At 35.1% G+C, this 72,089-nt stretch overlaps 2 protein-coding genes across 2 annotated transcripts; both read left to right on the forward strand.

Annotated features, from left to right (window-relative positions):
• Nucleotides 1-4,506: 4,506 nt before the first annotated feature.
• On the forward strand, nt 4,507-22,532 carry LOC149774727 (uncharacterized). Its single transcript, XM_089944793.1, has 2 exons — nt 4,507-4,804; nt 17,147-22,532. The coding sequence occupies exon 2, from the start codon at nt 17,335-17,337 to the stop codon at nt 19,693-19,695; it is 2,361 nt and encodes a 786-aa protein (XP_089800919.1). The 5' UTR covers nt 4,507-4,804; nt 17,147-17,334; the 3' UTR covers nt 19,696-22,532.
• Nucleotides 22,533-51,447: 28,915 nt separating this feature from the next.
• LOC149774728 (toll-like receptor 10) lies at nt 51,448-52,886 on the forward strand. The gene has a single exon (XM_089944991.1). The coding sequence runs from the start codon at nt 51,448-51,450 to the stop codon at nt 52,633-52,635; it is 1,188 nt and encodes a 395-aa protein (XP_089801117.1). The 3' UTR covers nt 52,636-52,886.
• The last annotated feature ends 19,203 nt before the right edge of the window (nt 52,887-72,089 follow it).

Consider the following 72,089-nt stretch of genomic DNA (forward strand, 5'->3'; position numbering starts at 1 on the left):
AAACGTTCTACTAGAATCAGAGCAAGAAAGAATTGTTTTTCTTTCGATTAGTTGACTTCAGGATGACTGATGATGCTGGGCATCTTTTTGTATCGACCTACAAATAGATGATTCGTACCACTGTGTCTCTTTTACGTACACGTGTTACCGTAAATTATCCCCTCCCCCCCCCCCGATATTTTTTGTTTAATAGTAATTTTATGCGAGTGAGTGACCAATTAGCAAACTGAAGGAAAAAAAATTGCATGTAAATGTGCTTGGTGTAAATAGATGATTCACGTGTTTGTCTTTTTCTAGTCTTCTTGACTGAGGACGCTTGATTGAAATCTTATAATGTGGCGGTATCCAGCAAGGTCTTTTTCCTTTCCATGCTTCGCAACTCCAGTTGGAGTTGTAAGAAACTGTAATTGGTGTTGCATCACTGAAGGCGTGACCTTGGGAAGAGAAGTTTTCTAACCGGGCGTCTGTCCAGCATTTTTATCATCCAATCAGATCTGTGAAGATCGATGCTTTTGGGCTGGTTCTCTGACATACTGAAGGTCACAGATGTTACATAGGATGATACTAATCACATTCTCTGTTTGGCACGTTCTGTTAGGTCCATGTATATAGATACAGCTACACAAAAGGATCAAGCTTCATAGATATGATTGGATGACAAAGAAGCTGTACAGAAGGCCAGTCGCAGAACACTTATCCTCCCCTGGCTAGACTTTCAGTGATATAACACTTATCGCAATTGCCCACAACCCCAACTGGAGTCCACAAACTAGGAAAGAAATTAAATATTACTGGATATACCACCTTAGTAAATTGAAACCAAGCAGTTTAAACCAAGCAGACTAGAAAAAACACAACGATGCCGAAAAAAATATTATCTGTTGCATTCGCCAGTTTCTTTTAAATAACTCTCCAAATTTACTTAATAGCCTATGACTACTATTGCAACGAAATATCCGGGATATAATCTGCGCTTACATACAGTTACATAAAAATAACATATATCGTTACTGCTCATCCATTTCTAGGTCAATATATATATATGCACTGTCAATATGTGTAAATACGTATCAGAATATCGACACAATAATGGTAGTTTTGTCATTTTTATCGTAAATTCTGCAAATATGAAAATGATAAATTGCTCTGTCGATTTTAGTAAGATAACTTACTTGAACATATGCAAATTTGACATAACGACTGAACTCTAAACAGTTGGGATACGAACAATAAGGATTCAAATGTATTAGTAAAATCCGACCTTCCCCATTCCTCCAAAATCTTTTCTAGTTTCACATTACCATAAGCGACTATTCACTTCCTGCTTGATTACAGAATGCATTTAACGGTAAACAATTATGTGCTCGGCTGTTCATCATTCAAGAGCGGTACGTGCATAAGTCTGATATTAATGTAGTTGCACAATTCCAGACAAATAGTGGTCAATTTCTTGAATGCCAGTCTTCTAATTCATCGCATTTTCTTTTACAGTCATTAAAATATTTGATCCGTTTTTATCCACATAACACGAAATTAGTTGTAAATATATTTCAAAATAATTTATGTAAATAATCATAACGCATATATTGTTATTTAAATCGGTAGTTTGTCCTTTATTTCCTTGGTAGAAGGTATAGTCCTTGCCTACCTGAGTTATGTCATTTTCTTTATAAAATATTTACTAAAATTTTAGTTCAAGACCTAACCTTGTCTATGAACTTAAAATGTTCCGGAAATATCTTTTTCAGTTTGATGGAATTTTTCAAAGGAAATCACTCACTTACAATGACTATCAGAAGAATCAATTGCGTTGTTGTTAAGTGGGTATTTTTACATATAGCTAAATTTATTCTTGTTTTATGATCATTCTGTGATAACTATGACAATTGTGTTCACATATAATTTGAGAGGAACTATTATCTAATTATTCTTTTTTTACTAAGTGCTCCTTTACTATTCGGACCAAAACACAACTTTGGGATTATTGAGAACTTATTGACATTATTGTTTGTACCATTATGGTCAATCAGGACCAGAAAGATTATTAGCAATCATTCGGAACATCCCACATTTTGGACTTGTGATATAACATTTACAATTATATGGGATCTAAGTCACAATACAGCAAGTGTCTTTTGAATTTTCGTTTTTCATGTGAAATAAATTGTTTGTTGGATTTTATGTAAATTGGTTTCAATTAAGACATCGATTAGTAGCAATATATCATGATCGATGATGTTTATTTAAATATAAAAATAGTGTACTTGATACCAGATAATATTAGTGTAAATGCTAATTTACAAAAGTCCCATTTATGTATTAGGATCAAATTATCCGAAAGTAACACAATAATCACCGCTCGCATCTTATGGAAGTAGTTATTTTTAAACGCGAATCTTTACGGCCTGTGCCTGTTGATTTTGATCAAGCAGTAGATCTCAGAATGGTTGCGTTAGCGCTAGGGTAGTATGAAATAACTCTTACCGCACTTTTATGTTATAATTGATAAAACAGTGTGAGGTCTATTACTTGTTTACATTGTATTAATCAAGTCTGACTGGGCTAGTCATTTTGATTTTTGAAATATTTTAGTCCGTCTGGTCCATTACTTCGTCAATCCGATTTTGATCGTATCATTTTCCACAGTGCGAGCTGAAAATTTAACACCGAAAGAAAAATGTCACTGCTGATACATCTCTGTATACATCAGTATTACTCATTTTGCATTGAGCTCACAACTATTTTTGAGGCTACCTCTCTTTTCGTCTTCATCATCGTTTTGATATATATATATACATATATATATATATATATATATATATATATATATATATATATATATATATATATATATATATATATATATATGCCATAATAAGTAGATGAAGAAAATGAATAAGGGAACAAAGTCAAAAACGTTTTCCAAACGTTATTGGCTAAATAAGTTCATCATCAGCGTAATGTGTGTGTGTCCGTGTGTGTGTGTGTTAGCACTTTAGCACTTGCACAATTTATTACTCACAAGTTTATGTCAAGCATAAATTCATTGAAAGTTGATACGCCCTCTTGATATTGCTACTCATGTTAGAGGGAACAATCCTGTCCGAGACCTGAATGCCATTATGCAATTGTTTTTTATAGTGACAGTTATCACTTAAGGACACTTTCTTTTAGCTGACATTCTATTTAACTGATGTATTTGGTTACACTTTTTTACTGACTGTTCTCTGTATTTAATTATTTCTTGCTGACAAATATGCCTGTCTTTAAGAATACACGTATTATAATATAAAAGTAGTGCACTGATGGTGATAGAGTCAAATTATTACTGTATTTGAAACTCAGATACATGGTGAGAATTTAACATTTTTAGCCCGATTTCCTCTGCTAAGCAAAACTAATTGCTACATTAACATTTCACATCAGTGATAGGTTTCTAAGGGTAACCCGGCAGAGTAAATATGCTGCAAGGAAAATGCTTATTTGATCGTGTAAAAATACTGACGCTGCTACTAGCGCCATAAGAGATGATTTGGCCCGCATGATACGTTGATAAATCAAAATTAGAATTCTCTTTATCAAACTGCATAGTCCATAATTCCGTATTAAAATATAAAATATAAGAGTATTGTTAAAGATATTCAAAAGTTTCGTATGTCCATGGATTTGAAGTCTGAGTCTTGGCAAATAAGAGTTTACGCCTTTTGTTTCACTCATTTAGACTGACTTTACTTCGTTGGCTGTACTTGTGAAAGCCTTTAAATCTTTAAATTTGCAAGCGACTTATATATGGGTTACGACGGCATATGGGTTAAGACCTACATATGGATTAAGACTTAATATGCGTTAAGACTGACATATTGGTTAAGATGGCATATGCCAAGAGTGAAAAATCAAGATTTGGTCGTTTTAATTACACTATTGACACATTATTGTCTGACATGGTTTTGTATCTCACCTGTAAACGCTACGTTGCAAGTTTCAAGTCATACCAACCGAGATAACTCCCAGCTGCATATGAAAAAGATTCATTTAATTGTGGGTATTTAAAAATAATAATTGATGATTCCAAATTTAAGTTTCTAACGGGTGTCCTATTTTAACTCCACCTTAAACGACTTCCAGCTATATGCAGGTCCCTTCATCGGGAAACAGCTTAGTTGTGTTAAGACTAAGTACTCGTAATTATCCTTATTTATGAGGACATGACCCAAAGGTGTTCCATGCACATGTTTTGGAAGAATCTGCACACGAGTATGCCAGTCGGATACAAATATATTATAACACACACTTGCAATAAACCCTGGTCTGATGGGATAATACCTCTTGCTAATATACACACTTCTTTCAAAATTACCCTTGTTACCTGTTTAAATATTTAAACTTCCTTATACAACACATATAACACTTCTGTTCATATTTTCTTGATTATGCATTTGCGCCCTCTGGAGGTTTGATATTTCAATTGGCAACCTATTCAGTGACTCGAGTTACATTGTTGATTATTTATATGACAATTGTGGTTGAGCGCCTGTAGAATATCGATGTGGTACATTATCGGGACTAGTAACCTATTTGTGTTTAAGTTCTATGTTTTTTTCTCTGCAGAAAATATAAACCTTCTTTCGTCATTATCTCAAGAATGGATTGTAGAAACTGATATATAATCTGTCCGGAAGAACAGCTTGGCGATTTTATTCCATGGACATTGTATTGCAGACTATTCTTCTTCTTGGTTTGGGTTAAGTTTGACAGCAGCTTAGATTGATCCGAGTTTCAATGAATTGCCAAGAATGTGAGGAAGGTAAGTAGGATTGCGAAGAATCGCAGTACACTACGCAACATTGTCTTATCTATATTAAATGTATACAGTAATTGTAGATCACATATAATAAGCGCATTCGTGTCATTGTGACAGTCTTCGACTCTTACTATTTAAAGATGGCGTTAGTTGTGGAATGCTGTTGTTAAAAGACCAGACATCCTAGCAATTCTAAGTGTTTTCAGAGACGATAATATTGAATGCGTGATGAAGGTACTGCTCTGACAGGGTGTTCATGATGATAATATTGAATGTGTGATAAAGCTACTACTCTGACAGGGTATTAATGACGATACTATTGAATGTGTGATGAAGCTGGTACTTTGACAGGGTGTTCATGATGATACTATTGAATGTGTGATGGAGCCACTTTAGTCCGATTTAGTCATTAACACGTATGTTTCCGTTTTTTATTCTTGTGTTATTGTTTTAAATAATCTTTAACAAATTGAGTCATATCAATATGATGTCCACAGTGTGGCATTTATAATAATGTTTGGAACTGGGGCATCATGCCGCAGACATTTGGCATCATGTCCGACCCAGTTGCAATGTCCTGACACCAGGCCGACCACACCTAGTAATGCTATGAGCCAAGCGAGGCAGCTGCTAGTACCATTTTTATAAATATTTCGTATGATTCGGCAGGGGTTTGAACCCACGACCTCCCTCATCCGATGCTGAATCTCTAACTACTTGGGACACCGGAGCGGCCATCCCAAAGTTGGGTGAAAGTAGGATAATATCATCCACGTCTATTACAACATATGAAGTGCTCAAAACAATTATTCAATTCATGATACTTAAGCAATAATATTGTTATAATCAATCGTCTCCTATAAGAATTTGAGATATATTTACCTTTATTTACCTAGTCCGATAAATCACCCTCCCCCAATCTATATTGATACTGATGGAAAATATGTTGGTCCGATATTACCTGTTTATTAAATGTGCCATTGTGCTGCATGCAAATCATTCTAAAAACACCTGCATACAGTTTAGATTATTACTGTGATTTAGCGCTAAACTCAAAATGGATAATTGTCAAATATGATGTTACTATATACATCTTGAAATGCCACGAATACATGCTTTTTTTCGGTAAGACCATGTTGACTACTAATTTGTACTAAAGGGTGATGTAATAGCACTTCCAGAGAGTGCAATTTTGGTACGTGCTAGAAACGACATCGTTAAAATGATTTATGATTGCATAAACGATAACAAACATAATTCTTCAGTCACTAAAGTGGTTAACATAGGCATCCACAATCTGCATATTTAGTCCCCAAGATAAGCTTGAAAATATCTACGCAAAACCCAAATATGAAACTGAGGGAAATTGCACTGGCAAATCGTAATGAGGCTTAAGACAGTTGTCCTTGATGTTGTGAGAATCCGTTATTGAAAGTGCCGGTAGGGTCAAGAACTACGGTTTGTGCATCTGCATTAGCATTTCCTCAGACGTTTGGAGGCCGCCTTACTGCATACGGTTAAGAGCCTAGATTATTAGATGTATCTTTGAAAAACATCATAAATGGTCCAGCTGATTTCGCGTAATCATAGCTGTATCTAGTAAGTTCAAAAGTAGTCACGACAAGATCTACGTTGTCAAGAACTGACACCGTTTCCCTTCCACTGATGGAATAACGTACACTGTTGGACCACGCCATGGAACCATTGATGACTCGTCCGTAGCAGACACAATAGCAGGTCAACCCACAAATGTGTCTACCACGTACGAGTGCATATATAACCGAGTTTGTATCATCATTTATTTGATTTGTAGTTAATCGTGATGGAATATAGTCTAGTGTGTGCATGCAAGGTGATAGGTACCGTTCATCCACGGACTTGGTTCAAATCTCCATATAATACAAATTAAAAATTCTCTAACTAAAGTTCAATGGCATTAGGAAGCCTTCAAGTCGTGAATAAGGTCTTTGGTATGCAAGGACCTATCGGTTACATGCAGCATTAACACACATTACTGGTAATTCATGATTCGGTTGACTATTTGAATTATTGTCATAGATCAAGCTTTGTACCAGACTGACAGTAATAGTATCCAGAGATGTGATTTTATCAGGATATTTACTTCAAAGTGTTCCTCGTTGCTCTGTTACCATCGTCCAATCTTTTCTTAAACAGAACTATTAGTTCCACCAATAAAGGTGAACGTCTGTGCGCCATATCGAACTCAAGTTCCGGTAATCGCTGCTCGTAGAGTTGGATGTTGTTTAAATGTTTTTGTGTGCGACATCGCACACAAAATGAAGACATTATTGTACACTAATCGTATTACTCAATGGCATGACGAAAAAGAAAAGTCATAGATATTACCGTATTAGCTTGTACTCGTAAGCAACACCTCAAAATCATCCAAGGGTGATGATATACTTCTCACTGGATTCGTGCATTGATTATTGATTTAGCTAGATCAGGAAAAATTCAACCGTTTTCTAAATATTATTTTATGATGGCTGCACTCGGATCTGTTGTATATTAATTGCACCGTCGGCTGATGCTAATCCCTGTTATAATGCTTTCAAAGATTCCTAAAAGTGATCATTGACAACGAATCGTCCACCAGAAGCGTCATCACGGTTGATTTCTTTCAACAGTCGATGAAGCATCTACTATTCACAATTAAAATAAATACAATAACAGTGCTGTAGTTTGCAAGTATGTGATACCTGAGCACTAAATCAATTCCACGCAGACATTTTCACGAGGTCGTCACAAAAACACTGATGTCATTTTTTGGGGTTCTATGATACGCACATATGACTTATGTAATCCGTGGCAACTGAAACAAGTTGATGATATTTCATGGCATCGATGTCCATAGCCTTGCAAACATCCATTTGACTTGTGCTACTTCCCAATCTTGGGGTGCATTTCGTGAAATATATCCGTGGATCACTAAGGATCCGTAAAGTTTTCTCAACATTTTTTTTTGAACAGAAGTTCCAACCGCAGAGGTTAATATCGTGCCAGTTTTAACGAAAGCGTCGATCACAACCGTGTTTCACATGTCAATTACTGCTATATAAAATGTCTGCCAGTGATATCATAGAAGTGTATGAAAAGCGACGCCGTACAGCCTTTATATAAAAGCAGGATTACTTCCTATTGTGATAAAACGTTGCAAAGTGTGCAGGATATGCTACAAGTGCGATAAAATGAGCGAAAAGACCTGACGTTCGGTAATTAACAAGTAATTGAATCACTGATCAAACCGGGAAAGAAAATTATGACATATGCTGAGGATATTAAAATCCATCAAGCGCAACTGTGACGTAACGGCAACAGAAGAGAAATATGGTGAAATCCGTAAGATACCACCAATGATATCAAGCGAAAGAGCAACTCCAGAGACTATTGGATACTTACCAACGGTGATAGCTCACGTCAGAGAAGATGTAGGCAAAATTGAAGATGCGATAAGTGCACTTGCAAAAGGCACACATGTAGTTTGATGAAGGCGTTAGAGATGTAGCTGCCAAAGTACCAGACGTGCCACCTGACTATAAATCAGCCCCACATCACCTCAATACATTAAGTAAATGCTCGCCAGCCGATCTGCACACTGATGAGGTACAATGAAGAAAGCCAGTATTCACCAGCAAAGACTCTAAAACTTATAAACATGAACAAGAGCCCACATTCAGCTCTATCATTACAATTGAATTGCTGAAATATTTTTTCACTTTGGAATGTCTTCCTTAAGAACAGACTTTCGTTGGCCATAACTTGAACAATGTTTAGGGCCTAAAATGACTAGATATCATATTGCGCCTGACATGGTCACAATGACCACAATGACGAAGATCAACACATCACATTCCGCCGTCAGTGGTAGTTATAAAAGCAAAACTGAAACAACGGAGATAGGCCATGGAAGTAGACCCTCCCAAAGTTATGTACAGTCTGGGTTTTCACAACGTGTTGAAGCATGTGATGTATTAACAAGCAGGTCTGCACCACCAGTATATATTTCATGTCATAATAATCCTTTGACACATATTCATTTTACTCTTTTGAATCAAGACTGGCATTTAATTTAATTTAGCAGCATTATTCAAAGTCTATCGATTGCCGTGTGGTATTAATCAAATTATATCGAGTCTCTTACAAACTAAAAAGGAAACTAAAGACATTTTTTGCAAACAAAAGTTTATTTGTTCGCGATTAGCAAGATAACTTCAATACATATGGTTTAAACAATCAGACAGAATGTCCCTAAAAAGAATTATGTATATCTAGACTTAAATATTTTATATTCGGGACACGTTTGCCATCAACTAATTTTCATATTGCAAGTTACTCCTAAACAATAAAAGAACTAACGGATCAGTTTGATATTTTCTGCAAAGAAGGCATTCCCATACTCGCCGGAGACTTCAGTGGTCAGTTAAGTTCACTGTTTAGTTCCAAAGCAAATTGTCTAATATCAAACGCTAGAGGCACTATTCTAGAAAAGTGTCTGAGCGATAGGCATTTAGTATCTGTTAATAGTCAATCCATTTGTGAAGGGACTGATTTTACTTTTTTCTTAACCGATGGCAAATAAAAATCTTTGATAGACTATATACTATTGCAAAAAAGTAAATTCGATCTAGTGGTTACGGCAGAAATAATAGATGATCATCCTTTGAACATTTCAGATCATCATCCTGTAAAAATCGAGTTGGTCACACCTTTTGTACATAATGCAACAATGGCTGACGAGCATATCATTCATTCCATAAATTGAAAGAAAGCCTGAGCTAAACAAATAAATAGATATAAGGAAGCAACACGCAATGAATTGTTAGCGCAGCTGCATCAGGCAGAACTAGCGACGAATGTCGATATTGAAATTATTATTCAAGACACGGTAAAGATTTTACATGAAGCAGCTTCTAGGTTTCTCCCCATAAAGAGGTTTTGCCCGTACGCTAACCTCTATTAAAAACTATTAAACGTAAAAAAGTTTCACACGGAAATGCGGCTGAAACACAGGATATGCATTTCTAATGGTAGGCCAAGAGGCTTTGAATATATGTCATACGCGAAGTATAAGAAAGCGAAGAAATTGTTTGCAAAAGAATTATTGACAGCTAAAGAAATGTACGATAGAGAACAATTCAGGGAGATTGAAAAGGCTGCAGAGCTCGATATTTCTACTCTGTATAAGTTTATACGGAATAAAAGAAATGAACTCGATTACATTCATGAAATCGAATCAAACGGAAAAATTGTACGCGACCACGACTCTATTAGAGAGTTATGGGCAAATCATTTTTCCAGTTTGTTACTACTTGACAATACTTATCTGTACGATAAGAATCATTACCAGATGGTCTTAGCAGAGGTTAGAAAACAGAGGAAAGAAACCTATTCACACTTTGATGAAGTTGTTGATTAAATTCCCACTAGAGATGAAATCAGTAGTGCAATTAGCTCTTATCAGTAACGATAAGGCATGTGGTCACAACGGTATTGTTGCTGAGCATTTACTGTTTGCGGACCCTCCAAGCAGTGTACAATTACTTGAAATTATATTCACAAAAGTGTACGAGGCCGAGAAGTACCCGAGCCATTTTAAACAAGGTTTGGTAATATCAATATTCAAAGGAGGAAGAAAGAACAAATTAGATATGAATAATTACCGAGATATAACTATAATTCCAGTGCTTCTGAAAATTCTACAACAAATTATATATAGTAGACTACTTATATTTTCTAAGCAGATTTCTTTTCCAAATCCATTGCAGCAGGGTTTTATAAATAATTACGGTAGTATCACTGCAGCGTTCTGTATTAAAGAATATATTTGCTACTATTTGGATAAAGATACTCCTTTCTATGCTACATTTCTTGATAATGCTAAAGCCTTCAACACAGTTTGGCACATTGGGTTATTCTACAAGTTGTACAGACTTGGCATAAAGGAAAGACCTGGCGCATCACGAAAGACTCGTTTAAGAGAGTAGCAAGCTCCGTTTTATTTGCGGGCAAGCTGTCCAAACGCTTCGCTATTAGGCAGGGTGTAGGACAGGGCTGTATGTTGTCTGTTTGGTTCTTTTTTGTAATGATAGATAATTTGATCACGGAATTAGATCACACTTTGCGAGGTATAAGACTTGTCGATCTCCACCTGCCTTGTGTCTCATTAGCAGATGACGCAACTGTAATGTCTAACCCGCATCATTCAATGCAACAGCTGCTTGACACAATTTTTAACTATGCGAAAAGGTGGTGATTACAATATAACGCAGATAAAAGTTGCACCATCTTGTTTACTAACAAAAGAACGACTGGTATACCTTTTTTTATGCTCGACAAATCTCCAATTCCGGATGTCAAAAGTAAGAAGTATGCCGGCATGCATCTAAAATGCAGCTTAAAACCAAACGACGCGATAAACGAAGCATGCGATAAAGGCAAACACTTGTTAAACTCTTTTTATTTTATTGGTATTAGAGATGTAGGAATGAACACTATAAGAAGTCTGAAGATTTGGAAAAGAATTATTCTACCCTAGGTCCTATATGGATGTGAACTATGGTCAGGTATCATAAACTCAAATATAGAAGAACTCGAGTTATGCCAGAGATATGCAGCGCGACGTATGCAAGCTTTCGATAAATATTCACCTACGGAGGCAACGAGTAGTACCTTAGGACTCTGGTCAATGGAAGCATACATAGATAAGATGAAATTGATCTTTTTGAACCGATTGTGTAAGGGCAATTAGACTTTTATCTGGAAAAAGTTTTTCATTATTCGCTTATGTCAGTATCTGAACAACCCGCTAAAACAGACGGGATTTATACCTGATATTGACATAATAACTAAGAAATATGGTATGAGAAGTATTCTTTTAGACTATGCAGCAAGAGTGCAAACAGAAGATATTATTCAAAACCATGAAGAAACTACCTGGAGAGCAAATATGGAACTGAGGTGTGATTTAATTCACTTCAGAAACATTCATTTGGACTTAAAACCAAGTAATATATGGTTTCTTGGGCGTAAATTTCTATCAATGTTATGGCCTCTCTCTGAAGTAATGAAACAATATATCATGCCTGTTGGTAAAGTTATGGTATGCAAACTCTGTGGAAAAGAGACTGACGACAGAGCGAAACATCCTATTTTAGGTTGCGAAATACTGCTTAAGATCAAAGCAATATAGGATAAGGAAAGAAAAGAAGCGGAGAACAAATAAAAAACAGAAAGACTTCGAAACAAATGATTAGCAAAAGCCTCATGGTCCAGGGTAAATTTCAGCGACGGGTCATCGTGCCTACGAAGCTGAAAAAGAAGAAAAGGAAATGGAGGTGAAGTTCACAAAGCCCACTGAATAGATGGTGTAAAATATGGAGGTCAAGCAGAAAGTGAAACAAAGCTCAATGGTCCCTTTCATAGTCAGTACATTTCCAGAATAAGTAATATTTCGCTCTTGCCAAAAACATTTCGTCCCTGTGCTTGAGTGCATCTGTTTTCTTTTTTTTTTGTTGTTGTCTTTTTCGTATGTCCCTATCAACTCTATAAACTCAACAATCCGGTCACAAATATCTTACAGTAAGTTTCGAATTTATGCATTCAGTAATCATCCTTTCGTAAGACAATCACTGCATCTGATATATTTACCAGTGAAATTTATTCACTTCAATGTTAAAATAGATCGTCAAACCTTACCAGTACCAACCTATGTGACATCACAAGCATTGCCTTTATAACTGATTTTGTTTGTAAAAATGTTCATTTTTTTCGGATGGACATTTACTTTTTGATTTAGAATTTCCTAACAAAAATATAATTTTTAATATTAGTAGTTATACGTTCTGAGTTCATTTTATGCTAAACAAATGAAAGGTCCATCATCTGAGTCAGAATGAACGAAATTCTGCCTTCTTCTTTTATTATAAACTATTTGCATTACAATACAATCATGTGACAAACATAATCTCAAATAGATAATAACTAAATATTACATTTATTAAATTCGTTGAATAAAATAACGCTTTTGCAAGCCTCGGCGAGAAAAAAGCTGGATATTAATCAATTCGTTCCGTAAATGAAACCTTGAATGATAAACCATTTGAAATCCTCCATATAACAATTTGTGCTGTAACTTAACTCATGCTGATTTGGTTGTAAACTAGTTTTGTCCCGAAAATACGTTGTTGCAACATATTTAAACCATATCTCACACCATATGAAGCTGTTAACATGTTTATACTTACAGATTGGCCATATATGATCATCTATTTGAATCCGCCGGGATACATGATTGCGCTGTAAAGGAAATTTTATATTCACGATTAAATTTAATTGACGACACACAACGGTGTTTCATGTTTACAGTGAGTACATTACAATGAAAGTGAACTATTCTTAATGCTTGATAAACCAGATGACATTTATTCTGCAAAGGTCCTATCAGGTGTCATTAGTCATACAACTTATAGTTGGTACCATACAGCTTTAACTAAACTTCTTGTAGTGAGTGTCATACAGTATTAATCTGATTGTTCTTAATGTCATACAGTATTAATCTGATTGTTCTTAATGTCATACAGTATTTATCTAGCTGTTTTAATGAGTGTCATGCAGTATTAATAGAGCTGTTTTTAGATAGAGTCATTCGGTAATAATCATAGAGAATGGCGTTCAAAATGAATCTAGCTGCTCGTAGCTTGTGTCATAAAGTATTGATAGCATTGCTAACCAAAAAGTACAAGGTGAAGTCCTTGATCTTTATGTCACTTTGAACAATGGATTCTGACAATATCAACGGCATTCTCGTGCAGGCACATTGCGATTTGTATCATGTGTATTTCACCTCAGTCATATCTGTGGGATTAGCAGAGAAGTTAGCAAGGTTATTATTGGGGTAAACATCCAGTCCCATTAACCATTAGAACCAACTCCAAAGATGAAATTCCTCGTGGTACAGACGCCATTAATGGCAAAGTTGAATTGTCAATTATCTCGGAAGGTACTTGTGCATTGAAACTGTTCCCGACTGCATAAACGAAATAAGCAAACTCCAATGAGTCTGTAATAAGTGAAGGTTATACTCTACTGAATATAGACTCAGCTGTGTTAACGACACTGGTTTGCAAATTTGCCAACACGAATATTGTTCACTGTACCCGCTTTATTAGTTCCCGTTAGAGTTGTTCAGGAACCTCGTTGTTGATATGAAGTTTCATACGCGGCAAGTGCAGCTGCGGCTGTTGGTTATGAATGTTATGTTGTGATATTTTATTTCACGACTGTTGGTAGATGGTGTTTGTGGTCGAATGAGGGTCCTTGATGGCCCTGTGAAACATTCGAAACTAAACTGTTTAACTTATTATGCCAGATCAAGAAGTAAAATTCGGCCTTAGTAAGCATCTTCTGGGGTACTTCAAAGGCATTAAAAGCATATGTAGGCTAACACCTAAAGTTAACTGGAAATGTGCCTTTGTGGTTGGCCCAATCAAAACACACAAAGTCTGCGATCAAACATAAAAACACATCAGTGGTGCTAAAGGTGTCGAAATAAAAGCTAATGCATTACAGAAGACTTGTGAAATATTTTAGTTCTGATCCTTTCGAAAATATCGGGTTGACTAATTTAACCGTCTGCGGTGTTGTTTTTAAGATTAGATTTATCATTATATGCATAATGGATTTTAACAGTGGTAATCAGGTAGTGGAATTCACAGACTAAGGGTTAGACCACTTGTCAGCAGATGCAAATTTTGATGATGATTTTGTTCCATTATTAGACGAATATCTGCGCTATATTGGTGTTAGCAGACCCTTGCATACAGTGAAGTATATTCTTCTTAAGCAACACCAAGAAAGTGTCCATTGGCGTCAAGCTGACATATAAATGACAATTTAAAGTCAGCTTGGAATTGCCGCAAATGCATATCCCCCAAAATTTGGTCTGATCCACCAGGTGTGAAATCACTCAGGGATCGCTTTTCACTGCTGTTACATACACCGATTAATATTTTACAGCAACATTGACTCAAGTGAGACAAAACTGTTCTCGATTGCTAGAAGGCAAGGATGCACGTATACGAATAACAGTTATTGAGCGACGAGTACGATCGTTGAATACACCAGGAACAGGTGTAACCAGTATATGTTTAATGCAAAGGGTGCTTTACCCCTAGGACGTTGAAATTTAGAACATTTAAATACTATTCAATCATTTTATGGTAATATTAACAGATGAACTATTGATTTACCATCAGTGTTACCGATGTGAATGAATAGCTTCAATATGAAATTGGCAAGAGAACGTCGATTTGGTTTCAGATGACATTTATAGTCTTGCCGCTGTGATAACTGCTGGTCTTAGTGTGACATTACTTACGGCAACAACAACCATCAAAGGTGCATCAATCCGAATTATTATTGTGGCTAAATAGGTATACAATGGTGTCTTTGGTTCTGCTAAAACTTAATTTCCATAGAACTATATTTACAAATAGGTACCTGGTCAGAACTACATGAAACGGTACAAAGTAGTCTTGATACCATGATTCAACTGCAATCAGAGGTTATGGAAGATAAAATAATTAAAGCGGCCAAAATATAGACAGTTAGTTTCAGCGGAAATAGAAAATCACCGACAACTCCGATCACAAGTAATAGAGGATTTACAGCAATAAAAGTCGAGTAGAAAAAACAATTTGTCATAAGTGATTTTAACTGTCACTCCACTGCATCACTGCATAACTCTAGCTGTTTGTTTGGGCAATCCACCTTTACATAACAATAATGCTAATAGTTAATGGCTTACACAACGTATGCGGTTTCCTTGACACAATTCATTAGGGATAGAGGTTGTAACGTACATAAATCAAGCAGAACGCAAAGCATACATAATGACGATACATAAAAGACAACTTTATCATTTGGGATTTCATTTGAATTGGTTATTATATATCGAGTTTTTTTGTAGGCAACCACTGTTCTTCCTCTATTCATGATCAGAAAAAGAACCCGATGCAGATAAATAATATGATCCAGGTAGGTTTGCAACTTTGCGTTTTGTTTAATTCAGCCACCTTCGGTTGATGTCAATTGATGGGAGATGAGTATTTGAATGTCGTGTCTAATATTATGTTTCGTTTTCGTGGTTTAAAGATTTTCGTTTTTCGAGCTGAATTCATAAGTCTCAATATTTAATCTAGCTTATTGTTTGCATATATATAAAGGTAAATTAATTGGATACCAATCTTCTAATGCATCCTACTGTTATTTAAAATCGTGCAATTGTGTCATTATTTTTTAATTGGATTATGTATTGGATTTCTGTCTCACTTGATTAAATTATCTTAACATCAAATAGATATATACAGCCGAACTAATTTACATAAATAATCATTATGCAGATATTATTATGCATATCTATTTTGTGTCCTTGATCGTTAATCCTGATTCAGGGTGGAGCGCTCCCATATCTTACTTATATCATAATTCTATGACAGTTACTAAACTTTCAGTTGACGGTTGAGCCTTGCATAAGAAATTATATAGGATAGGTCTTCCATACATGTTTACTATGTCAGACTTGGCGTAGCAGACAAGTAAAACAAAGCTTTCTGAATTGAATTTTTTGGTTGAGATTTGAGTCCTCCTTGCAGAAAGCAATCTTTCAAAATCAAATGTCCATGGTCATTCTTTGAATCAACATATGAAAGATAAAAAGCAAATATTGCTCTTGTCTGGATGTGTTGAATCAATATATATCTATAAATATATATATATATATATATATATATATATATATATATATATATATATATATATATATATATATATATATATATATATATGTACATATAGATTACACTGGTGCTAAGTTCATTATTGTATAAGGCTATCATTCATTATTGTATGTTTATTTGTATATCAAAATGTCGATGAAAAGCAGAGAAGCTGGAACTGATTCTAAAATCAATTAGAAATAATTAATGAGCAGAAGCTATATCGTTCCTTAGTAAATGTGTCTTCACTCTGATTTTAAATCTGATTCATGTTTAAAGCTATACTCTCTATACCAAATGAGGAATACACCGTCCAGAAAATATAGTATCAAACTGAGTTATTGATTATCCGTTTGGTGCCGTGCGAAAATACGCGTAGAAAGAACCAGAAACAGCCCCAAAAACCTAATTGACAAATTATTATATATTCTAAGACAATCGGGTTTTATCCTTCATGAATGCCATTGTTTTTAATCCATGAATTTGACAAATAGTACGCTCTTACAATGGTCTACTTTGTTTTCTATCTCTTTATGTTTATCTGTTTTAGGAAATGAAGACTCAACGACAATAAGCACTGATGAAATTACAAGAACGAAAATTGAACGTTGTCAATAAAGATATACTTGATAACCAAAACGTCTCAACGAAAAGTGAAATAATTGATTGAGCTGCACCGATCTATTCCATCATTTCATTGTATTACACCAATCGCCTCATATACTTTATAATCAGAACATGGCAAGAAGACGTATTCGATCAGTATTGTTGATAATATATGTCATTATAACAGCCATTGAAGCCAATGTTACTTGTACTGAGGACGATATCTCTTATCTCTGCAAAAATATAGCCAACACGAGCGATTTTCCACATTCCTTGCCTTCGAATATACGGACAGTAACGCTGATTGGAACAGATGAATTGAAGGAATGTTTCCCCATTGCACGTTTTAGCAATCAAACATGGGCAAATGTATCAGAGCTTTCTATTATTGAATTTCCAGCAGTTAGTTGTATTCCGGAAGGTTTTCTTGATGGATTAGAACATTTAGAGTTTCTGTCCATATCGTCATGTTACCACCTCAAATACCTGGATCCCGACATATTCCGTTATATGCCTGACCTTCATGCACTGCACTTGGACGAGAACCCTTATCTTAAAATATCTAATGTGGAAGAGGCTTTGACTGGCAAACTGAGCAAGCTCAAATATCTATCTTTAATTGCAATCCAAGCTAAAACGGAACCTGGTATGCTCGGAACTAACTTTTCTCAGGCTCTTCTAGGCAAACATCTTACATATTTAGATGTAAGTCGTGCCAATATACTCTCTATATCTCCTGATGTATTGTACACAATTCCGACCGTAAGATACCTAAATGTGTCTTATTCTTCGTTCGTTACTCAAGGGTTCAGATTGCGTGGATCTGTATCAAAGTATAATCTTGAACTTTTAGATATTAGTGGATGTCGTTCTGTGACAAAAGAGTCTATTAGTAAACGGGACTTTCCACGTATGTGTGATTTCCCTGAAAATATAACATATTTCCTCGCTAAGAATATAGTGGAAGTACGTACTGATATCAGGGCGAACTTTGCATTCAAAAAGTGTGAAACGAACAAATTACTATTGTTAGATTTAAGCAATAATAACTTAAGAAGTTTAAATATAACGGTTTCAGTGGCATCTAATTTCAATGCAGTCCAGATGTTGGACCTAAATAGTAACGATATGGAATACATATCGCCATCTCTTTTAAGCAACTTTCCGTCTTTAAAGATTCTTGACTTGTCCAAAAACCAGTTGTATAAGATGCAGAATATGGACGAGTTTATCAATATATTCTCTCGAAACAGGGAGCTTGAGATACTATTCTTACGTAGCAACTCCCTTAGTGTATTACCAGCAAACATATTTTCATCAAATATCAAGCTACGCGTCCTTGTTTTGAGTGACAATGAAATCACACATTTGAATGGCGAGTGGCACATCATGCAGGACTTAAGGATGATTGACTTAAGAAAGAACCGCTTCAAAAATTTACCTACATCCTTTGTAGAACAACTAGAGAACATTTTGCAGCATCAAGCCACGGCAAACAAACAGAATACCACCATGACGAACATGCTGCTCAGTCATTTTCTTGATAAGAACATTTTAGCTGATACGTACAGATATAGAAATGAAGACAAAAAGGAACAACTCACAGAAAAATCGTCAAATGTTCCAACATATTTGACCATCAAACTTTCTGATAACCCAGTCTTGTGTGATTGTGATGCACTTGATTTTACAGAATGGATTTTGACCACAAATGTCAGCATTGTTAACAGGACAACAATGTTATGCAATGATGGCAATCATGAAATTGTATTGAATTACGAAAGTTTTGAAAGTCTCAGACAAACATGCAGACTCCCAGTCATTATTGGTACTGCAGTTGCATCATCTGTGGTAATTATTTCAGGTTTATCTATAATTGCCATTATACGTCGTCATAGGCGAAACCTGGCACGCAGACACCAAGACATAGAAAATCTGAAAAGAGCAATACTGAGGAGTGACCAACATTTCAAATCTGTGGTATTTCTAGTATACTGTAGCAAAGACCACGATGACGTGGAGAAAAACATCCGGCCCTCATTAAGCAGATACCTCAAGCAAAAGCTTCACACGGACAAGGATCTTGTGTGCACTGGAACTGATTCCTTTGTTCCAGGCATGCTTATCATGGATGAGATACACCGATGCATTGATGAAAGTCTAGTTGTAGTCCCTGTAATCACACCAGCATTTATTCAGTCTCATTGGAGTCAGGCAGAATGTGCTGTTGCCATTGCCAAACACAAACAAATTGTACTTCTAATTGAGCAACACACAGATACATCTGTGGCAATTACGACCATCAAACATCTAATCGCACAATTCACCAGAGCAACCTGGTCGATTAATGAAGGCCAATTCGTTATTCATCCCTCTTGGAATACAATTTGTCAGGGAATAATTAACATCGCTGCTGCTACTATTCGTAATTATAGGAGACACGCTCTTCAAAAGTCTAATGCCTCACTGCCATTACTAGAAGAAGGTGTATAAGTAGACCATGGCGGCACCCTATTACTTTGTGCACGATTATATATATATATATATATATATATATATATATATATATATATATATATATATATATATATATATATATATATATATATATATATATATATATATATGTATATATATATATATATATATATATATATATATATATATATATATATATATATATGTGTGTGTGTGTGTGTGTGTGTGTGTGTGTGTGTGTAGTATCATTATCACATGGTGTACACAGTGATTTATATGTACCAAAATTTCGGAGAGATTAATTAAAGACATATTTTCTGTACGCAGATTTTTTTATGAACAGCATGGTGCAAAATAATCACTTAATGTTTCGGCTTTCATAAATGAATACCACCATAAATATTTCAGTTAGCATCCTTGGTTATAAGACTTCATAATACATGTTCGTTGTGGCTAGATGTACCTATGAAACAACATCATGTTTCCCTTGTTCAAGTTGTATGAGAATCATTATTATTTGGGGGTTTTGTAGGGCAGACGGAAACCTTTCGTATGAATGTGTTTAACTTCAAAACTAGCTGTTAGCTATTTATATTACAGTGGATACATGTAACGTAGTAGTAATAATTTGATTAGATACGTGCTAACAAAGGTGTGATAGCGATTTTATGGTAATTGCTATCGTAGTACATCTTTCAGACCTATTTAGCAATACTGTAATTAACTATAATTTCATCAAAAGCATGTTGATGTAATGTTGTAACATTGTTTTGTTACAGTTGTATTATATATGCATATATTTTGTTTTATAATGTTTTATGGAGTTATCTGACGCAAAGTAACATAATAAACACATATAACACAGTCGAACGTTTGGATGAATGACTGCAGACATAAGTTGAGATATTTTAGAATCTACACATTTCATCCGTTGTGTAAATCTGACAGTTTCGTTTCTTGACCTAGGTTGTCTTAACCTGAATACATTTACCAGCCTCATTCATTCGGCTACAGTGAGATATGCTCATTCATGTAATGTTGTTTATCCATACTGCATGTTCCTGTATGGATTTTTAAAACTGCGGGCTCCTCACTATCTCCGTCTCTGTTTCCGGGTTGGGTGTTTTGGTTTGTTGTAGTGTACTGAGGTATAAATAATCTAATCGTGAGATACACATATCCCAGTTGATATCTCTATTTTATTGTAGTAGTCGCGTTTGTTATTTTTATTTTATCCTGTCTTCTGTCTGTGTATTTGTGCTATAGGAAGAATGAAAATCGTTTTTGAGAATAAGAGGCTCTTTACACGACCTGCGACAAAAATGGTCGGTCTCAAAAATAACCGAAGCACGATTTTCTCGACCGTTTTTATTACAATCGATGATATTGTTCATTTATGTCAAAGAACTGTCGCATCTGTTCAGAGTTAAATGACACGACGTGATCTTTTGATCATTGGAAAAATTCGAATAGACGTTCAGCATCTCGTATGCCCATATACGATGCGACTACGATACGCTTCTATCTCTAGATATACAAGCGCTACGTTTATCTGTTATTACATTATCATATCGCTCCACTTTTTCCACTAGCATTACCCTTCATAACCAATGCTCTATTGAGTTCATCAATCAAGGTCTAGCTGAAGATCCAACATTAGCACCCGCATGTGTGCAATTAAAATTGTGAACGCAAGAAAACTAATTTTATATTAACGAGAGGAAACGAAAATGTGTGGTTTTTGTGTGGTTCTGCAGACAATGAAATCCTTCACATATACGTACGCCACATGAATATGGTCAGGTATGCAATGCTAAGTTATCATTCACTACTTCTTGGATGATATGTTTACGAAATACTTAACATCAATACATCATTGATGTATTATTTATCCTAATACTGCCAAGCTATAATTTTGTATTTATTTAGCACCTGTGATAACCACAGGGAGTTACAAACGACAACGTCAAAGGGTAGATTCAGCAAATCCTTCGAATGTATTTCAAAGTCGATTCAGATACATTATTACGTGATTTGCATAAAATCAAATAAGTAATAGTACTACAGGTAATATAACTTTCTATCCTTATTCAATGCCAACCACTTTGTATTCCAGTCCCAATGCCTATTATTTCATACAGCTTAATCGCTAATGTTTTGCGTTGTTCTCATAATGCTATTGATAGGGTATTGCATTGTTAGGAATGTGTGCTTAACTTTTGGTCACTGTTGTACAATTTACTTTATGGTACTGTTCATTTTTAAATAGCATGTTTACATAGTAAATTTTCGTCCAGAATTGCAAACTGTAAATAGGATGTTGATACAAATTTTTGTGCTCAGAATATTCTAGAAACAATTTGATGGAATTTTATTATTAGAAATGTCTTGCATCTATGTAATTCCACCTAAATTATGTGTAAATAGAGAGTTTCATAATAAGTGTCCATGAATGTTTCATTCCTGTTTTTTGATCAATCTCTGGATTTTTTGTCCTTGGGTACAGATATAAATCGAGAGGAATTAATTAAATCGGTCATTGGAATTACTAAAGAGCAATGAAAGGGATTATTCAAATAATGTATTGACCGTACTAGAGTGCTCATTGACGTTTAAACTATCACATTATTTTGGAAATGGTGTGATTTCATTCAATGACATCCTGAATAGCCCAATTAGTACGTCGTTGGTACATCAGGACATTCGTTAATAATGCAATTCATTCAGAACCTTCAATACTTGTTACTTGTGATGGAAGAATAATTATTATTATAATTTTTAGTTCACTAATTGTAAATGTTTTTCACATTTTCGGTTTGTAACTTAGAAAAAATAAATTGTCAAGCCCCTCATATCGTTTTCAATAGTTTTATAGACTCTAGATTACATCCTAAAATTTTAAGCCACTCACATCGTTTTGAATAATTCAATCAGATAAAGTATTTCGTCTTGGTACATTTAACAACCGTATATGTGGATCTACCTGGTTCTTCTACACAGTTTGAATATTTGCAGAACAACACCAAAGTGCAGCCAGAAGGACAAAGATGAATAACCAAAAAGACCAGCACGGGTAATCAGAAGGAAGAAGATGGGTAACCAAAACGACAAACACTGATACCCAAAGGAACTTAGCTAGTTATCCAGAAATACAAATACATATAACATAATGACAAGGTTCAATTTAAAGAAGGGAAAAAAGTAGAGTAATAATAATTCAAAGATGGATAACAAGAAGGACAACTCTATAATGAGACGACGTGCTTTTGATGAAACAAAAGCATTTACAATGACTGTGGACCCTTCTTAACGCGTGCTTTACCAACAGATGTATGTTATATGAAGGTGATATGCAGTGCATTTTGCCACAATTTAATAAGCAGCATGGAGAAGGCATGTTATTTACTTTCTCGAAAAGCAGTGTGGCCATCATTTCAGAGAAAAATTCCAAAGGACTTTTTTCCTCATTTTATATCTCGCAGCTGTGAATAACTTGTCAATTTCTATAAGGTTTAGTTATTTGCAATCTCTCGATTCTGATCCGAGACAGGAAACTAATTCAAGAAAGTTAAATACAGACGATCTTCTATAGGCTCTTCTATGCATCCTAACGTAACACCTAGGTGTTACTCTGGAGAGTACTCTCGCATTACACCAACATGTCATGAACATATGCAAGGCTGCATATATTGAGCTGAGACGTATCAGCTCCATTCGCAAATACATTTCAGTTGATGTCACTAACATACTTGTATGTTCATTAGTACTTTCAACACGACTGGACTATTGTAACTCAATTATGTCTGGTTCATCTCAATATTTGTCCCAGAAACATCAAAAAGTTCAAAACACAGCTGCTCGAATCATCCTCAGAATACCAAGATCAGAGCACACCTCCACTCTGCTCTGACCCTACACTGGCTATCCTTTCCATCCAGAATCAAACACAAAATTTGTTCTCTGTCCAACATACCTATCCGACCTCACCCATGTGTACACATCAGCATGCTACTTACGCTCCTCTTCTGACAACCGTATACTCATTATTCCCACTATGAAAACGAAGTCATATGGACAACGTTCTTTTTAATACCAGGAACCAGCAACGTGGAACGAATTACACACTGAACTTAGACACAAATACACTCTGAGCCCATTCAAGGGTCTCTTAAAACTCACCTATTACAACTGCAAGAACAAACGTAAAGACCTAACAAAATTTCCTACCTTAATTAATTTTAGCTTGTTTATTTTGGATTCTAATATCATGGTATGTTTTATCATATCATAATAGTATGCTTTTAATCTTATAGGTGTTGTCTAATGTTGTAAAGCGCTTAAAGCGTCTAAAGATTAGGCGTTACACAAAGTCCTCCTTATTATTATTAATATCTCTCTTGCAGTTTATACCTAGTGGCAGATTTTATTAAATCAATACATTGTACTTAGTGTCATATACATGTACTATTAATCAGATTGCTTGTAGTGAATGTCATACATTAGTAACCTAGCTCCATAAAGTTAGTGTCGTACAGTATTGTTAGAGTGGCTTGCAGTTAGTGTCATACCGTATTTATCTAGCTGCTAGTAATTAGTAGCGCATGATATTAATTAAACTGTTATGAGCGCATATAAATTAGTGGTAACTGGCATTGTGAGTGCCATACAGAATTAATCTAACAGCTTGCATTTAGCGGCATGCAATATAAATGTAACTGCTTGTAATGCGTGGGGTACAATAGTAATCAACCAGTTTGAAATAAGTTTTGTCTTATAATAATTTTACTGCTAAGTGTCATGGAGTGTTCTTCAAACTCATTATGGTTATGACTTAAATAAACCTACACAAAACTATTGAAAAGGATTTTGTCGAAGACGTATCCGTCATGATGACAACATGAAAATGAAAGCCATATCGAGCATAACATATTTGAGATTATGTTTGATCTAAATGATATGGAATTAACCAGACCATACAAAATAAAGTTGTATTGGTCACAAGACAGGAAAGAAGAAGTAACGGACATCCACAAAACATTGTTTAACTCCAGAATCTCGTGATAATGATATCACAAAATAGATAATACAATATCTAATTCCAACATGACATCAATTAAAAAATAAGAACATAATAGCAACCCTATCAAAAGAGGATTACTGAATATTGAATGTGTCAACCTTAAATCAGAGTTTAATGTCAGACTTTTTATTAATTTTCATGAGAATGATCACGGTGGGCATTTCATACTTATTTGCAAGCTAATAACCCACTTGTGCAAAATGTAGGTATGGAGAGAGATGGCATTCTTGCTAATTGTTTTCAGGGTGATTAGTTACTCAAGGTATTCTTATATATAACTGCAAAGAATGGAATTATAAACGAAAGAGTGCAAATTGTCGACCACAAGTTCAATCTTCTCCCCGTTTTATTGTGGCGATGTCGTTATCGTTTTTATCTTGATCGAGAAAACAGTTCAAGCCTCCTAAAGGTAAAGGATACAAAATGATATATTTAACCGCCAGCTCGACTAATAATCCTTTTTGAAAATGTGGAAACTAAAGATGGTCAACAACCTCAAACCTACATTCAACAAATGAGTTTACCTCAAAGCAACGAATGTGTTATACTATTAAAATTAAAAGCACGGCAAATTGCCTTAATTAGGTGTTGGTTATATCCTTACAATATTTTGATTACTGTGGAAGAAAGAATATGCACACTATTCTATGTCCACTACACGCAAGCTTAAAAAGACTTCAAAAAGGGGAACGGGTCTTCTTATTAAAACCTCAACTTTTTTGTTTGCATGTCTGCCAGTTACATCGTATTCATGATACGACTTTTTAACGACCAGTTATTACAATTTGTCTTCCTTATGTTAAATACTTTGGCAACAACTGTCGAAAATCCCTTTTAGTAATTCCATTTGAGGCAATAAACATCGGAGAGCAAATAGGAACGGCATTATTAAGATTGAAACTTGGCCATGGTTTGAGATTGGGCAGATCAACTTGTTAGGTTTACATCCAGACGTGTGATCCGATATACAATCAGTGAGAAAGACGTCTTATGTATGCATTTAGAAAGTTTACTTAAGGAAATGTAAATGTTCAGAATAAGAAAAAAAAAAACATTACTGTATCTCAGACAAGCATAAGTGCCTATTCATTATGCTACCAAACTATCTTCCAATCCATCTGAACCGGCATATGATGATGTATTTAGGCTCAAACACCAAAGAACTGTGCAAGCTCATTAACCGAACTTTATTCCACCTTACCATTCAAATCCGACCTCACTTATAACAAATCAAAGTTGGAAATATTGCAGAATTATGTATTTACGTCACTTCCATGGTAATTAAAAGCTCCAAAATAATGTTTGACCTTTCCTCATTCGAAAACTGTTATATTAAACATTTTTGTCTCAGGGAAAATTCAATGAAATAGAGTATCTGATTGTTGCTAAAGTCCCCGTGTGAATGGTGACGACAAATTCGGTTCTGCTAGTTCAGCACTTTGTGACATCATTTCGAACCAGTTACGTATACAATTTAATGTTCAACTGCAAACATTACATCCATATTCACATCTATGAACTAGGTTCTAACCACTGAAAAACCAAATTTTGTTATTTTGGATAATCCGTTTCCAAATTCAAGACATTGGAAAATCCTACTTCCTGATATTACGCAGACAGTACATTCTCAAGAAGTCTGGGTAATATATAATGTAATGTAATCTCCTTTGTCAGACGGACATAACATGTAATTGAAGAGTATGCCTAGCAGCCAATGCTTATAAGCAGTCACCTGTTTTCGAATGGAAGATTTAATGTACTGGCTAAACTATTATATTATTGAGCATATTTGTTATATTTGAAAAAAAATATCTGAAATGACAAATCCACAAAGAAGCCTAAGAACATTAAGCCCACTATAGGATGGTGACATCTTAACTATAGAAAAATTGTGACAGTTGAGGTGACATTGTGCCCAATCGATATCATAGCCATTCCTTGGACCGTGAAAGTAATCGCTTTAATCTGGAAGTGGAACAATTAAGTCACATTGTATTCAAGCATTCCATCCTGACATGAATAAATAAACTTTTTGTAATTTCAGATATAACAATTAACCCATAAGATGTAACTTTGCTAATCCATCAAATGAGCTGATTATGCAGTATTTACGAAGAAATAACATTTTGAACCAGATAGTTCAGTCACATACATACATACATACATACATACATACATACATACATAAATACATACATACATACATATTATTTCGACTAATAGTTTATTTGGGTTGTCTATATTCTATCTGAACTATCAGTATGGCGATAACATTTTTCCAGAGAATATCATTTTTCAACGCAGAATATCACACGAAAACCGCTTTGAGTTTCCTGAAGTGCAATTAATTGCCATGCTTACGAGAAAGGTTATCTAAACCACAGAATCGCAGAACAATATGGAACTAACAATGTATTATATATATAATTCGGGTGAAACGGCAGTATATAAAATCTCTATGTCTTGGGATTAATATGCAGGATACAAATTTGTGCATTGTAAATAGCAATATCATATTGTACGCATTAAATGTCTTATATCAATATACTCTAATGTTTGGTGCTAGTTTTGTTTCCTGTAGAGCCTCTCGTTGTATAATTGTCTACCTGATTAATCTATGTTGTCCATTCTTTTAGTCTATAATGTCTAGTCTAAACGTTCAATGAAATCGGAACCCCAATGTTGACTGACTTCGTTGTACTACCATCCCGTCTCTTATATAATATAAGTTTGAGTCATTACAATTAATCAATACTGAAATCATTGCATGTTTGTAAAGCATTAATTGCATTATCTTCAACTATCTCAGATAAGAATATGATGCTCGTGCAATGTGAAGTATGTATATATATATATATATATATATATATATATATATATATATATATATATATATATAGTGAACTAATTTCCAAAATGGTCTAATTGTTTTGTCACAAGTCCAAAGTGTACCAAACTAGAGTGATATTCCTAATAAAAGTCCACGTGATTGTAGTTTCGAATATAATAAGGTGCCAATGGGCTTTTTGATATATGAAAGTAATATAATCCAGAATTGGCATTAACGAAGTCTAAAGAAGTATGAATCAGCTCATTGTAGCATTGTAGTGCCAGCATCTAATTTAAAAAAGACTCTATCCAAATTAACTGACTCAGCATTGGATATTAAGGTAAGTACGAATAATTGTGGGGGGCCCCGAGTGGCCGAGTGGTCTAAAGCGCTCTTCGTTACGGATCACTGCCATCTCACCTCTGTCTGCGGCGGTTCGAGTATAAGATTCAGCCAATGTGGGCATGTGAGAAAGCTTGCCAGTAGCTTCTCGTGGGTCGGTGGTTCTTTCCAGGGTTTTCCGGGTTCTTCCTCCACCATTAATACTGGCCGCCATGTATAGCCTATCGTGCTCAAAAAGGCGTTAAATCCCACAACAACAACAACAACCAATAATTGTGGAAAAACAACATTGTTATAAAAAACAAAGACTCTGTAATAGAACCAGGATGTTGGTCAGTTTGCTTCTATAGTTTAACGTAGTCAACGAAATCAGAAGTCTCCTAGTGAAAAACTAATGTTCTACACTGACATGCAAATCAATTTGTTTACATCCATAAATAAAGATCTCAATATTTAATCTATAACTATTAACTACAGACTAGATTGCTTACCAAATAAACGCGACTAGCGATGTAGACTACTAGCTTGATTTTGGAAAAAGGTAAATCACAAAATATAGATATACATAACATATAATCACAGAGAAGACCCCAAAACATTACAAATTAAGTGTAAATAACAACATCCATCCATCCATCTGTCCTACATACATACATACATACATACATACACACATACATACATACATACATACATACATACATACATACATGCACACATACATTCGTACTTATATACATAAATAGACACATACATATGAACAATAAGTTGTTTACTTCAGAAGAAATTACTACACAGTATGAGAACAGTCGAACATTGCCATCAATCCTTCATGGCGATTCTCTCAATCTGTTTATTTGTATATGCGCAACATTTATGGTAAATTATAATTATTATACAGTAGAGATATGCCGTGAGTCAAATCACTCAAAATTCAGAGTAAAACAAGTAAAATTTAAAATTGTATAATACTTGCATGAAGTCACGATCATGACATGCACTCAAAATTGTCCTTCCTTTGCCTCTTCTAACACATTTGCGGTCTTCAGTTGCATGTATCTGATACAATGAAACAATATATTTAAAATTAAATTCAAACAATTCAGCGTTCAGATCATAATTGACGGTCTTTATAAAATGTGTGCTCTTATAATTAGATGTGTCTATTCACATCTGTTTCTAATTACAGTTTTTAGTTTCTCTACCTAACGAAATTCATCGACAATAACTCAAGAGAAAGTGTTTGAATAGAATATCGAAGGTTGAAATATAACGATAATATTGATAAGCAATGGTAAATGTGAACCGTGGATTTTGACATACAAATAGATTCATACATAGCATAAGCAATGCGACCACAAGGCAAGGAAACTTTGTGTTCCATCAATCGATTCATTATTCTTCTAACTTATACTACACTACGGAGCTGAAATTTGGATTCTGTTCCCCTTGTCAATTTATTCTTTTAATAGGCTGAACATTGAGATAAGACGGACTCGGTCAGTAGTTTTATAATATATGTCATTATAAAAGATGTTGACGCTAATTTAACGTGTACTGTTCATGATACTTTGTATTGCTGCAAAATTATAGCCAACAAGAATGATGTTCCACATTCCTGGCCTTTGAATATTCTGACAGTAACGCTAATTGGGACAGATGAATTGAAGGGATATTTTCTGATTGCACTTTTCAGCAATTAGACATGACATCGGTAAATGTATCAGAGCATTCCTATCTCAAACTCATGGATGTCCGCTTTGTTCCACGTGATGTTTTTGACGGATTAGAACATTACAATTGTGTCCATATCTTCATGACCTTTATTCAGAAGAATTTATCCTGGTGTATTTCATAATACGCCTGATCTACAAACACTATATTTGGATGAGAACCCCAATCTTGAAATATCTAGTGCAGAAGCGGTATTGTCTGGCACACTGACCAAGCTCAGATATTTACAATTCATTGCAATCCAAGCTAGAAGGAATAACGATGTCCTTGGACTCAGTTTTCAAATGTTCTTCAAAGTAAGTACCTTACATATGTTGATATCAGTCGATCCAGCATACCTTCGATAGAACTTGATTTAAGTGACGAAATATTTCCAAATGTACTTATCTAAGCTTCTCTTATTTTTCATTAGCTATGCTAGGATTGCCCCTCACTATATTTGAACCAATGTCTAGTTTGGAAATGTTAAATATTAGTGGATGTTGTATGTTGCTGGAATACGTTGTCTATAGTAAAACTGTAACAGAAAAACTGTCAATACTCCCAAAATTAAAACAACAGTGTGAGAATAAAGAATTTATTTTGTTAGATTTCAGCAATAATGACACAGCAATCTTAGTTATCACTATCTCCGGAGAATTATATTTCCCTGCATTTCAGATACTGAACTTAAACAGTACTGATATGGTATACGTATATCCATAATTTTACACAGTATTTTATTCTTTAACGATAATCGTCTTGTCCAAAAACCAGTTGCATAATAGGCAGAATATGGATGATTTTGTCATTGTATTCTGTCGAAGCAAGGAGGGTGAGATGTTATTCTTACGTAGCAACTCCCATAGTGTATTACCAGCTTGAGATGCTATTCTTACGTAGCTACTCCCTTAGTTTAATACCATCTTGAGATGCTATTCCTACGTAGCAACTCCCATAGTGTAGTACCAGCTTGAGATGCTATTCTTACATAGCTACTCTCTTAGTATAATACCATCTTGAGATGGTTTTCCTGGGTAGCAACTCCCATAGTATAATACCAGCTTGAGATGCTATTCTTACGTAGCTACATTCATAGTGTAGTACCAGCTTGAGATGTAATTCTTACGTAGCTACTTCCATAGTGTAGTACCAGCTTGAGATGCTATTCTTACGTAACTACTCACTTAGTGTAGTACCAGCTGGAGATGTTATTCCTACGTAGCAACTCCTATAGTGTAGTACCAGCTTGAGATGCAATTCTTACGTACCTAATCCCATAGTGTTGTACCAGTAAACATATTTTCATCAAATATCAAGCTAGTTTTCCTTGATATGAGTGACAATGAAATCGCACACTTGAATAGCGACTGGTAGAATATGCAGGATTTCAAAATAATTGACTTAAGAAAGAATCGGCTGAAATATGTCTTTTCCCTTAGCAGAACAATTAGATAATATACTTCGGAATCAAGCTACCCCCACCCCCATAGAAAGGGGAGACCTCTATGACGAATAATTTGAACCATGAGAATCTCGATAGGCATCTTTTAGCTGAGAGATACAGATATGAACATAAAGATCGGACATTATTCCACGATATTTTACCATGAAAATTTCTGAGAACCCTCTCTTGTATGATTGTGATACACTGAACTTTTTACAATGGATATTTACTAAAAATATCAGCATCGTTAACAAGAAAACATTGCTATGCAATGATGGCAACCATGAAATTGTATTTTATTACGAAGGCTTTGAAACAGACACAATTGCAGGCTCCAAGTCATTATCGGTACTGCAATTGCAACATCTGTTGCCATTATTTAATGTTTATCCACAGTTGCCTTTTTAAGTCGTCATAGGCACAAAATGGCATGCAGACATAAAGACATAGGTAATCTGAGAACAGAAACTGTGACGGGCTACTAAAAATTCAAATGTGTTGGTTTGCTGGCATACTCAGGCATAGACCATGACATCGTCGAGGATAACATACGGCCCTCGATAAATATATACCTAAAGGAAAAGTTTAACACCGACAAAAACATTGTGTGCACTGGAGCGGATAGCTTTGTTCCTGGCGTGCGTATCATACATAAGATGCACCGATATATTGATCATAGTCTAGTAGTAGTTTCTGTAATCAAACCATTTATCCAGTCTCAATTGATTCAGGCAGAACGTGCTGTTGTCTTGCCAGACACAGAAAAGTTGTGCCTCTAGTTGAGCAGTATAAAGACACATCGATGGTACTTACGACCATCAAGCATCAGATAGCGCAGTACACCAGAACATCGTTTAATGAAGGCCAATTTGTTATTTGTCCCCCTTGGAATGTAATTTGTCAGGTTGTAGTTAACATTGTTGCTGATACACTTCGTAATCATAGGAAACAAAATGTTATTCAGTCAAATAACTCACTTCCATTACTAGAAGAAAGAGGATCATGCAGATAATTAGGTCATGTCCGTCTCCAAATTCTTTTGTCAGAATTCTAGTTTTCATGGTCGTCAGTACTCCTTGTATCATAAAGGGATGGACCTTAGCACGCAGCAGCGACACACACACACACACACACACACACACATATATATATGTATATCTATATATATATATATATATATATATATATATATATATATATATATATATATATATATATATATATATATATATATATATATATATATATATATATATATATATATATATATATATATATATATATATATATATATATATATATATATATATATATATATATATATATATATATATATATATGGAGTGATCTAAGGGAAAATGTTTACACCCTTGTTGTATCCATTTGTATGCCACTGATTTTTCAGGTGATCGAAATAGAGTGTAAACAAAATAATAATTATGAGAAAGGTTAGAAGTTGTATTTCAGAATTGTCGGTTTAGCATTTTACAAGGCAATTGACGTTTTTTAGATAAGCTATTATTACTCTCATAGTCTACGAACTTTGTGCCAGCATATCTTAGTACTTTTAAATAGGAAACCATTGCCATAAAGTGTCCACGGTGATTTTTATATGCCAACAAGTTCTGAGAGAGTTTTTGAAGATATATTTTGTGTAAACAGGTGGATTCAGTGTGCAAATCGAGCACTTAATGTTTAGGTTTCATTAAAAGTATACCTCTATAAATATTTCAATGTGCATTCCTGATTATATGCCTTCACAATATGTGGACGTGGAAGCTATGATGTCGTTATAAAACAACATCATTGTTCCAGAGTTCAATTTGTAAGAGCTTCTGTGATAATTGTTGTTTTTTGTGGAACGGACGGAAACCTTGTAGATGTACTACTTTCGTGCACCTGTGTTTTACTTGCAAACTAACCTAATTATAATTGAATAAACAAAATGTAATAGTAATATTTTGCTTTGATACGTGGAGACAAATGTCTGATGAATATTTCACAATAATTGATTTCGTAGCACATTTTCAATCTTATTTGGCGATGATATAAATACCTATAATCGAATTTCATCAAAAGCATGTTGTTATGTTTTGACTTTAACATTTGTTTATTTCTTATATAGTAATATATTTGCATTAAGTTTATCCGATAATGTCTTTACAGAGTTATGTAACAAAAGAACATATAATACGGATAGATAATACAGTCCTACGCTTGGATGAATAACTGCAGACAAAGGATTAATTATAATAGAAATCACATATTTCAACTTTTGGGTTAATCCGACAGTTTCTTTTTCGTTGTTGACATCATTGGAATTCAATGACATATGCCTATTCATTGAAATTGTTTATCCATACTGCGTGTTTCAATGTGGATTTCTAAATGTGTGGTCCCCTCAAAATCTCTGCCGCTCTCTCTCTTTCTCTCTCTCTCTCTGAGTTATAGAGGTAGGGGTGGGGGCGTTTTCAGTTTATTGAGGTGTAAATGATATTGTCTTGAAATAAGAATGTCCCAGTTGATATGTTTTATCAAATATATCGATCGAGCCTTTTTTATTATACTAGATGATGTTGTTCATCTATGTCAAACAACTATCGGAAATGCTGGCGCTCAGACTTACATGACACGAGGTGATCTCTGGATCATTGCCACAGTTCTTTATAACGTGTCAGTTTCTCGAATGTGATTGTTGCACTGAGTAATAAGCAAAATCTTTAACGTATACAAGGCCCATATTTGAAGATGCGAAAGACGATCCCCTTCTATCCAAAGATATAATAGCGCTACGTTTTGCTGCCAACACTATATCATGGCCTTCCGCGTTTTGCACTGCCATTAGCTTTCAAAACCAATACTCCATTGCATCCATCAATGAAATTATGTATGGTGTTCCAACTGTAGCAACCTTGCAATTACAGATGTGAGCGCAAGAAAATGAAGTTTATATTGAAGAGAAAAAATATGTGGTTCTCATTGAGTAACAGACGGTACCGTCTAAACTTCTGAAGACAATGTAAATGTTCACATAGAAGTGCACGACATAACCATGGTCAGGTAAAGAATGCTAATGTATTATTCACAACGTGTGGAATGATATATTTAGGAAATTTTTAACATCAATACATCAGTAGTGTATCATTTATCCTAATACCGCCAAGTAATATTTTGTATACACCGATCAATTGTAATATCCACAGGGAGTTATAAGCGACGTCAAAGGAAAGATTCATTGAGTCATTGGAATACATTGCAAAGTCCACTCAAATGCAATATTAAGTGACGTAATGGAAAACTCTATTTATTCCAGTCCAAATGCCGCTTATTTTATAAAGCCTAATCTTCAATGTTTTGCTTTGTTCACATAATATGATTGCTAGGATAGTGCATTGTTATGTATATTTATGTATGCTTATCTTTTGTCTGTGATTGTACATTTTACTTTAAATTTAAGTTCATTTTGTAGATAACATGTTTACATAGTTAACTTGTATCCATAGTTGTAAGCTATAAATAGCTATGTTCAGATAGATTTTTGTGTTCAGAATATTCTTGAAACATTTTGATGGAATTTTCCTATTAGAAATGACTCGCATCTTAGTAATTCCAGAACATAATATTGTCTCTTAATCCACGTGAAATATTTCAAATACAGTCGTTCACAACAAGCATCCATTTCTATTTCATTCCTGTCTATGGCAAGTCTCTGGAACTTGTTATCCTTCTGTTCAGGTATAATATGAGAGGCAAAAGTAATCAGTCGTTGTAATTGCTAAAGAGCTAATGAAAGGAATTAGTCAAATCCTTCATTGATCTTTCTGAAGTGCTCATTGACGTCTTAACTAACATATTATTTTGGATTTGTTGTGAATTCATTTAATGACATCCTGGAAAGATCCACTGGGACATCAGGACATTCACGACTACTGCAAATCATTCAGTACGTTCATTTATTTTTGACTCGTGATGGACGATTACACATTATTTGGAATTTAATTCAAACTATTGTACAGTTACTTACATCCATTATAATGGATTCAGGCATATTACAAGTGGCCCACAATATCAACAGAGCAATCACGAAACCTTATCAAAAACGCGCAGGACAGCATTTACATTTCATCGCTTTGTAAATTTATGCTTGATTTTCCGGTTTTTCTCGTAAGTATAGCATTTTGACTAGCATTACGCTCTACGAGAATGTAACTCTTGATTTTGTCCTTCTGGTTAATCTTCCTTGTTCTTCTAGTTACCCTTCTTCTTTGTCCTGATGACTTTGCTTCCATTTGAAGGTCATTACAATTATCAACCTTTTTGCTTCCAGATTTTCAAACTTTGTCCTTTTGGTTACAATACTTAGTCCTTCTGCTTTTTTCCCTTGTTCTTATAGTTATCCATATTGGTTATTATGTTTTCCTTTCATTGCCTTCTTGTTACTGGCATAATTTTCTGAAAAATTTCAGACGCGGAACAGATTCCGAATGAAAGGCGTTTAAAATATAACCTGTCAAAAAGATTAATGAAAGTTGTATGGCGGCGTGAATATTCTGAGAGGTTTATCTACCAAAGGCCTAAATTTGCATTAAAGTTGGTGAAAAACTTTGCACCTGCTAGTTTTACAATGGTTTCTTCAACTGATTGTAGTGGGTGGTCCTCTCTTTTAACTGATTCGGTCAGTTTAGTTACATCCACGCAAATTCTTACCGTAAAGTTTGGTTTCGGAACAACAACCATTTCCGCGACCACTCAGTGGGATCATCTACTTTTGAAATAACGCCCATTTTTTTCATTCGATCCAACTCCACTTGAACTTTATTCAATGACTGGGATATGGACTTTTTTTTGGGTAAATAAGGCATAAGATTTGGTATAGTTGTCCAGAGCAATCTTATGGAACTATTTTGTTTTCACTAGACCTTTAAACAAATTTGGGAACTTCTCGCGATAATCCCTACATAAACGTATGAATTTATCGGGAATTTTGCTTGCATTTCGTGAGTAATTTATCTGAGACATTTGCTGAGGATATATTTAACTGTTCATTAATCTACAGAGCCTGATTCAGTCCCTTTACAACAAATGTGTCTTGTACACTGAACGTATTGTTTGATTCCAGTCCACGTGTTAATTTCTTTGCACTTTAAGGTGAGAGTTTCCAGGTCCATGCAGTTTTCGATCAGACATTGATCGCAAGTACCCCTCAGGAATTACAGTCACATCAGCTCCAGTATCAATCTTGAACAAAAGTAAAGTGTTGTCCAATCTCACACGCGTTATCCACGGCTGACCCTTCTTTGTGCTAACAGTCCCTATAAAGCCAGGTCCCGCTCTGAATTACATTGTGCAAACTGCTTGAGTTTGACAGACAGCATTTTGCATAGTGTCCTCTTTTCTCACACTTGTGGAATTCTGCTTCTTTTGCTGGACATTGGTTTCGAGAATGATTAACTTTCTGTCCACATCTCATTTCTACTTTGCTGCTGACACTATTCTGTTTAACTTTTATGATGTTATGTTGTTGTTTCCCATGTTTCAGTGAAGATGATTTTTATTGCATCCATTTCAGTCATTCGTTCTCCATTTGTTTGCGTACTTGATTGCTGATATCATACAGCCTTATTTTATCGAGCTTGACTAAGGGCATAATGTAGAGTTAGATTTGTATCTAACTGCAATGTTTCCGACAATTGTGAATTTCGCAGTCCAACTACAAGCCGATGTCTAATCATTTCATCATGTAGTGGACCACAATTGCAATTAGCTGCAATCTTATAGATAGCTGTAACAAACTATCCACTGTTTCACCATCTTTCTGTTTTCTTTGCCCTTTCAAAAATTACATTTCTCTTTGGAATGAAATATCGCACTAATTTATCTGTCACGGATTTTCACTTTTTTTGATCTTCATCTATCAATTTGATCGAAGACAAAATGTCATCAGTCTCACTTCCCATGCAATAAATCAAGGTATTTGGTTGTCTTTCGTCCTCTTTTTCACTAAGTTCAGATGTTTAACGAAAATGTTTAAAGCGCTCAAACCACTTTACCCAAGGTTCACGTCTCGAAAAGTCAAATTTGTCCGGATTTGTAAATAGAAATGAAGCCATTTTAAGCTCTGATATTTTCAATCCTGTATTTTTACCGCTGCCACCATGTATTAGTATTTGTTATTTAAGAATGATTGCAGAAGGAGGTCAGTAATATTTAATAGTGTAAGCTTTAATCTAAATAGCTTTGAAATATCACGTGACATTAAAATTAATCAGATATTCCACACTGGATTAGAACTGTTACCCACAACAGCTTGTTTAAGTTATACATTTGTTTGAGTTTGTGTTCCATGGGAAAAAACCTTTCAGGGCAGTATTACTCCCCTTCCTAGCTGTATTGATATCTTGTATTCACTAAATAGTGTTGAACGTCTTCTGCAGTTATTTTTCAATAGCAAATAATATTGCAATAGCTAGGAAAGTAATTATTATATTTACCTAACTCACCATTTGTTACTAGGAATTTATTAGAAACGGATAATATGAATGTCATGTAAATTTTTGATTCGTTAATTTGAGATTCCATTCCTGAATTATATGCAATTTGCATAAAAATTTGTGTCAACCCTGGTAAATAAATACTTTAACAGTTCCCATAAACCTTTTGGTTCGTTTGTTCCAATGAGATATAGGTGATATATGTTTTCAAATACCTTCTACATGTAGTATGTGTTCTAATGCGGTCTAAATGTTAAATTTCTTTCGATATGGTATACATGTTATTTTTGTTCCAATACATTCTACATGTTGCATTTATTCGAATACAGTATGCATGTTGCATTTATTCGAATACAGTATACATGTTGCATGTATTCGAATACAGTATGCATGTTGCATTTATTCGAATACAGTATACATGTTGCATTTATTCGAATACAGTATGCATGTTGCATTTATTCGAATACAGTATACATGTTGGCTTTGACCACCATAATTCTTCGTCAAAGAATTTTTCCAATAAGGTCTATATTTTAGGTGTTTCAACGTGGTCTACATGCTACATATATTCCAACACCATCTAAACATTAGATTTGTTCCAAATCTTCGATATGTTCTTCCATGGTCCACATGTTAGATTTGTTCCAGTATGGTGTACCTGATATATTTTTTCAGATATGGTCTTCATATTTGATATGCTCCAATACGGTGTACATTTAACATTTTTGTCAATACAGTTTTTTTTATTGAGTTCAGTGCGGTCTGCATGTCAGATGTCTTCCAATATGGTCAACATTTTAGATCTGTTCCAATACGGTCTACGTGATAGATCATTATTCCAACACGGTTTTCATATTTGCTGTGCTCCAATACGGTATACATCTAATGTATCGTTACAATTTACTTCTTGGATTGATTCCAGTACAGCCGACATAGTTAGATATCTTCCAATATTGTCTATATGTTAAATGTTTTCCTATACGGTCTACATGTTATATGTGTTACAAAACAGGCCAAGTACTAGATTTGGTTCAATATGGTATAAACGTTTGAAATGTTACACTACGACCTACGTGTTACATTTACTCTAGTACAGTTTATATGTTAGCTATTTCATCATACGGTCTTTTTTGTTAGATTTGTTCCAATACAGTCTACGTGATTGATTTATTCCGGTACGTTCTTGATGCAAAATGTGTTGAAACAGTCTACAGAAAGATGAATCGATCCCTACTTCAGCAGAAAAAAATAAAAGTGGAATGACACAAGAACAAAATCAAATCCACAGAAACGTGACTCCCGGACATCCACCCTGTTTTTCGTCGGTAACACGAAGCCATCTCCAAACCAAACTAAATTAGTAGTAGCATCGGTAAACAGTGAATGACGTATTGAAGATAGTCCTCATGCAGAATCTTGTAAGGTTTTCTACAATCCTGCACAGGATACAGGCTACAACGGAGTTCAATTATTGCATTGTGCTGCCAAAACTAAATTGAAGAGTGTACGTTTACTCTAGGTGTGTCAATGGTTACAATAACAATCGACGATCACGTTGCACAATACCACTCGACATCACTTATCCAGAAGTCAAAGCAAAGTGGATTGAATCGATCATCAGTGTCAAGGCGTTTTATCCGTATCTTTTATGGCCACGTAAAAGTCTCGGTTGCAAATATTTGTTTTGCGTAATCGACATATTTTCCAAATTTGTTTGGGTTTTAGTTTTGACATCAAAACAGCTTTGAGTTAGTACAAGACTAAAGCCTGATGTCGGGACAAAGCTTTTATTACCCATACAAGGAAACAGAAAACCGGCAACGAATTTCTAAAGTTTTCCAAAACCAATTAAAGGAAAGAGACATCCATTTCTTACCAGCATCTCGAACCGAATACCAGCATAGTATAAAGTTTTCAAATGAATGCTTGTAGACATATTTCATGCATCAACAGACGATTATGTACATTGACATATGATCTCGTTCGGTCAAAGCGTACAACCAATTGTACCATCGGAACATCGGATGTGTTCCCGAAGAAGAAACCCAAGGTAAAGAAGTGACAGTCTTTTATCGCTTGTTTGGAACGACGTCTTCGGTCCCCAAGGAACGTAGATTGGGTTAAATTGGAAGATATACATTGAGAAGTAGTAAAAGGAAGTTTTGACTTGTTCGCATTAGACGAGGTGTAACATATCAAACGAATCAAAAGATTGAAAGTGTGTTGGAAACGATATTAACTGATTTTTGATTCTTGGATTGACGCTGTGTAATTTTTCGGTTATAGAAAAGGTAATCATCGTGCCCTTCAATAGACAGGGACTACATATGCAACATCAGCATAAAGGTATAGAATTCCTGGTGGAGACTAAAAAGTTCTCTTTCTTTTCTAGTAGAAGAAAGCCATGTGATTTCGTAAAGCCCGCAGTGAGACGAGGTGGTCTTCTCAGAAACCAAAAGGCAATCAGGATATATTGCCAAAATAAATCTGCCCTTTTTAACGCTCCTAAGATCTTTAGAAAGGAGAGTCATCTTTTAACCAAAACAGTTTTTGTCGTTGACTGCTCTTAAAAGACGAAAAATATTTCCTGTCTTCAATGAGTGTTTGCATGTACGGTAATAGTAGTGTGTCTATAAACACTTCATATACTTATGTGATAGTGTGTGTTTATTTGAATGTTTAATGTAATTATGTTTTGTGCTTTTAGAAAGAAGCATTAAATATATTTGTGTTTGTAGTATAGAGTGACACAGATGATATTAGACCTTCATCTAGAGGACTAGGATCAGTGATGGAGATGAACACAGGCACATCATCAACGAGCAAGGGACACAACATTAAGAGTCCCTCAAACGGTAAAAAGGGTTTCTTAAGCTTCCCAACTCCTCTCTCCTCTCCAAATCGCTATCACTCCCAGGGTTGGAAATCGATGGAGTAGACGGTGTGTTGTGCTAGGCCTGGCAGATGAGATCATTAACCAGGTACACACGAACATAACTAAAGACCATTTTAAGATCCGACCAGATCTCTAGAAAGGAGATTATCGTCATTTTGTCATAAATATGTGTTTGTTTTATATGTCTTTCCCCAAACAAAATCATCCAATTCACATATATAAAATGTGTGTCCGTGTGTGTTGACATGTGAGGGTTTAGCAAGATAAAGTATTTGATACATTTGTTGCTTGTATATTTTTGTCTTTAAACCAATATACTAGATTCTTACCCGCTCTAAAGTATGTTGTGTAGTAAATTTGTATGTTGTTCCTCAAAATGTCATCATTTTTCCCAGTTGTGTTCTGGTACGGAGTATGTGATGTTTGTAAAAATGTTGAGAATTCTTTTGGTCCGCACGTTCCCATCTCTTACCTTCACTAACGCATTTCGAGCATATAAAGAGACGCATTTGTCATTTGTACCATTCGTCGTCAATTCGACAAGAAGAAACTATGGAGAATAAGATGACATGAAAGTTACATGTTGCGATCGATATCATGGTGGTTGTACCACAGCTACTAAGGTGATGCTCAGTGCTATATATATATATATATATATATATATATATATATATATATATATATATATATATATATATATATATATATATATATATATATACATATATATATATATATATATATATATATATATATATATATATATATATATATATATATATATATATATATATATATATATATATATATATATATATATATATATATATATATATGTGTGTGTGTGTGTGTGTTTGTGTGTCCCCATTACATCAAAGTGCCAGTTTTCCCCACATGTCTTGTGCAACTGGAACATTGTTATTATCTAAGCCCCAAAATGAGGTAACCGCTGTAATCATTTCCCGCCAAGTGTCATTTTTCCCCAAATGTATTTCAGTGCATTTCGCCCCCAAGTTAAATTTGAATGTTAATTTCCGTATTACCCCCAGGTGCCATTTTTTGGCCAAGATCGCAATTTGCCCAAGATGTACTTTTTGCTCTCAAGGTCATCAAATCCATTTTGCCTGTAAGTGTCATTTCACTGTTTGTTGCCGGTATTGCCCCCATGAGCCATTATTTTATCTATAGTGCCACAAAATTTTACTCTTGTCCCAGTTTTATTCTGTAACCCGTTTCTTCAGAATGTTTCTTAAGACGGTGTTTCATACCACTGATGCATTCTTATGGTTAGCGCAATGATCAGATAGACCTTTCATTGAAATTGCAAATGTGTCATGTCCTCAACATGACATTAATAAGGATTACACACTGCACGTGCAGGTATCTACAAGGAAGATTTCCTGATAACTCAATGATATTATCTGACCTTTATATTTCCGGACACAACTTTCCAATGTTTTAATGTTTTGAATCACAACAATAAATCATTACCGCTTGGCAACAGACAAAATCTATTTTCAACGGCCTTGTAGCTGCGTTCCTATTTATCGACTTCCCGATAGCAAACTCAATACACCCCTGCTTGTTTGAGCTAACATGCGCTATTATAGGTATTTTAATATTGTATTTCTCCGTGTAATCTCTATAGAATCTCTATAGAATGAAGTATTGTGATTTGACTAAAGCAAATAACAATAGAAAGGAATATATTCTCAACGCTTCTACCACCTGGAAGCAATGAAGTAATGGGTACCTGTGTATTTTAATCAGTGTGGCGAAGTACCGGTACAATGTAGAGAATAAGAATTATAATCTTTGTTTAATGTACATTTTGTAAAGTTCGAATCCAGAATTCAGCCAATGTGGGTATGTGAGAAAGCTTGCCAGTAGCTTCTCGTGGGTAGGTCGTTCTTTCCGGGGTTTTCCCGGGTTCTTCCTCCACCATTACTACTGGCCGCAATGTAAAGCCAACCGTGCGGTGAAAAGGCGTTAAACCCTAAAACAATAAAAACAACAACATTTTGTAAATGAATAATGCATGTTACGTAACATTCTTTTAACTACCTTCTGCCTTCTCTCTCTCTCTGTATCTGATACAAAATTATCTTATTGCAAATAGTAATTATATGTCATAAATATAAATTTTAAACAACTCCAATATTTAAATTATCTGATGGCTGTTATGTCCATTGCCATATTCCCGTTCATGGAAATCGCGTTATCGAAAGACAGCGCTTTCAATCAATCCTTCAGGACAATAGTCTTCATTGATTGTAAATATACACTCACGTAAAATAAGCGCTCTTTTGATGGGATATACCGCTCATGTGGCCCAGTGATTAGAGCGTCTGCCTCGACGGCGGGGTGTGGGGGTGTGCGGGTACGAACCCCAGCCAAGTCTTACCAAAGACTTATAAAAACGGTAATAACAGGTGCCTTGCAAAGCGCTCAGTACTAAGAGATTAGTGTTAGGACTGGTCGGCCCTGTGTCAGGATAATGTGACTGGGTTGGACATCATGCTACATGTCTGCGGCATGATGCTCCAGTGCTAGATATCACTATAAAATGCAACACTGCAAACAATTGTAACGATATGACTGAAATTATTTTTCAATCTATGTTACAAATCTAAATACAAAGACACTCATAGACATTCACACACACTGATGGGATAAAATCATTCCGTTTCAAAATTACCCGTTTGAAACCGGTTACCTGTGTTTACATATGTAAACCTTCCTATGCCAAATATATAGCACTCCTATTCATATTTGCTAGATCGTGTTTTTGCGCGCTCTGGTGATTTTAGTGTCGCATTTCGATTGGCTACGTATTCGGTTACATATAATGGCATGTTTTCTGTGCATTGTAACTTCCTTATATCATATTTAATTTTATATTTTGAGTGTGTGACGCATATCGATCACCTGGTCGGGATAAATTATTGGGACTAGTAATTTGTTTCGGTTCTGATCTTATGTGTTCTATGCAGAACACCTAAACCATTCGTTCGTTGTAATTTCAAGAAAATTTGTAGAAACTAATATATACTTTTTCCTAACAAATTGGCGATTGTATTCCATGAAAATTTGGCCGCTCATGTTCGTTGGGTTTCGTTCGAAAGCAACTTTGATCTGATATGCACTGAATTGCAACAAATGTGATCAAGGCAAGTAAGACTGAGAATAAACGCGGAACACTACGCAGCATTGTCTATTCTATATTCACTGAACATACTAAGTGTAGATCACATATATAATAAACACTGTCGTGTCATTATGAGAGTGTTCGACTCTGACTATTTAAAGATGGCGTTGGTTGTGGAAAGCTAGTCGAAGAGACCAATCATTCTAGCAACTCTAAGAGTGTTTTCAGAAACTATAATATTGAACATCTGATAAAGCTAACTACTCTTGCTTTCAATGATGATAATATTAAATGTGTGATGAATCTACTGCCTTGAGAGTGTGTTCAAGTAGGTTAATATTGGAAGCTGTTTTAAACATCTAATTTGAGAGAAAGTTTCAGAGTGGTTCACTTTGGATCTTTGATCAAGCTACAACTGTGTTAATCTATTACTTTGAGAGTGTTTTGAGAGATTAATACTGTATGTTTGATTAATGTACTACTTTGAGAGTGTTTTGAGAGAGAGAGAGAGATTAAAACTGTACGTTTGATTAATGTACTACATTAAAAGTGTTTTGAGAGAGATTAATACTGTATGTTTGATTATTGTACTACTTTAAGAGTGTATTCAGAACAGTTAAGACTGTTTGATCAATGTACTACTTTGAGAATGATTGGATAGGAGATTAATACTGTTTGTTTGATTAATGTACTACTTTGAGAGGGTTAAGAGAGAGAATAATATTGTATGTTTGATTAATGTACTACTTTGAAACTGTATTCAGAGAAATTAAGACTGTTTGATTAATGTACTACTTTGAGAGTGTTTTTAGAGCGATTAATACAGTATGTTTGATTAATGTATTACTTTGAGGGTGTTTTGAGAGAGAGATTAATACAGTATGTTTGATTAATGTACTACGTTGTGTGTGTTTTGAGAGAGATTAATACTGTATGTTTGATTAATGGATAACTTTGAGAGTGTTTGGATAGGAGATTAATACTGTTTGTTTGACTAATGTACTACTTTGAGAGGGTTAAGAGAGAGATTAATACTGTATGTTTGATTAATGTACTACTTTGAGAGTGTATTCAGAGAAATTAAGACTGTTTGATTAATCTACTACTTTGAGAGTGTTTTGAGAGAGATTAATAATGTATGTTTGATTAAGTCTACTTTGAAAGTGTTTTGAGAGAACGATTAATACTGTATGTTTGATTAATGTACTACTTTGCGAATGTTTTGAGACAGAGATTAATACTGTATGTTTGATTAATGTACTACTTTGAGAGTGTTTGGATAGAGATTAATACTGTTTATTTGATTAATGTACTACTTTGAGAGTTTTTTCAGGGCGAATAATACTATGATAATGTATTATTTTGAGAGTGGTTTGAGAGAGATTAGTACCGTATGTTTGATTAGTGTCCTACTTTGAGAGTGTTTTCAGAGAGCGATTGATACTGTATGTTTGATTAATGTACTACTTGGAGAGTGTTTTGAGATAGAGATTAATACTGTATGTCTGATTAATGTATTACTTTGAGTGTGTTTTGAGAGAGAGATTAATGCTGTATGTTTGATTAATGTACTACTTTGAGAGTGTTTTGAGCGATGTTAATACTGTATTTTGATTATTGTACTACGTTGAGAGTGTTTTTAGAGAGATTAATGATGTATGTTTGATTATTGTACTTCGTTGAGAGTGTTTTGAGAGAGATTAATACTTTATGTTTGATTAATGTACTACTTTTATATCATATCACGGTGTTCTGCTGTTTGGCGTTTTGTCAACTTTCTAGCAATACCGTAAGTCACATAATTGTCTGTCAGATTCACTTACGAAGTTCAATTTAGTCATTATCACAACTCTAGACGCAAAGTTTCATGTATATGCTTCTGGCATTATTTTATTTTAAATAAGCTTTAACAATTCGAGTCATATCGCTAATATGTTTCCAGTACGGCAGTTTAGTGTGATTTCTAGCAATGGGGCATCAAGCTGCAGACATGTGACATTATGTCCCACCCAGTCACATATCCTGGTACCGGTTCTGATCCTGAGAGCCAAGTGCCATATTTTATGGCTTTGGGGATGAACCGTCTGGAGCTTTAATCCGCAACCTCCCGCATCCGAGGCGGAAGTTCTAACCACTTAGGTCACCGGAGCGGTCATCCCAAAGTTGGCTGAATTTATGATACTATTATCCCCATCTATTACAACATACGATTACTCAATACAGTTACTCAACATACATATCACTGAATGATATTAAAGCAATAGTGTTGTTATTTTCAATAATCTTCATTAAGAATCTGAAATATATTTACGTCTCTAAATCACATAGCGTTTGCACCATACCACGAAAAGCCGTTTATTTTCGATTACATACCAGAATTTAAAAATCCCATCTGCATTCGTTGCAAAATATTAATGCACCCTGCGAAAACAGTCGTCGAGTTTAATTAGACATTTATATAGACTCTCTCCATCCGCTACCTTTTATGGTAGATTATCCTTATTTATACAGTAAAGACTACCATCATTCAAAGAATATAAAATTTAGAACAGAGCAAGAACTATTTCAAACTGTACGAAACGTGTATCAAGACATTGTCATTACATGAATTCAGATTGGTCCTTCGAAACCACTTTTAATACAATCTATTCTTTCCTAGGGTATATCTTAATTGCTAGCGATTGCGGGTTGGCGATGTGAATTGGGGGTGGGCACTCTTATTGTATAAACACACCGATTACTCATGTACCTTTTGTATCTAATGGTCATCTTTGCTCAATAACTGTTACCCGAACAAGTTCGTTCCTGTTGAAAAACAGTCGAGATATTTTTTGTCTCACTTGTTATTAAAGAAAAATTGGTGAACGTGATCTGGACGGATACAACGCCATTATGGAAACAATCCATGAATGACTTGAAAACTGGTGGTTTTATCAACTTTCAGACGTTTGCCTGGGCCATTGATCCTAAATTGGCCTCTAGCTGGTAGTGGTCCTCTGCATGGTTCCAACAGCCAATTTCTACATGGCTTTTAACAAAATTATATGTCAGTTAATAAGAGTGTTTGGTAAGACCAATTTGAAACAGACATTCATCTACAAGTTGTACAAGTGGAACGATATTAGTATTGATGTTAGCACATCTGCCAGTTGATCCAAAAGTGAGTTGGTAAATTCCGCAGCTTCATTACCGCTCTTAGAATCCATTACTTATATTCGATGATAAAGCTTAAACACAAATCACATAGATGGTTAAGTATCCGTCCTGATTAATATTGAGTACGTAGAACTGAATTTCGTCTCCAGCAACTAACGATGATGATATTGCAGCTTTGTTAATATGTAACTGATGTGAATTGCAAACGAAAATCATGATGAGGATCAAGTAATTTGTTATTGAAGTTGTGAAAATCCATTCTTGAAAGTGCCAATATGGTCGAGAACTACATCTTGTGCATCTGCGTTAGTATTTCCTCCAACGTTTGGAGGCCACCTTATGGCATACGGTTAAGAACCATAATTATTAGATGTGTATTTGATAAACATCATAGCTGGTCCAGCTGATATCGCGTAATCATTGCTGTACCTAGTAAGTTCAACAATAGTCATGGCAAGATCTACGTTGTCAAGAATTGACAAAATTTCCCTTCCTTGTATGGTATAAGGTATGGAATAATGTACACTGTTGGACAACGCCATGATACCATTGTTCATTCACGCGTATCGGACACATTCGTAGGTCTGTTAGGCAGTTGCCAAACAACCAGACATGCCTCCCGACTATAAATCGACCCAACAACACTTAAATACTTTAAACAAACAGCACACCATCCGATCTTCTAAATTCCTGTACGTGCCCTTAACAGTCCTCATATCTGGACAGATTACATGCTACAGGCACGTATGATATTACCACAATCAATGATGCAGTCCAATGAAGAATGTCAGTATTCACCAGCAAAAACTCTAAAATGTATATAAATGAACATCAGCACACACTCAGTTCTATCACTGCAAATGAATTGCAGCAATAGCGGGGACACTTTGGAATGTCGTTTTTGAGAACAGAGTTTGTTTAGCCAAAGAATGAGCAACTTTTAGGGCCTAAAGGGACTCGATATCATATTGCTCCTGAGACAGAATTATCTCAATGACGCACATCAACAAAACGCATTATGCTGTCAGTAGCAGTTATAAATGGAATTCTGAAAACATGGGCATAGGCACGAGAGGTAGAGCCTTCCAAAGTTATATGCATTTGCGTTTTCACAATTTGTGGAATCATGTGATTTAATATCAATAAGGCATGCACCACCTATCTTTCATGTCATAACAATTGTGTATCCAGATTGGAATGTTGTAGATCTTGGGTGTGAAACATTGTTGATACAACTGTACTTTAGAGATCGACCATGTATTTAATATCATGACAGTGTTAATGTATGTATGAAACCCATGACAGTTGTTAAAGCGCGCACACTCGTCATGCGACATATGAAGGATCACGACTCGGTGACGTTGTTCGTGTATTTTTCAAAGGCGCAAAGATGCTCACTGTATTATCATCGTGTTCTGCATCAATTGCACAACAAGTTACAATGCGAGTTCTTGCCAGTATCAAAAACATTGCTGTGGATCGGATGAAAAAGGCTCAATCACTTCGAGGTCGACGAAAACGATTAGTCACTCAAGTACCAACAAAAGCGACTAATTTACCATTAACATAAATTTGACGGCTTCATTTGGTAAAATAATTAATAAAACTGCTCAACAACGACTTTTAGATGCAATGATTGCATACCTGTTAATGGTATGTGGATTATGGTTGAAAACGTGAGATGAGTAGAGTGACGATGGCAGTTTTGCCGGTAACTTCTCTGCGTCACTACATGACTCTACTTGGGCCATTTTACGTTGATGTATTATTAGTATTAATACTACGCTGGCTGGATAACATATCTGGCCTGCCTGCTAAAAGTTCAAAAGTCATGGGAGATGACGGCAGTGATGTATATAGAATTAAAATGACAAAACCATCATAAGCACACTACTGCGGAACTTGTCAGTCCAATGAGGTATTTCATAAAGCACTCATACAGCACTGGTTGATTTGGGCTTTGTGTGACATATCATGAATTACTCACTGGTATAAGGCTGTCGTGACGGAACTTGTCAATTCATTGTGGTATTTCATACAGTACTCATACAGCACTGGTTGATGCGGGCTTTAAGGGATATTTCATGAAGTACTCATTTGTATAAGGTTATCGTGACGCAACTTGTCAATTCAATGGGGTATTCCATACAGTACTCATTCAGCACTGGCTGATGCGGGCTTTAAGGGATATTTCATAAAGTACTCATTTGTATAAGGCTATTGTGATGGAACTTGTCAATTCAGTGGAATATATCAGGCAGTACTCACTGATGTAAGGTTTATTTAACTAACAGTAAAATTCAATATATTTCATACAACTCTCTCCTCTTTGTGTATTTCAATAAATTATATAAATTAAATCAGTTAATGTCGATAGTGTACTTTCCTGACAATTTTCATTTAAAAGTTTAGATAGTTAATGTAAATCGTCTGTTTCTACAATACTTGGTTTTGCACCTCTCTGTTGCATGACGAAAGATAGATTCGTACAAGTGTAGGAGTCCTGAATGACTAAAAGTGACAATTCATTGTGATATTTCATTATTTCATGCATCACACATTGACGTGAGCAATATTTCTTTCCTATCTTCTAAATGTGTGTTTTGATGTCATAACGTTTTAAATTGTACTTTATGCAAAGCGTTTGTATTTTAATTAAAATACTCATTTTGTTCAAACATCGACACACGCATGACACACGCAGATAGTTAGCAGTGATGTACGATATATATATATATATATATATATATATATATATATATATATATATATATATATATATATATATATATATACATATATATATATATATATATATATATTACAATGTTGCTAAGTTCATCATTGAATAAGGCTTTCGTTCATTATTGTATGTTTATTTCTATATCGAAATGTCGATGAAAATCAGAAGATTGGAACTGATTCTAGAATCAATTAAAAATAATTAATCAGCAGAAGCTATATCGTTCCTTAGTAGAAGTGTCTTCACTCTGATTTTAAATCTGATTCATGTTTAAAGTCATGCTGTCGATACCAAAAGAGGAATACACCGTCCAGAAAAGATAGTATCAAACTGAATTAATGATCATCCGTTTGGTTTGTTGCGACAATACGCGTAGATAGAACATGAAACAGACCCAAAGAACCTAAGTGACAAGTTATTATATGTTCTAATATAATTGGATTTTATCATTCATTAATGTAATTGTTTTTAATTGCTGTATTCAACAAATAGTGCGCTCTTACAATTATCTGCTTTGTTTTATATCTCTTCATGTTTATCTGTTTTAGGAAGCAAAGACTCAACGACAATAAGCACTGATGAACTTACAAGAACAAATATTGAACGTTGCGAATAAAAATATACTTGATAACCAAAACGTCTCAACGAAAAGTGAAATAATTGATTGAGCTGCACAGATCTATTCGATCATTTCATTGTATTACACCAATCGCCTCATATACTTGATAATCAGGCCATGGCAAGAAGACGTATTCGATCAGTATTGTTGATAATATATGTCATTATAACAGCCATCGAAGCCATTGTAACTTGTACTGAGGACAAAACATCTTATCTCTGCAAAAATATAGCCAACACGAGCGATTTCCCACATTCCTTGCCTTCGAATATACGTAAAGTAATCTTGAAAGGAACATATGAATTGAAGAGACATTTCCCCACTGCACCTTTCAGCAAACAAACATGGGCAAATGTATCAGAGCTTTCAATAATTGAATTTCCAGCTGTGACGTTTATTCCGGCAGGTTCTCTTGACGGCTTAGAACATTTAGAGTTTCTTTCCATATCGTCATGTTACCACCTCAGATACCTGGATCCCGACATATTTCGTTATATGCCTGACCTTCATGCACTGCACTTGGACGAGAACCCTTATCTTAAAATATCTAACGTGGAAGCGGCTTTGACTGGCAAACTGAGTAAGCTCAAATATCTATCTTTAATTGCAATCCAAGCTAAAACGGAATCTGGTATGCTCGGAACTAACTTTTCTAAGGCTCTTGTAGGCAAAAATCTTACATATTTAGATATAAGTCGTGCCAACATAATCTTTATATCCCCTGAAGTATGGTACGACACAATTCCGACCGTAAGATATCTCAATGTTTCTTATTCTTCATTCGTTATACTAGGGTTCAGATTGCGTGCATCTGTATCAAAGTATAATCTTGAACTTTTAGATATTAGTGGATGTCGTTCTGTGACAAAAGACGTTATTAGAAAACGGGACTTTACACGTACATGTGATTTACCTGAAAATATAACATATTTGCTTGGTAAGAATATAGTAGAAGTAGGTACCGATGTCAGGGCTAACTTTGCAATCAATCTGACAAAGTGTGAAACGAACAAATTACTATTGTTAGATTTAAGCAATAAAAGCTTAAGAAGTTTAAATATAACGGTTTCAGTGGCATCTAATTTCAATGCAGTCCAGATGTTGGACCTAAATAGTAACGATATGGAATACATATCGCAATCTTTTTTAAGCGGCTTTCCTTCACTAAAGATACTTGACTTGTCCAAAAACCAGTTCCATATGATGCAAAATATGGACGAGTTTGTGCATATATTGTCTCGAAACAACGAGCTTGAGATAGTATTCTTGCGTAGCAACTATCTTAGTGTAGTACCGGCAAACATGCTTTCATCTAATTTCAAGCTACGCATTCTTGATTTGAGTGACAATGATCTCACATCTTTGAATAGCGAGTGGCACAACATGCAGTATTTAACGCTGATTGACTTAAGAAACAACCAGCTGGAAAATTTACCTATACCCTTCGTAGAACAAGTAGAGAACATATTTCGGCATCAAGTCACGGCTAACAAACAGAATACCAGCATAATGAACATGTTGCTCAGTCAGTTTCTTGATAAGTACATTTTAGCAGAGAGGTACAGATATGGTTACAATGCAGAAAAAACGGAACAAATCACAGAACGATCGGCAATTGTTCCACCATATTTGACAATCAACCTTTCTGAGAACCCTCTCTTGTGTGATTGTGATACACTGGATTTTTTACAGTGGATTATGACTACAAATATCAGCATTACTAACAGAACAACATTGCTATGCAAATATGGCAATCATAAAATTGTATTGAATTTCAAAAGTTTCGAAACTGTCAAACAAACTTGCAGACTCCCAATTATTATCGGTACTGTAATTGCATCATTCGTGGCAATTATTTTATGTATATCCACATTCTTTATTTTACGTCGTTGTAGGCGCCGAATGACACGAAAAGACGAAAGCATAACAAAACTGAAAAGAAAACTTCTAAAGAAAAACAAAAAATTCAAATATGTTGTCTTTATGCCATATTGCAGTAAAGACTATGATATCGTAGAGCAAACCATCCGGCCCTCCTTAAATAGTTATCTAATGGAAAGGCTTAACACCGACAAGGATCTTGTGTGCACTGGAGCTGATTCATTTGTTCCTGGCATGCGTATCATAGATGAGATACATCGATGTATTGACGAAAGTCTAGTAGTAGTCCCTGTAATCACACCAGCATTTCTCCAGTCCCAATGGAGCCAGGAAGAATGTGCTGTGGCTATTAAGAAACACAGAAAAGTTGTGATTTTAATGGAACAGCATACCGACACATCTATGGCAATTACGACTATCAAGGATCTGATCGCGCAGTACGGAAGAGCCACCTGGTCCAATACTGAAAGTCATTTTGTTATTTCTCCCTCTTGGAATATAATTTGCCAGGGAGTATTTAATATAGCTGCCGATACTCTTCGTAATTATAAAAAACAAAATATTCACGGGTCTAATTATTCCCTTCCATTATTTGAAGAAAGCGCGTAGTGCAATTAATTCCGTATTTTCCCCGTACCCAACTATATTTTGCACAATAACAATAATCTTTATGGTACGCAGTATTCTTTGTATCATAAAAGGATGGAGCTTAGCACGTAAAAGCAACCTTCACAGATTTTACTAAACTTGACGGTTTCGCTTTTCCTGTTACTTATTTTAGGATTATTGTGTCTTATTTTTATGCAACGATTTTCCAAAGTGCTGCATCCAAGTATCGAATAAAATTTGTTGACAAGAAAGGTTACAAGTTCTATGTCATATTAGTTTATCTAATAATCGAACACGACAGCTGTTTTTTCCCACATTTTATCAACTTCTTATCTGTGTGGGGATAGCTAAAAATTATTATTAAATGTACAGACCGTACAGTGTACAAAAAATAACAACTCGCTAAGCAATAAATGCTGCAGTAAAAGATTCCCAGATTTAACCTCCGTATCGTCTACCTTGAATGATATTAGAAGGATGCCAAATTCAACCTCATTATCGTCTACCTTGAATGACATTAGAAGGATGCCAAATTCAACCTCATTATCGTCTATCTTCAATGCTATTAGAAACATGCGAACTTTAACTTCTGTATCGTCTATTTTCAGTGCTATTATAAGCATGCCGAATTTAACCTCTGCATCGTGTATTTTCCATATTAGAAGCATGCCAAATTCAACATCGTATTATCTATCTTAAATGCTAATATACACATGGCAAATTATCCTCTGTATAGACCATTTTCAATGATATTAGAAGCATGCCAAATTTAACATCTGTATCGTCTATTTCCAGTGCTTTTAGAAGGACGCCAAATTTAACCCCTGTATCGTATATTTTTTGTGCTGTTAGAATCATGTCGAATTTATCCTCTGTATCTTCTGTTTCATTTTATTAGAAGCCTCCGTATTGTATATCTTAAATGCTATTATAAACATGCCAAATTAACCTCTCTATCATGCATTTTCAGTGCTATTAGAAGAATGCCAAATTTAATCTCTGTATCGACCATTTTGAATGATATTAGAATGATGTCAAATTTACCTTCTGTATCGTCTATTTTCAATGCTATTGGAAGGATACCAAAACTAACATCGGCATCATCTTTTTTCAATATTGTGAGTTGGATGCCAACATTAATATCGGTATCGTCTCTTTTCAATTATATTAGATGGATGACGAATTTAACATTTGCTTCATCTCTTTCAATGCTAATGGAAGGATGTCAATTAATAATCGCACTAGTTTTATAAACAATGTTCTTTCTATCAAAGGCTGAAATAGCTCAGGCTTAGATTATTTTAATAATGTTTAATTGTAGAACATTAAAATAAACAGTAATTTCAGTAGTGTTATAACAATGCGTTTCTGAGATAAAGTCCTATTTTGTATTAGGACGACAGTATGATTTTTACATCCCAGATTCCGCAGATTTTTAGTCTAAACAAAATACGAAAACAACTTTGTTGAGGCAACAAATTTGATTTCATTATCGATTATCGAACTCGAGGTGCAGTGAAGAAAATCATCATCGTGGTCAAACATAATAGTTTTGGCCCAGAAACAATCCTCTTTCCTAAGACTAATGCGATTTCTCGAGATAGATTACGACATGTTTACCACATCTATTTTGACATTCATGCAAAATTTACTGTAATAACCAATCTAAAAAAATCCACCTAGGTAAAGTCAACATCAGACTTTTTATATCCTAACACGAATGTGTTAATGCAATCAGAACACTATTTATTATTATCTAAACTACACAGGCCAGATGTTATGATAACATTAGTCTCAAGATGAAGACAATAAGATTTTATTGTCATCATCTCAACATAACCAGAAAATCCCTCTTGTTCAGCCATATAATTGTCGAATCCTATCACCTTGCGTACTACATTTCTTTTGGTTCCTTTTCTTGTTTTGTTAACTTCATTAATCGCCAATTTTATGGGGTAAATTTTACTTCGCAATCTGAAATACTCAAGGATATGAACAACATTTGTTTCATCTTTAAATTTTCATATTACTTTTTTGTTATTGTCACAGTGAACTCCGCTTATTTTAATAATCTGAAAAATCAAATAATTCTTGGCTTCGTAAAACTATTGATAAATTTCATCAGATTCTATCTTATACTTTAGCGAATCAGTGTCTCTACATCAGGCCACTTAACCTTCATAAAATCGTAGTGGAACCAGTAAATTAACTACCTGGATATCTCAAGTACTTCCATACTGACTTATTCAGCTTCAGACATGTCTTTCTTTTATGAACGGCTACTGGAGTTCATTAAATATTTTCATATTTTCATACTAACACAATCATCAGATGCCACGTAGTTTATTAAGACGTCAGCAATCTGAACATCGATTCGCTTTCTGATATTTTGCAAAGTCTTGCCGAAGACACTGTTGTTGTTCACGAGCTTGAAAATTTATTTTTAATTCTCTTTTAGCAACTAATTTTCCATTAGTGATAATAACCGATGTTTTTACTGTCCAACCTCCATACTGACATAAACTGGCTTGTTCACCTTCAAGTTTGTCTTTCTTTTATAAATGGCTACTGGATTTCATTAAATATTTGTATGCTAACAAATCCATCAGATGCAATAGGTTTATTACGACGTTGACGACCTCAATATTGACACGCTTTCCGATATTTTCCAAATTTTTGTCAAACTCACTGTTGTTCATGAGTTTGAAGAAAAAATTAATTATATTTTAGCAATTACTTTTCAACTAGTGTTAATGTCGATATTTCTTTCGTCCAACATGACTGATTAAGTTTTAGCACAAGATGAACTTTTCGTACTACCAGACCATGATCAAGTGCCTGTTTCAGAGTTTTGTAATGCAAAACGCCACATGTTAAGCAGATTAGAAACTAGTTTATGAACAACCGATTTACACTGCGAATAATTTTGTTGTGTTTCTGATAATAAACTGTAGTCGATTAGATTTCGGACAAAATGAATAATCATTACGCTTACCATGAATCTCACGAGGATAGTCAAGATCGACTTCAACAAAATAACTAGCATCAGGATGCTCGCATCCCGCTGTTAAAAATGATATCAGTGTCATAAAAAAGACTGTTTTCACTGGTCCATCTGAAACAACCATATTATTGTCATTGAGATAGGTTATAAAGCTTGATGTTGATGTACTAACATTGGAGGGCAAATACTTATTGTTGGCGCTAGCACATAACTGTGTTATGATACTTATTCCGCCTCTGAGTCCCCGATCGATGAAACAGAACATATCTAGGTCTGTTATCAGCTCCAATTTTATCTAGGTCTGTTATCAGCTCCAATTTTATTTTATTCACGCAGATTATTGCTATTGAGATAGGATAAAAACTTCATGGCGATATATTATCATAGAAGGGCAAATACTTATTGTTGGCGCTAGCACATAATTGTGTTATGACACTTATTCCGCATTTGATTCCCTGCTCGATGAATCAGAACATATCTAGGTCTGTTAACAGCTCCAGTTTTATTTTGCTATGTGTCGGAAATGCGTCCCAGCTTAATTCTGGTGCAGAACAGTACCAAGCTAGGTCAAGTACGCAGTTATCAGCGCTGACTTCTCTGAAATTGTTAAATATATATACAAGCAAGAACACATATGTGATAAGATACAAGTAATGATAATCACCGACGTTTTAACTGTCCAACGAGTCCCATATCGATTAAGCATAATCATAATCATCATCACTAACGCTTTCAAGTTTTAACCGAAAATAAAACTTATCTTTGTCAGGAAAGCTTGTTTCATCAAATCTAACCCAATTGTTAGGGTATTCGGGGGGGGGGGGAGAGATTTCATTTCATGTCAGTAAGCTTGACTGGTCACCAAAATGTTCTGTCAAATTATCTAACCTTCCTAAGCATTTTATAAGCTCATCCAAAAATGCTGCCATAAACTGCAAACTATCAATAAGTCTTAACTTGCTGAGGGTCACTGACATTTACTTTATAGTGCTATCAGGAATATTTTATTTGATCGTTGTTGTCAATTTTCAGACGGTTTATTATATCATTGTTGAAAAACGCCTAAAAATATGATAATCATAACCACTAAAATTTTGAAAGTCAACAAGAACAAAATCTGTTGCGGTATATTTTAAATTATATTTGTCATGTGATTGACCGCGACAATTATGACAGCAATCTTTTACATGATCTTGAGAGGTAAGCGTCTGCTTACAAATATGACATATTTCACTGCTGCAAAATCAATTTCCAATTTTGTTGTGAGCGGTTCCATCGCTGATATCTTGGCTAGTAACATCAGGATGTAATCAAGCTCACTCATTATTCTGAAGCCTAACAGCAGGATCCGCTCCACGATACCTTTTTATTGATTTTGATAAACGTTTATCAACAGCAAAGACAACTTCATATGCTACTCCACAAGGAATATGTCTTTATTTTTTCTTGTCTTGGATTTAGTAGGGTTAGATTCTGCTTCTAGCACTAGAAGCAAAATAGACTCAAAATCTGCGTAAATAACAAAAGGCACTTTTATCTTGCGTCTGTCATTTTTAAATTGTAATATCTTTTCATCTCCGCCAGGCATAGATATCCGCTGTACGTCAGAGCAATACTCGAGATGTCGCTCAAGAACTTGCTGAGACTTACAGCCATGCAAGCATCTGATACAGAAATATTTCTCTTCTTTATGTTTGTTATACTGACCTCCGACGAACCCGTTAAATATTTTTATCCACGCGTAATGAGTTTTAATAACACAATACATTTATTGTCGTTTGTGCTGCTCAATCGCTGATATATGTTGAATATATTTATTGTGATTCATCATCCATTGTTGATAACAGGAGATTATTTTATTTTTCAAATTTTTTACTTTCATTCTCAGCAACTGGAGTTAAAGATTAGGTTGTTAACATGAGACATATAATTCGATACTCGATAAGGATGATCTCGTGCTTGAAATAGCGGTGATAATATAGCCCACTGAATTCAAATCTTTCCCAATTAAAATTTTACGAGATTTTGATGCGATATAAGGATTAACAAATGCCTCGAGTTGTTCTTGTTGGAATACTTGAATAACTGAATAAATATTTAGCTCAGAAAATGGAACACGAAACTGTACTATAATATTTTGTTCTCTGTTTGAGGCAAGCTCAGATTTTACAGTTGACAGAAGTAGGTGATATAGGTTTGTGGCAAAGACATTTCCCTGGTTTATTATCAAATCTTCAGCAGTAATCGAACCCAGAAAATGCAGTTGCAAATATTATTAGATTGAATGCTCCCTATCCGCATCAAACCCCATTTTCCTATATCTACAGAAATATTAAAACAAACAAGTTGTTGCAGATATAAATAAATATGGTTACTTGAACGTGATGATTCTAATACTAATCAGGTTTGTTACAGATCCCCTAGATTTGTTTATGAAGTGTTTCATGATTTGAATCTTAGTGGCTTACTTGTAGGTCATAGAAACGGAACTAAAACTGATAATTTAATTGAGAATATTGATCTTGCAAGCCAGAGAATGCTAGATGAGGTTGTGCTGGAAATGTTGACAATTTTAAAATCTTAGACCTGTTGTTGCATTTAACTCTGTCACAGGCAAAGAAATACCATTGCCATCAATAAATCCAGAGTCAAAACGCCTTCACATTTGCCTAACATCAATAAATCTCGATGCAGATGGTGCTACCAAATCTGCTGTACCAAAAATAAGTGGAGAACAATCTTTCGATACGAAGCAATCGCTATTTAAAATATTCGCCAAATCATTGTCTGACAACAATTGACGTATCAACCTCAAATTTGTTTAGCAATATCAACTTTTTCTCGTTCTAATTTGAAATGAGCTATAACGTTGAAGTTGCCGCGAAACAAGTTTCTTATAATTGATAACGATTCACCACATTATCCTAATAATCAACACAAAATTTAATTGCTAGCAGTTTATTTACAGATCAATTTTCAGAAAGTTGATATATCTTCCCTTGTCAAATAGTAATAGGCCCACTTCATGACATTATCTATGTCACATCTCGCAATCTGTTTTGAAAATATTTCTCAAGTTCTGTTACCTCTGAATCTGTCAGTAACACATTAAATGCCGGGTTAGGATCATATTTAACGACAAAATTCACATATTTTTCTTCTCCATTGCTCATAAATATTTTAGCTCTGAGGATGCTTCTCAATTCACCTGAGATTTTATTACAGTGATTAGATAAAAGTCTTATGAATAAAATCCTTCTGGTTCCCAAAGTTTTACTCTGATCTTGATCGTAATACCGAAGAGAAAACCCACTCAAGTGTGAATTATTCTTGCTGTCGCACTTGTACAAAATAGGGGCGTGGCACAGAAACCCCTTTTAAAGGCTAGTATTTCTATATACGATCAGTCACATTCCTTTATAAATATGTTAGTGTTAATCCCCAATGAAAACGCAAAAAATATGTCGCAATAGATCATGGACTTCTATAAACTAAATGTAGACTGTTCTATTGATTCAGCCTGATGTAACGTTGCTTATGCGCGCAAAAAATGATTGCTTACACATGCATATATTTGGCTCAGATGCAGTAGTGTTCAAGTCACCGCGAGACGTTAAATCGATTTTTAGATAACATTAAAAACATTTATTAGAGGGATAAGTTAATTTAGTATAATGTTTATTCTTCCAGATCAAAATAAATTATGTTTCGAGGAAAAAGCACAAATGCACATATGTTGTCGTAAAGAAAACAGGGCAACCAACCTATTTAAAATCGTTTTTTTATAGTTTTTTTTTTTTTTAAACTACGAGCAAAGCATCCACTTACAGGCATACAGGCGGCCCATGCATAGTTTGTTATTTGTAACGACAGCAGATCAGGCAGCAGATGGCTTAAGGCTAGACTTTGGCAGCTTGGGCGTTATTAAAATCGATGAACCCGAACTTAACAAGATGTCTTCCGATTGGTATCATCGTTTTTGCGACACAAAGAATTTAGCCGAGTCTGAACTAAAAAGATCGACACAATTCAAACGCAAAATTGGCGACAGTGCATTATGCCGAGTTAATAAATTCCAAGCAAGCGAAAAGTATTCTATTTGTATGTTACTCTGCAAAGATGATCAAACAAGCATAGAATTTATACCACAGTGAGCAAAAGCGGACGCTGATTGACAAGTTTAACCACCCAATGAAGACGGCACATGGGGCGGCACATACGGTAACATTTGATTTAAAGCCAATACACAGGTCTTTATGATTTCAATAAAACTTAGTAGATTGGGTTTGGCACATAATTAGTGCAATGGGAGGCATGGCTCAACTATATTCATTCCACGTATGCTTGCATGGTGAAAATATAGACTCTGCTCAAGTGGTATATCATATTACGGTACATCGGGGTCTACGTGCTTCGCCTACGTATGACTTGAAAGGAATACAACGGACACTGAAGAGAAAGTCTTTGTGAGCGATGTGCGGTTTATTTATTACTTCGATCGGACTTTAGACCCGCTCAGCTGTTACGTTAAGCTATGATAGGTAGTTACTCATTTCAATTAGACATTGTATGTATTCATGGTTCGTACGCTATACAAAAGACGTTCTGGCTTCTGCACTCTTGATCAAGTGTACGGCGTAGACACTAATTACCTTGTACGTTATACTGCAGCGAAACTGGCTATTGGCTGCTCGGTCCACCTGTCATTTCAGGTCAAAATTAAAGAACCTGATCAGCTAGTAGATCATGCGACATTCGGTCTGGATTTACGCTACTCAAAGATGATGACGCCTAATATGCATGTCAACACCCTATTCGTTCGAAATCAAGTCATTGAGAAGACACGGAGTTTAAATATAGGTGTATAAAAGCAATTATCCAGGTGTCACATATCAGGAAGACGAAGAACTAACACATATTGTTAAGTTTTATTTATTCGGCAAACAAACTGGTGTATTTGCTGAGCTAACCACCCCTTTCTTGACATGTGTGTGATACAAGCTGGCTATGATGGTATGACTCTAATACAAAACTAATAGTAATAGATACATCAAGTATGAATTTATAATAATTTATAATAATAACGGACACGACAAGGTGGTAATATCAATGTAAGATGTTCTTTACATTAATCAGTTCGAGCTGAGTTTGTACTCATTAATTATAATAAACTTTGGAATCGATAAAGTATCCGACCGTTGGTTGGTTGGTTAAATAAAGTTCAATCATATTGGACTTAAATAAAGGCCAATCAAGTCGAGCTTGAGGGAACGATGGTTACAGATTATACAGAATTACACGTGCCCGCAATACTGTAAAAGGAGAACGGTAGGCAATGCGTAATCAGCCATATTGTTTCATGAAAGGCAATCTTAAATAAATATAATTGCAGCTTTCATCTTTGTCTCAATGATCACTTGTGTGTGTTTTCCAAGAGGGTCCTTTAAATACAGATTGTGAAATGTTCTTGATTTGGAAACTTGATGAACTGTTCCTGCCTCTTTGCACTGTTTTACTGACCATATATATCGGAAAATAATAATAATAATAATAATAATAATAATGATAATAAGCATTATTGTTATTATTATTATTATTATTATTATCAGGACCGAATTAATGCCTTTGGGAACCCTGGGAACTGCCTATATATGGGCCCATAGCTATCCTGCCTTGTCCATAGATATGGTTACAGTACTATAAACAACACTCCCTGTGAAATCAGACAATAATATACGGGACCCTTTGATCCTCGGGGGCCCTGCCTGTGAAATCAGACGATACTCTACAGGGCCCATTAATCATCAGGGGCCCTATGCACGTTGCCCACTTTGCCCTGAGGATTATACGGCCCTGATTATTATTATTAAGAAAACTTGAATCTCAATAGAATGTCGAATTTGAATTGGTAAACTCAAAAGAATGAAGCCTCATGTACTCTATGAAGCCAATTACAAAATAATATGAACTGTTCTCAGTGATATGCTAGACTTTATAGAGAGTAATGTAATAATGTAGCAACATAGTAACGTAGTAATTGATATGGATTGTGTAATCTATGGATGACATATCAAGTGTCCCATGAACAATTGAACAATAGTTAATGCAACGTAGTGTGATGATCCTCTTTCAACATACGTGTGCCACAAAATATTGCTCCGCATCTTGCCTTTCAGCTATACGCTATACCATCATTTGAAAAAGACGCTGGCAAATCAAAATCTCTCGATTGTGAACAAACTAGAAAATTGCAAAGTAACAAATGTTTGCTTTGAATACGGTTTGTTTTATAATACCTTACCTTCCAGTCACCATAGAAAAAGTTCATTTATAAGAGATTTGAGATATAGGTACTTTAATGAAAGATTAAGCATGTTATTTCATTTTTTTATTCAGTTTAATACCTTTTAAAACGGTATGATTGTTTGACTAGATATTTTTTCTAAGTTGTATCATTTGAATTTAACTATTAAATAGTAATTACAAAAATTGATTTTTCCAACGGATGATTGAAAAAGATCAATGTTCACTATGAGATGCTTTTTAATATGATTCTCAAAGCAGTTTGGTGGACGAAAAAGTAAAATATTTTTTATACTGGCCTGGAAATGAAATCATGCCACAGGTAGGTTTTCATCAGATGTTTTTCGTGACTGTTTTAGGCAACATCTGACAATTCGTGGTGTGTATAATGGATTAGGATGGCACTGTCAACAATAGAAATCCTAGTGTGTTTATGTTGGACTGGGTTCAGTTGTATAGTGGATTAGGATGGCACTATCAACATTATTGTATAGTGAATTCAATCTATAACCCATCAGTTGAGAGAGATGCCTCTATGCAGTATAACGTAAATCTAATCGTGGTCTCATCCTAACGAGATGGCCTTATAGCTAATAAAGGCGGTAAATGTTCCGAATGCGACATGGAAAGTGCACACAGGCCAAATGGTAGTACATTCAAGGAAGACTTCCGATGAGACGTAGAAAGTATACACAGATCACATGAAAGTTTACATAAGGAAGAGCACCGATGAAGCACAGAAAGTTCACACAGGTCAAAGCTTAGTATCTACAAGGAAGTTTTCCAACGAGACTTAGAAAGTCCACACAGCTCAGATTTTGGTATCTACAAGGAAGACTTCCGGATAGCACAATGACGTTTCCCTGCACCTGCTGAAGGATACATTTTATATTCAGAATTAATTCTTTCAGCTACCTTGTTAGTCTAGTTTTGGGTACGCGTCAACTGAATGGAATCGAGGGTGTTTGTACAATGACTTTTTCGGATAAATACTGTCGTGCATTTGTTGCTAATTTGTTTGAATCTGCGCACGAGAGATAGTCCACGAGTACTTTGAAAGGCAAGTACATCATTATGCAAGAACTGATATTGCCAATGTCATGGTTTCTTCTATATAGAATGAAACGAAGAGAGTTTGTTAAAATGTATTTATTATGCTTCTTTGTGTCACTGTAATAAAATGTCGACTAATATGAAGTAGTATTGAACAAGTAGGACTTATTCATCTGTTATGTAAAATAATAATGGTCGCTTTCTAAAGAATAATACCTTTATTAATACCTCGATCATATCTGAAAAATTACCACTTATTTCAGGTAAGAATGTAGAAGATAAAATTTCATAAGTTGCTGCAAGATCTGTAAGCAGAACAAACAAAACTAGGCACAAATAAAATGTGAAGCAAACTTTGAGGTCCATCAAAATAATAAAATACTTGGGAATAATTTCGCCACACTTCTAAAGGATTCGGCTTCAGATTGTCTTCTTCTCTCTCCCATTCTAATGCAATATTTCGTACCCAAAAGCCCCATGTGACTGAAGGATACCAAACACTAGAACTCAAACTTCAGCTTTAAACCTGACCATTTAGTCCCACCCCAATCCAATGAATATTTGCGTTAAATGATATTTTGTTTTTGCATCAATGGGGAAACAAAATATATTTTTTTCTCCGATGTAAGCATGCTAATAAAGGTATAATAGGATGAACGAATAACAGAGTCTTACATTTACTGAATGTTGTCAACTAATTAGGTCGCATTTCAATGAAATGGCTTCCATCTTTTGATAGAGTGTTCTCTTGTCTTTTGCTTATATTATATTACGATTTTTAAACATAAATTAATAAATCGCACAGTGAACTCAGTCTTTAACTCGTCAAGAGTGGCCATGTTACGTTATTTCAAATGCCCACTTAACACACCATTTTGTATTATCTGACCAATTTCGTCAGCTTAGAGGAGGAGTCAAAGTGTTATATCAATTTAAAAACATGTTTCTTGATGTCACCAGGAAGGAATTGTAGATTAACTGAAATGGCTTACAGCTATATATATATATATATATATCGCTGCATGAGAAAACAGCGAATCAGCGTCTACGCTGTTCCTTCTACTTATGTTTTCAACGGACAACGGTGTTGCATCTATCATACAGCTGCGAGAAATGATTAATATTTCGATCGGTCACAGATACAGGGATATGTTAACTCATGTTTCGATTTGTCAGCTCATTATTTTCAGTGGGGAAAATTTCAAAGACAGTGAACTCTTCCCAATGCTCCAACAAACAGCGGTGTCAAAGGGAAGCATTGTATATGGTGCTACGACTCTATGTTCTTCAAATAAGTAACAAATAAAAGAGAAAATAAAATATCTTTTTCGTAAAATTCAACAAATAATTTACTTGTCTAGAATACAAAGAGAAAATTTAAAAATAACCTGCAGTATTGTAAATGAAATTCGAATAGTCTTACAAGTTTTATAAAAAGTCCAAACGTATAGAGTATTCAGTAGTGTTCCGAATGAAGTCAAATGTATTGTGCTTAAGTGCCAATAGCCTTGAATAATGTTGATATGCTAACAGTATTGGTGTATCACAATGATAAATTCCAAAACTTCTTCAAATACTTTCACAATTATTCCAAAACAGCTGTTCAGTCCTTATGGTTAAGAGCACCTTTTAATTAAAATGAATAATGAATAATTTTAAATAAACAAATCCTCTTGTGTAATAATTAAGCACAACCACAGATGTTTATGATAGAAAAACTAAGACACAATTTCAAAACCAGGATGAAGATCAACAGTTCATTTCCAAGTCCTTCACTGATATTAGTAGTGAAGAGGGACGATATACGGACAGTAGGAAAATACATTACAGACCCACCCCCACCCCCGGGACGATATACGGACAAGGGAAATCTCAGTCAGAAACGCATTGGGACTATAAATAAATAAAATATTGGGGTTATAAACGAACAATAGGAATGGAACGTGGAAGGTAAGGTCATAGGATTGACGTTGGGTAGCAATGTTGCAAGGGGCTTACCTCAATCAACCAAACAGTGGGAACAAACACATAGAACGCTTGGCGGTACTGGGACTGGCGGGACAGAGACAAAGATAACACAGACAATATACCGTATACAAACTAACTAAAAATATTTTTAGGCAAGAAAGCAAATCTTTTCGAGGCATATCTACAACAGGCAACATTCAAACCACTATACGGGGCCCCGAGTGGCCGAGTGGTCTAAAGCGCTCTCCGTTACGGATCACTACCATCTCACCCCTGTCTGCATACGTTCGAGTCTCGGATTCGGATAATCTGGGTATGTGAGAAAGCTTTCCAGTAGCTTCTCGAGGGTCGGTGGTTCTTTCCGGGGATTTTCCGGGTTCTTCCTCCACCATTAATACTGGCCGCCATGCATAGCCTATCGTGTGCTGAAAAATGGCGTTAAACCCTACAACAACAACAACAACATCAAACCACTATACAAATGTCTATAAAATATTAGGGCATAAAAAGCAAATATTTTCGAGGCATATGAGCGGCCCTGAAAAGAGCATTTAGGTTTTTCTATTTGTCCAGATCTTCCACCATTTCCTCACTTTATCAATCATTCATTTCTTCTTCTTCTTTTTCTCTTACTCTAGCATCCAGCCAGGATGACTCATTGATCTAAATTTCTCTTGCACCTTCATCCAGTTTTCATTTAGTCTGTCAAACTCTTTTTTTTTTCTTTCTCCTTTCTTTCCTTAGACCACGTGTCTTTTATCCTCTTCATTTGTTATTCCATCACTTTTCTTATTAGTTCTTCTGCTTCTTTAACTATTCCAGCCCCCACTTCACAAAAATCCACTTCCGCCAATGTAATATGTCTTCCAAAAAGCAGTTTACTTTCATCACATTATCAAGGGCATCCTTCAAGCTGCCGACTCTCATATACGGAAGTTGAATGAAGCCTCGTAACGTTTTGACTTCCTCTTCGATCATGCCCTGAATCAGATCCCTGGCTACTTTCAGGCTGGTCACTTGACTTGTCACAAAGTCTTTGATGACTGGATACCTATATACATGTTGTAGCCTTTCCACCTCATAGAATAAGACATTTGTCATCCAGTACCATCTATTCTTTAACTGCTTAAACAACACTATGGTCATCGTCTTTTATTCTGTGTAGAATAGCGCGAACGATGGTAGGTAAGTTAAATTAACGTCGATTTCGACTTTTAGGGTATGTTCGACGGTTTATTCCAGCACAGCTTTATGTTTAATTATTGCTGCGGGAAGGAATTGGTGCCTTATCCCCCAGGCATTTATGTGTTCTAAGGACACTGATTAATTTGACCATTAGATATTGGGACTACGTAGTCCCTATCGACCTGAATGTGGGGCCGTCATGAGTGGGAATGAACCCAACACGTACTCATGATTAAACAGTTGGAATTCAGTTGCGATTGAACGTACCAGATGTCAACCCAAGAAGTATGTAACGTCCGCTACGATTGGTCGGCATCGATCAAGTCACATTAGGACACCTGGTTTTTTGACGGGTGGATATGATCCCAAATTCCGTCAAGGTACGATGTCCAAGAGAGGTCAGGAAGTGAGAGACTCGGAAAGCCAGCCATGGATGTCGTGTACTCCGTAAAACGTCAGCTCGTACTTATTTCAAATCTAGTACAGCTATGTAAATGGACAATGATATACCGAAAAGCTACCTGTGAAATTGTTCAAATTTATAGAGTCAGACATTTTGAAAAATGATTCATTCAAGAGTTGGGTTTTAGTGTACAAAATAGTTATTCGATATACTAATTAAATACCAGTCAGTAAAGTCGAAGTGACTTTACAATAGTTTGAGTCATGCGTATGTAAAAAAAAGGGAATACAGTTTTGATGGTGGTACCAAAACAGGTCAAATTACGATTTAAAATAACATTTTGGTCAAAGGTTCTCAGCCAAATGAAAACCGTATACATTAAGGCAATGGTAGCAATATTTTTATCGTCAGTCTTCTCATAGACTGACATAAAGGTGCAGGCGTCACCGGAAATTGGTTAGCTGCTTCCGTATAAGACGGCTTCCACGTCATGTTTCTCCGGTGGCGCCCCTGGAGTTACATCTCCCTTTCTTAGGAGTTGACCTGCTGATACGCCGTCCCGTTAAACTCATCTTTCTTCGGTCAGCTAATATTGATCATCACCGTCCAGCGGTGCATCTTTCACTGGCTGGCCTCCATGTATGTGTATTGCCACGTGTAGACTGCTTCCTCCCGTCTCTCTGTGTCAGTTTCGGTGAATTCTATATCAACAGCATTTGTTGAAAGTTCGTACTTGAGCAGAATTATATTGCTCTTCTGGTAGTTAATTAGTGCCGTGGGCACATTCTTTGTTATGTGTTCCTACTCCAAGTTTTTCCTGCTTTCCCCGCCCAGTCACCGATCCTGGTATGCCGGTCCTGCTTCTTGCCTGTCCACTGCCCGAATGGAATGAGCGCGAACTATCTATCTATTATTGAATTAACAAGGCGTGTTAAAGATTAAAAATTAAATAATTAAATAGATGGTTAAATAAAGATTAAGAGTTAATTCATTTTATTGTTCCTGGTGTGGGTTTTAGGGTTGTTTGGTTTATTATGCCATCAGTTTATTGATGAAGCTATAATTCTATTTCCGGCTAAGTTTTAATTTATTAAGATAGATATCTTTGCCGAAATATCGCGTCTCTATGACATGTCAAATACGTCTAATATTATTTAGTCCCGAGATTTTACGTTTATTAGCCTGTTTACTTAAATGATCGCTGACTATGGTTTGCTTTATTTATGTGTTGTTCTTTTACTTCAGGATAACTATTTTAATAAGACAAATATATTTGCTGATTTAATCGACTCGCTGGGAGGTGTCAAGGATATCTGAACTTATTTTCATGGTTTTACCGCTAAGTTTAGGTTTGTTAGCCTGACTTATAGTTATGATTGTATTTTTCAGGTTTTTAATTAGAGTAGATAACGTTATGTGGAGGAGGTTATTTGATATGTGTTATTTGGAGACGAGTTTCCTTGCTGAATAATCATGTCTCGTTAGACAGGTCAAAATAGCCCGTCTCTCGTGAACTGCCTGACAAGGTTGTTTGAGGCTAGTTGAATCCTTCTTTAAGCTCAGAATTTTTTTAAAAAAAATGAATTTTAATATATCATGTGATGTTAATTGTATGTCAAGGGTTTTCATGTCTAGGATTTCTGGAAAGGCATAAGGGAATCCAAATGCTTTTAGTGATTTTTGGAAATTGGTTATTGCTAGCTGGAATTTAGTGCAATCATTGAATACATGTAGCAGGTCTTCTACTATGTGACAGTGGTAGCAGTTTATGATAACAGGTTTGAACGCGAACGACGAGCTCTTTCATTTCATGGACGTGAATGAAAACATCCCCTACACTCACTTCACATATTATCTAATATCCATACACACGGGAAGGAGAAAAAAACAAACTCTTACTATACTATCCACAAACCAAAATAAACTATTCGCACACATGAAGGAGAAAAAATCAAAATATCTAGTAACCACACAAACGTAAGCGAAAAGTTGCAAACCTGAACAATACTTTCCACACACGGGAAGGAGCTAAAAACAAACCCCTAATATTCTATCTACATAGAAGGAATAGAAAACTATTATATACTATCCAGGAACCCCAATATATACAATCCACACACGAGAAAGAGAAAAATCAAACCCAAAGTCTACTTTAAAAATCCATAATATATACTATCCATACACGGGAAGGAGAAAAACCAAGCCCAAAGTATACTATCAAAATCCCCAATAACTACTATCCATACACGGGAAGGAGAAAAGGCAAACCCAAAGTATACTATCAAAATCCCCAATAACTACTATACATACACGGGAAGAAGAAAAAACTTTTATATACTATCTACAAACCTAAACTATACTATCCACACGGAGAGAATAAGAATAAAATGTCATATACTATTCACAAATCCCAATATCTACTATCCACACAAGGGAAGGAGAAAAAAAAACGATATCTACTATCCACACAAACGTTCGCGATCGCTTACAAACCCCAATATATATAATCCACATATGTTAGGATGAAAAAACTAACCCAAATATACTATCCGCACGCGGTAAGAAGAAAAAGCAAACCAAAACATAATATCAAAAACCACAATATCTTATTCACACAGAGAACGAGAACAAACAAAACCAAAATATACTATACACACGAGAAGGTGAAAAACCAAACCAAAAATGTACTATAAAAAACCCAACATATACAATCCACACAGGGAACGAGAACAAACGAAACCAAACGATAGTATCTACACACGAGATGGAGACAAACAAATCCAAAATATAATATCCACCAAACCCAATATATATTATCCGCACACGGGAAGAAGAAAAAGCTAACCCAAATTATAATATCAAATACCCCAATATCTGGTATCCACGGGAAGGAGCAAATAGCAAACCCCAAAAATATACTATCCACACAGAGGGAAGAATAAAAAAGACTATTATATACTATCGACAAACCACAATATCTAATATCCACACACGGGAATGAGACAAAAAAGACATAATAATACTATTAAACAACCCAATATCTAATTTGCACACACGGAGAGAAGAGAAAACTATAATATACTATCCACAAACCTAAACTACACTCTCCACACACGGGAAGGAGCAAACAACAAACTTAAAATATACTATCCACACGGAGGGAATAAGAAAAACTGAAAAGACTGAAGAAAATAGCTCATTATATCCTATCAACAGAGTTACGAAGAAATAGTTTTTTAGAAAGTCCATAAGCCCTCAATTACAATGACCAACTCAACCAAGCAACATTGTTAACCATCTTCAGTCATGGGACCTTACCTTCCCTGTTCCATTCCTATTCTCTGTATATAACCCCAATATTTTGTCGGTATATAATTCCAAGGTGTTTTTCACTAAGATTTCTTCGTATAAATCATGTCCATATATTGTCACAGGGGGGTCTGTATTGTATTTTACCATTCTGTATATCGTCCCCTGTTTTTGGAATTATAGTGAATTCATTTGAAGACGTTTTTGGAATATATTATTGAGATACACCAATATCATAAGCATGTCACCATTATTCAAGGCTATTGGCACATCAACACAATATAGTGAACTTCATTCGGAACACTACTGAAACACATTTTAGAATACGGAACACTACTGAAACTCATGTTCGAATACTCAGTACATTAGGACTTTTTATAAAACGTTTCTCTTCGTGTTCTAGACAAGTAAATTATTTGTTGAATTTTACAACAAATATTGGTTTTCTCTTATTTCTGTTACTTAGGTTAAGAACATAAAGTCGTAGTACCATATACATTGCTTCCCTTTGACACCGCTGTTTATTGGAGCGTTGAGAAGAGTTCACTGTCTATGAAATTTTCCACATTGAAAATGCGAGACTATATTATACTGATCTGACAATTCCAAACGTGAGTTAATATTTTCCTGTGTTTATGACTTATCAAAACATTGATCCTGTCTCGCAGCTGTGTGATACATGCGACACCGTCGTTCTGTTCTTCACTGTTCCGTTGAAAACATACGTCGAATGAAAAGCGTAGACGTTGATTCGCTATTTCCGCATGTAATAATAGATATATCTGCAAGCCATTTCAATTACAATTCTTCCTGGTGACATCAAGTAACATATCTTTAAACTGATATAACACTTTGACTCCGCCTCAAAGGTGACGAAAATGGTCAGAACATACAGAATGGCGTGTAAAGTGGTGTTTGAATTAAAGTAGCATAAAAAAACTATTGATGAATTATAGACTGAATTTACCATACGATTTATGTTTAAACATGTAGCATAATATAAGCTAAAGACAAGAGAACACTTTCAAAAGTTGGCAGCCATCCATGTTTCCAAGGAAATGCGAACTAATTAGTTGAAAACTTTCATAAAAGTAACACTTTGTTATTAGTTAAATCGAGTGACATATATTCTACCTTTATTAGTAGGCTTTAATCGGAGACAAAAATATATTTTAATGTTTTGCAATTGACGCACAAAAACATGATTTAATGCAAATATTTATTGGATTGGGGTGGGACTGAATAATCAGTTTAAAGCTGAAGTTTGAGATCTAGGGTTTGGAGTCCTTCAGTCGCATGGGGCTTTATGGTATAAAAGGTAGCATTAGAATGGGAGGGAGAAGAAGACAATCTCAACATGAATCCCCTAAATATGTGCTATTTAGGAATAATGATCCTTTAGAAGTGTGCTATTTAGGATTAATCATCCTTTAGATGTGTGCTATTTAGAATAAACGATCCTTTAGCAGTGTGCTATTTAGGATTAATGATCCTTTAGAAGTGTGCTATTTAGGACTAATGATCCTTTAGAAGTGTGCTATTTAGGATCATTGATCCTTTAGAAGTGTGCTATTTAGGATTATTGATCTTTTAGCAGTCTGCTATTTAGGATTAATGATCCTTTAGAAGTGTGCTATTTAGGAATAATGATCCTTTAGAATTGTGCTATTTAGGATTAATGATCCTTTAGAAGTGTGCTATTTAGGATTATTGATCCTTTCGAAGTGTGCTATTTAAGATTAATGATCCTTTAGAAGTGTGCTATTTAGGATTAATGATCCTTTAGAAGTGTGCTCTTTAGGAATAATGATCTTTTCGAAGTGTGCTATTTAGGATTAATCATCCTTTAGAAGTGTGCTATTTAGGATAAATGATCCTTTAGCAGTGTGCTATTTAGGATTAATCATCCTTTAGAAGTGTGCTATTTATGATTAATGATCCTTTAGAAGTTTGCTATTTAGGATTATTGATCCTTTAGCAGTGTGCTGTTTAGGATTAACGAGCCTTTAGAAGTGTGCTATTTAGGATTAATGATCTTTTAGAAGTGTGCTATTTAGGAATAATGATCCTTTAGAAGTGTGCTATTTAGGATTAATGATCCTTTAGAAGTGTGTTAATTAGGATCAATGATCCTTTATAAGTGTGCTATTTAGGATTGATGAGCCTTTAGAAGTGTGCTATTTATGATTAATTATCCCTTAGATGTGTGCTATTTAGAATTAATAATCC

This window comes from Sinohyriopsis cumingii, unplaced genomic scaffold (genome assembly GCF_028554795.1).
Source record: "Sinohyriopsis cumingii isolate HCF-2022 unplaced genomic scaffold, ASM2855479v2 utg000160l, whole genome shotgun sequence".
In the NCBI taxonomy this organism is placed as follows: domain Eukaryota; kingdom Metazoa; phylum Mollusca; class Bivalvia; order Unionida; family Unionidae; genus Sinohyriopsis; species Sinohyriopsis cumingii.

What these genes read in the sequence shown, in the direction of transcription:
- LOC149774727 (XM_089944793.1), top strand. Translation starts at nt 17,335, where the DNA reads ATGGCAAGAAGACGTATTCGATCAGTATTGTTGATAATATATGTCATT.
- LOC149774728 (XM_089944991.1), top strand. Translation starts at nt 51,448, where the DNA reads ATGCTTTCATCTAATTTCAAGCTACGCATTCTTGATTTGAGTGACAAT.